The 61,445-nt window shown below is 43.7% G+C and overlaps 1 protein-coding gene across 1 annotated transcript; it reads left to right on the forward strand.

Annotated features, from left to right (window-relative positions):
- Nucleotides 1-30,346: 30,346 nt before the first annotated feature.
- CDH5 (cadherin 5) lies at nucleotides 30,347-58,501 on the forward strand. Its single transcript, XM_053953119.1, has 12 exons — nucleotides 30,347-30,454; nucleotides 44,720-44,921; nucleotides 47,174-47,462; nucleotides 47,549-47,665; nucleotides 48,363-48,527; nucleotides 48,914-49,101; nucleotides 50,803-51,056; nucleotides 51,633-51,775; nucleotides 52,758-52,882; nucleotides 54,391-54,499; nucleotides 54,814-55,059; nucleotides 55,842-58,501. Exons 2-12 carry the CDS (start codon nucleotides 44,733-44,735, stop codon nucleotides 56,333-56,335), a joined length of 2,319 nt encoding a protein of 772 aa, XP_053809094.1. The 5' UTR covers nucleotides 30,347-30,454; nucleotides 44,720-44,732; the 3' UTR covers nucleotides 56,336-58,501.
- The last annotated feature ends 2,944 nt before the right edge of the window (nucleotides 58,502-61,445 follow it).

The following is a 61,445-nucleotide window of genomic DNA, read 5'->3' on the forward strand; positions in this document are numbered from 1 at the left end:
GTGCAGACATATCTTTATCAAAGAGTGACACAGGTACAGTCAGCCTCAACACTCCCCCCTTTCAGAAGGAGCTAATAAACGCCTCTGGGGAAGGTGACTGTTGCCTGCTTTGCTTTTTATCACCTATCTATCCCTCCTGTAGAATGCCAGTTGTCAAATCCAGCCAACATTCCAAACCTGCTGTTAGAGCATTGAAAAGGTAGAGGTAAGAATTACTAATTCCCCCAGAGCTGAGACCATAAACCCATGCTTTTGTAAATGCTGGCAATCAATCGGTATCATGCAGTTAAAATCCTGTTTGCTGTTTCCAAAACAGACTCTAACCCATAGCCTCAGTACCTCTGGCCTGTTGCCAGACACTTTAAATACAGGGAAAAATATTGGAATTCATTACTTCTATACAGAATTCTTCATCAATTAACAGGGAGCTTATGACTATTTATTTAACCACAGTCTAGCTGTTCTAATCAATTTTGAACACCTTTAGTTAAGAAAGCTATTTCAACTATGTAGAGCAGCAATCAGGAGCAGCATTTTTTTAAATACACGTTTAAAGCAAGACCTTAAAGCGTCATGCCACAGCTTTACACAGAAGAGCATCCATGGACTGCAGAGCAGGACTACAGCATTAATTGACTATTGCACATTTAGTTATTTGTGAAATGGAGCTTCCTGTGTTTATTGTGCAATGTTGGAAGGTCTAAGAAGCTGTGGATAATTGGGAAGAACCAGGATCTCCTGACCTGTGAGACACTGAGAGGTGTCTTGTACACATGTTGAAGAAATTCATGAGCAGGTATGTAAATAACACTTTCAGGATATTTAATAATTAACATCCCCGTGGCATTTTCCTGTTCAGCTAAAAATTGTTACGAACTATGCTTCAGCAATTCTATGTTTTCCAACCCACTGTCTCTTAGATTCAAAGACTTCAGGAGTTCTGCAAGACTTCTGCATTCACCAGTTTAGAAGCTACTACACATTCAAGCTGCTAAGCAGAAAAAAGTCAATTGGAATTGTATACATTATGTATTGTCATTACATGCTGGCATGATTCCCTTGCAGAACAGATTAGGCTACATCTCCAACATGTTGATTTCCTAATAAAGCATATTAATTTGTCTGTGACAGTTATTGCCTTGAACCACCACAAATTAAGGATGAAATAAAGTATTTTATTTTTAACATTTTAATTTATATGCTCAGCTGTTGAAGTACAGGCATTATTTTCAACCAGGTTATGATGTGGGTGAATCAGATTCACTTGCTTGTAAAGTCTTAGTAGCTTGTAATTAAATTGCATATTTTATATGGAACACAGGGCAGAGATTTATGATGTGTGCACTGTCCTGGCATGCGTGCAGCTTCCCTTGCAGACCTGCACAGCACAGCCACTACAAACCTCTAGTTTTACACTTCATTTTCCAAGTCATGGCTGATTAGCAGTGGCCTCCAGAGAAGGAGCAGAGCCAGGCTCAGGGGACACCTGACACAGGTCCCTTCTGAGCAGCCCGACTCACACACACACACACACAGGAGGAGCCCAGCACTGCTGGGTTTGGCTTCTGGCCATGGAGAATCCACAGCTGCCCCCAGGGCTGGGCTGCCTAAGGCCCCAGAGCGGGTAACAGGCACAGGAACACCACAATAAAACATCCAGACCATCTATCACAGCTCCAACTGCAAACCTCCTCCGGGCAGGAGAGGCAGAGCACAGCCCTCCTGTCTGAGCAGCCAGCAGCCCGAATTTCCATCAGCTTTATTCCTGCACAGAGCAGAAGCACAGCCTCAGGCATGGGGACACATCCTCCAAGCTGCATTCTGCCCACAGCTCCTGCTCCCAGAAATTCAGGGTCAGAGCTCCTCATTTTCATATTCCTGTCTCATTTGTGCCCAGCTGGAGCAGGAGCATTTTTCCAACAGGTACGGGAGGGAGGTCACAGGAGCACAGTGCCAACCACAGCAGCTCCTGCCAGTGGAAAAGCAGCTGTGGCCACGGAGTGACACCAGAGCTCACCTTCCACAGGGACACTGAGTGTGCCTGGAACCAAAGCAGGGTGGCTTCATACAGAGGGATGTGCTGTCATCTGCAAAGCAGTAGGTAGTGCTCAAGGTAGAGTTCAAGTGAAATAAAAATCAATGGCACTTTAGAGGAAAATAGCACAGACAGCTGAAGCCAAAGTCATGGAGCATCGCTAGGGAAGTATTCTGGAGAAAGGTCATTCCTTTCTAAATCATGCTACAAACAGAAATGTCTGGAAGGTTCTGAAGGCAGAGGAGCCACCAGATCACAGCTATAGATCCCTGTGAGGTATCAGGAACACCTCCATCTTTCTCATATAACAGTCCAAAAATACCCCACTCTGGACGAGCCCTTGTCTCCGTTGACAGCAAATCAGGGACATTAAGTGCCTGTGGCCAACCTCTGGTCTCTGCTTCCTTCTGGTCCCTTCAGCTGATCTCAAGACAGCCAAGATTTAGCTCCTAAGCAATTGATATTTCCACTCTGACATGAAACACATCAGAAATTACACCATTAGTAATCTCTTGCACTCATCACCCATTGAAGTGTCAACCTTTTGACAGCTGAATTGTCAAGGTTGTATCAATAAATGACCGTAATAAGGTTTTCCATAATCCTTAGTGGATCCACTGGTTGCTAGGCAAACTTTTTATTACAGGATTGCATGAGATGAAGAGATGCAAAAAGACATATTAAAAAATGGCAAAGTCGTCCCCCTTCCCCAAAGCAGTTTAACAAAAAGCCATTTACAAAATCAAGATGAAATAGTGTAGAAATTACCAGGGACTTTGACGAGGGGGAAATGTTTTGAGTTATGCACCATTTGGCTGAGTTTTACACAGCAAAATACTTATCAGAAACTTTGAAACAGTAATTTCTTCCTGAATATTCAACAAAGCAAAACATGGATATCTGCCAGTTTCCATCCAAATTCCTTCAGATCCCTAAATATCAGCACAGCTGCATCAGCACCTCAGGGAATACTTGGGCAGTAAGGCACTATTCACAGGAATCTGTCCCCTGGTTCTGACTAATATTTACTCTGGGATACACTTAATTTATAAACATTCACTCTCAGACATGTCTTCGTTTTCTGGGTAGACCTAAACTCACCTGAATAGTTGCACTATTTGAATGGTGCCCTCATCCCAGAATTCCCATTTTTACAGGATGTGCAGCTATAGTTTTATGCCCTTACAGGGCCTCTGTCAAGCAGCAGAAGATAAAACAAAGACCTGTAATTAAGTGTCATTCACCTCAATCCCCCTGTGCTCCAGCACCCCTGAGAACAGCCTGGCTTTAGGACCTCCAGTCTTCTCCAACCTCCCCCTTGCTCCTGCACCACCTCTGGCTGCTGACAATCCTTCTAGACCCAGCAAAAGAAACTCATCTCCTTTTCTTCAAAAAGGAGATTAAAGGATCAAAAACCTCTGACCACCTCTCACCAGGAGGCTTGGCTACCATCCTGAAATATTCCCTTTCTTTTAAGTGCATGAAGGTTATTGATCCTTTCCCATTAAGCCTGTGCCACCCAGGAGCCCCACCCCAGCCTGCCGTGGCCAGAATGCCCCACTGCACAGATTTTTCTGCCTGCTCCATGCTCTGAAAAGCTCTTGCTCTTCATTCCAACCTATCTAAAATATTTAATGAGTACTTGAAACAGGCACCAGCACTTAGTTTGTCTCCTGAAAAACAAGGGGGAAAACATATGGGTAATATGCAGCCTGCTTTGCAAAACAATAACGAAGCATCTGGTAACTTCTCCAGGAAAAGAAATGGAAGCTGAGGGGGTATTTTGCAGAACTTGGAAGCGTGCATGGGATGGTGTGCTGTTATCCAGCATGTGTCTAAACACACACAGTCTCCTAGCACAGCTTGAGAGGAGATATTTGGTGTATTCATTGTAAATCTCTGGCAAGCAGAGCACACGGCCACTCTGTTGCTAGCAGCAGGCACGGGAGCCAACCCAGGCAGGAGATGTGCCCAAAAATGCAGAGACATGGCTTGTGACAGAACCATGGGCAGATCACACCTTCACTGTGGCGTAGCCAGCAGAGCAAACCCCTCACAGGCCAATAGGTTTTTGCCAGCTGGGGTGGTACATCTATCCTAAAATTACATTTTTCCCTTCATTTAAAGTTTAGCATCAAGTCTCATTCTATCCCCTGCTATGACAAATAAGCAAATTTGGTTTGTGTGTTTGAAATCTGAGGCATCAAAAATATGCCTTCCAGATATCCCTTTAATGGTATTACTACACTGCCATAACCATGCATGAAATGCCAAATGTAACAAGAGTACAAATAATACACTACATAATGCTCACACCCATGGGTTAGGGAGTGTGTGTTGAGCCACAGTATCAGCCAGTACAACAGGCCCAGGCTTTGCCTCAGCAGTTGAAGAAAAGAACTCTAATTAGAGAACTGTAAGAGAATTGAAACTCAAGTTGTTATGAAAGACTATAAAAAGGATCAATGCTGAGAGAGGGAAGGGCATGCAAGTAGAATCCACTCAGCAAGGACATGATCAAAGGCAGGACAAATAGACTGCAAACACTCTGTAATGTGCAAACACCTCCAAGGTGTGCTGAGGATCTGAGCAGCATCCTCCTCACAGCAGGAAGCTGCAGGCACATTTGGCATGGCCTAATTTGCCAACAGATCACAGCCAACTAATAAAGGCATTCCTCAAAGCCAGGCACACTCTGCTGGGCTGGCCTGGCAGTGAAGTGAGAGAGCTGCTCTCCATTGCAGCAGGCAGCAGCCACCCCTGGCTCTGCTGCACCTCCAGCACTGCAGGCAATGCACAGCTGGGACACGCTGGGGAGTGTAGGAGCCCGTGGTGGGGGACACTCAGCAGCCCCATGCTCCCCTTGGGGTGGAAGGGCCAGCAGCAGGTCCCAGTTCAGGTCCCAGTTCAGGTCCCAGCTCAAGCCAAGGGCAGGAGCAGTGCTGGGAGGGGGCTCAGCCCACACCCAGCTCACACTCCTGCCCTGGGACAGTCAGACTGCCAGGACAAGCCCTACATCCCACTGATCCCAGCGAGCTCCTCAGAGGCCCATGTAAACCCCCACCTCTGCTGAAGAAATATTTCCTTTTAGGTGCAGCTCATTTCCCAAAACTATCCTCAGAAACAGCGAGCCTTGGATGCTCTTCCTCAAAGCAACAACCCAGGCCCAGATTCCCTTTTTGTTCAGGAAATTCCAGGGGAGAATGGCACAAAGGAAGAGCCAAGCTACAGAGCTCCTGGGGGTTCATGTGACCTCCAGCCCCAGCTGTCAGGCAGCTTTACCTGTCCCCTGCATGTCCCCAGCAAGAGCAAAGCATCCCACACTGGCTCAGGAGGGTCCCACACCCATTCCCTGGCTGGACCTCTTGTCACTCTGTGTCCCTGAGCCTGACTGATCTCTCTGCACCCATCACTGGAGACAGACCCTTGGGATCTGAATACTTGTGTCCTTTGAAAATTAGAAAGAGGGGAAGGTGGCAGTTTTAAAAAATTGCAGCCTTAACCCAAACCAGTCTTCTGTACAGTGCCTAAGCATGCAGAATTCCAAGGAGGAATTAATTATTAATATCTTGATGTAAGGAGAGCTGTGGTTTTCATTCTCCTCACAGCTGTCAGGGAGGCACAGATGCAGCAGCACCTTGTGTAATTGGAACCTTTATTTTACAAACAGTGCACTAGACTGTGTTTTATCTCCTCTAATCCCTGTGTAATACAATCAAGGCTCACCAATCAAGGCTCCTTCCCCTTTGTTTGCCCTTGAGATGCTGCAGAGAGCCTCTTCTGTGCCCTGCACAGTAAGAGTGGTGTGACACAGCTGCAGCACAGAGAGCTTTTGTCCTGACTTTAAGGTATCCCCAAAGTGCCAGCTGGCAGCACATTCCAGCCCGGTCAGGTGCTGTTCTCCAGAAGATACCATTATGTACCAACAATTAACAAATCTATCAACAGATTTCCTTTGTGCTCCTCGGTACACAGAATTTAAATACACTGCAGGAGGATAGCAGTGCCTGGGTGGCAAACAGAAACACATCTAGCTGCCAGAGCTGAGACATGAACACAGCAAAACAGCTCTGCTGAGCCACAGAGGGATGGGAGCACACAGAGATCGTGATCCTGGGGACAAACCTTCCACCACAGCCAGGGCAGAGGCTGTCGATGGGGACACCTGGAACTGCATGGCATCAGCTGCTGTGGAAACCTTGTCAAATCTTAACCAGTTATGGCACTTCAAAAGGACATATCTGGTGTAAGCATTTCAAGCTCAACACTCCTGCTGTTTCTGGAGAGGTCCCTGAAGGAAGAATGAGCTTGTTTTACACAGGCTAACTACAAATTTTCACAAATATTTTACTTTAGGATCAGGATACTTTTTTACTTTTTCCAGGATACTTTTTTACTTGCATATAAGGCAAGTGCTGGGGAGCAAGGAGACAAAGATAAAAACAGCTTTAGTTTTCATGATAACCTAATTTTGAGATCACTTTATAAGTTCATGCCCTCTGAGTATAAATATGGATTGGATGAAGAGCCAGGAAAAGCAGTGTGGATGGTGTGAGGAGGGAAGACTGTTAATGATCAGAGCTGGAGATTGTATCAGGCTTTGCAGATGAGCTGAGTAACTGCAACAGGAAAACCAGGATTACCTGAGCAGGGCTTTGCCTTCAGCCAGGAGAGGAGCAAAGGCTGTGCTTGGATACAACCACCTAGAGAATGTGCTTGTTTGAAAGGGAAGGAAGAGCAAAAAGGATTTGGGTAAGTGAGCAGCAGAACGTGTGTCCAAATATCACATGCTGGGCACAGACACATCTTCCTTATTTTAGGAATAGGGGAAAAGGATGTATAAGCACAATTAGAAAACTAATTAAAGCAGATATCAAATTATGAAGTTAATTTACCTTGAGTAACACTGCAATCAAAGGACAGGGCAGTTTTGGAGGTCTCTTTTTCTCAGGGAGTCACAGCTGGATCTGGCCCAAGTGGGCATCTCTACTGCCCTTTCTTCTTCACCAGCCAGCAGTGGCAGAACAAGCGGGATTTGTATTTTCTTTGCCAGGGAATCCCTAAAGGTGGGTGAATTTACCTGCACTGGGCTGGCTGCCCTTCTTTTGGAGCCCACAGGGAAGTGTGAGACCCTCTCTGCAGTGCAGCCAGCCAGGCTCACTCACTGGCTCTGCCCTGGCTCTGTGCCTTCCTGAACACCTTCCCTCCATCCTTTCAAAGAGCTGGAGGGAAGTCCAGCAGCAAGGAGATAAGGAGGCTTTGGATTGGGATCTGCATTCCCTAGCAAGTCCCAAGAGCTCAGAAACTTTCAGCTGTATCCTATTCACATCTTTTCCTTGTCAGACATCCCTTGATGAAAAAAAGTTCTGACAGGAGGGAAGGAAGAAGGAAACTACATAAGCAAAACAAAAGTGTAATTAAATTCCTTCTGCAAATGAGCAGATCAGGTCTTGGTTGTTACTTTTCTTTTTTCTGGCACATTCTGGACAGTTCTTTCAGGAATTCTCTGCTAAATGGAGCTCAGAAGGCAAGTTAAGGGTTCCTTTTTCAAAGGAGTGGCAAAGGTCTGGTCTCGTTTCACTCCTACTGTCTCATGCCATTTGCACCAACGTGAACACTGACAGGGGAAGCACAATGTTTCTTTTCAGGGCTCTGAAATGAAAGCACCGAGGCCATGGCTGAATTAGATGAAAGCACCCTTCCACCCAGAGCCAGCCTCCCTGGGATGCAGTACTGGGCTGGCTCAGCAACTGCTCTCAGCATCACAAAATGCCAGGTGACTGATACTGTTAGTGTTCCTCAGGCCTCTCATCAATCACAGCTTAAGCCTCTCCCAGGGAGTTACTCAGGGAAACAAGGCCATTCCTCCTGCTCATCCTGCTCTGAGATTTGCAGAGGTTCCATCATTCTGAGTTAGACAGGTGCTTTGTTTCTCCCCTTACACAACTTCTAGGTACAAACTGCTTTTGATTTAGCACCCAGGTTACATCTTTACCCCATCCCGATTTTCTAACTGGAAAAAGGCCTGAGGCAAATTCAAGGAAAATTGTCCCTGATTCCTTCTCTCGAAGTAAAGCTGTGACATTTAAGAAGTACACAGAGGACGTTGAGAGTGAGGTGCTTTCAACACTGCCTGGAGAAGAAAGGCCATGAGGTCCTGATGAGAACACAAAGTGATGTCACACTGAGCTGCTCTGCTTTTGTTCAAGGTTCCTGGGCAGAACAAACTGAAGATATTTCTTACAGTGGTGACAGTAGATCAACTCCAGATATTTTACCTGCAGGCAGAACATCATCCTGATATTCCTGGAGTGCTTAAACAGATCAAGACAAACTCCAGAAGCTAAATACAGTTAAAACAAGTTAGAACTTCTAAGAAATAAAATGCAAATTACTGAACTAGAACAGGCCTCCACATCCCATGAACAAGAACAAATACTTTTGCTCAGTAACTTTTTGACAGCTTACTTGCAATATGTGTAACCTGACACAGAGCAAGCCTACTTTGAAAGGTGCTGAAATAGTCATTCAAAGTCAAAATCTGATTGCCCACATGAAAATGTTACCATCCCTTTCAGATATTTCAGCTATGAAATTCTGGCGAGCAAATTATCCAAAACTTCTTAAGGGTTCAAAATTAATAAGTGTTACCTCAATTTCTTCTAAAAACAAAATTGTCTGATTTTTCTCTCTGTATTTCTACCAGCTGAAAGCTATGCTTTATTTTGAGGGGCATAAAAAAGGAAGGAGCAAAGTTTTAAAGAAATTGTGAACTTCCTTGAAAGCTGGAGAGAAAAGGAAATAAGTGAATCTTTCAACTCCAAAATGCAAGGTAGACAGCAAATCCCCAGCATTTAAACCAGCAAGGACTACATAATTTTGCAATCAAGATTACTGCATTGACAACTTTATTTCTCAAGTTTTAACTTAATAACTTTTAGCAAAGTTTTCAGAAAGTATTCATTTACATGGAGGTTTATCTTACTTCTAAGGTACTTGATTATTTATTTGGGTTTTGGGGTGGGTTTTTTTAGCTAATAGAAGAATGACAGTGATGGTGTTTAAAAAAATCTTTAGTTACAGTGCAATAGAGACAAACTCTCTCTGGATACCATTTAATTTTCATGACAGGGTTATTTCTGAAATCCAGACTCCAAAAATGATCAATTTAATGCATTAGACGGATTTGCATGCACTTAAATTCATGACTTAGAATGGTAGCAAGCGTGCTCACACAAAGCTAGCACTCGCTCACTCACTCCAGTCACTCATGGCCATTTAACTGACCCTCACTAAGGGCTAGCGGTGTTTTCCCAGGCTGAGGAAGTGATTTATTTGAGTGATCCTGCAGAGGGGGAACTCCAGCTCCAAGTTCTGCCTTCCTTGCCCTACTTTAACACCTCACCAAAACTTCTGGGGGAGCAGTTCCTCATCTGAGAGGTGGAACAATCTGTGGGAACACGGGGCTGCTCACTTCCACATAGCAGCTCTGGGAAATCCAGCACAGAGGGATTTCTCAATGAACCAGCCACAGAGTTAACTGGGGTTGTTTAGGGAGGCCTTGAGGATGGAATGGGATGGCTCCACCAGTACTGCAGTGTCCTGAAGGATGCAGATTCCACAAGCCCTGTACCCTATGCTTTGGGAGGACACTGTCGATGCAGCCACATGGATGGATGATGGATGGATGGATGGATGGATGGATGGATGGATGGATGGATGGATGGATAGATGGGGGATGGATGGATGATGGATGATGGATGGATGATGGATGGATGGATGATGGATGGATGGATGGATGGATGGATGGATGGATGGATGGATGGATGGGTGGATGGGGGATGGATGGATGGATGGATGGATGGATGGATGGATGGATGGATGGGGGATGGATGGATGGATGATGGATGGATGGATGATGGATGGATGGATGGATGGATGGATGGATGGATGATGGATGGATGGATGGATGGATGGATGGATGGATGGATGGATGGGGGATGGATGGATGGATGATGATGGATGGATGGATGATGGATGGATGGATGGATGGATGGATGGATGATGGATGGATGGATGGATGGATGCATGGATGGATGGATGGATGGGGGATGGATGGATGGATGGATGGATGGATGGATGGGGGATGATGGATGGATGGATGATGGATGGATGGATGATGGATGGATGATGGATGGATGGATGGATGGATGATGGATGGATGGATGATGGATGGATGGATGGATGCATGGATGGATGGATGGATGATGGATGGATGGATGGATGGATGGATGGATGGATGGGGGATGGATGGATGGATGGATGATGGATGGATGGATGGATGGATGGATGGATGGATGGATGGATGGGGGATGGATGGATGGATGATGGATGGATGGATGGGGGATGGATGGATGGATGGATGGATGGATGGATGGATGGATGGATGGATGCACAGCCACCAACTTTATTAACTGTGGCAGTGACTGATGAGCCTATGGCCAGCCCATTTTACCTGCAGCTTCTGGGGTTTTAGCTGAAAACTGCACCTGCGGCTGCTTAATCCCTGCACTCAAAGGCTCACCCACCAACGTGGCACAGCCCAGGTCCCTGCACGCTGCCCAGTGCAATTCCAGGAACCTGGGCAGCTTCCAGACTGCAGACACACATCCTGGTGTGCTCAGCAGGAGCCTGTGCACCACATTTTTTGTGCCCACCCATCCCCAGGGACAGGGACAGTTTTCCGAAGCCCGTCTTCTGGTCTCAGCTGTAATACTAACAAGAATCATTCCAGGGAAATAAAAGTAAAAAAATGAAGGATTAAATCATTTATATCTTTTTAAGAAGGTCTGAGTAATGACATGAATTAAAATTGCTAAATGAGTTGAGGGTTATGGTTCTCTGCAGTGAAGCAGAGAAATGTCAGTCTGTGAAAACAGCAGGACCTGTAATGGTTGAAAATTCAAGTGGAGAAATTGTTGGGATGGAGTTGGCTTTGGAGAAAACAGCTTAAAAACCTCTTTATACCTCTTTCTCTAAAACTAAGATTATATTTAATCTCAAATGTAAAAAATCCTATTTTGTCCAAGAGTCAAACTAAGACCAGCATATTTCTTAAAAAAAAAAAAAAAAAATTGGATTTACAATCAAATTGTGGTTCACAATCCCTCCCTTCAAATCCTGACAATAATTTTTGTTGTCAGTTGCAGCAATAAATGATTGCCCATCTTAGCTGTGGAGGATATGCAGTTTATATGATCCAAGGAATTGCCAGTAACATGCACAAAAGTAAGGAAAAAGCATTATCCAGATTACTAGAGCAGCAACCTGCTGAAACAGGCTTATATAGTACAGCCTGTAAAAATATTCATTTATCTCTTTGCTTAATGCAATGCCTAGTACATGAAAATGATACTTTGCACCATTTTATTTACTACAGGCAAGAAGGTTAATGCAGGAGAACATATTAAAGGTCATTTCCATTCTTTGAAATAATTAAGCGTCGCACTTGCAGAATCTTTTTAGGGAGATTTGCAACACAAAATGCTTTTAAATAACTCCATGGGTAACCACATTAACATAAATCCTCAGACAGTGGAGGCTGGACAAAGAACTTGCAGTAAGACAGCAGTCCCCATTTGAGAAAGTCCCAAGATATCTTGAGTTTTCAGACCAGCAGTGCCCACTGCAAACCCTTTTGTTCCACGGCCCTGTAGGCCCAATAGGAACACTTTTACGTGCTCACAACTAGTTTAATTCAAGATTTCCATATTGGAACAAACCTTTACTGGACTGGAAATACAACACATACTTCACTGTCATTTAACCAGATCTCTGAATGGCTCCAAAAATACTGAGTTCATTAAAGGGAAGCTCACTAAACAGTGTTGCTGCCCGGTTGCGGCCACAGTATGGAGATCTCCCGGCTAGCACACTCCCTGTGGCCGGAGGGCACAACAGGAGGGGCTGCCCCCAGATCTCCCCTGAGACCTCCAGGGTGGCAGTGCTCACAGGGAGTTGCGCTCCCTGTGGCTGGCCGTAGCATGGGTAGCACAGCTCCGAAGCAAGAACAAAGGGCTGAGGCGAAGAAATAGGAAGGGGCCACTTATATGAATTCCAAGGTACTTTATTCCCCAGGAGGGCTCAGGGACAAGTAACCGCAGGAACGAGGGGGGCATCACATTTTAAAGAGGGGAGGGTACAAGGGGTGGAACGATTGACATCCAATGAGGGGACATTAGGGGAGGAGAACACAGCTGGGGTAATGCAATAGAGACAGCACAGGGGAGGGAGCAGGCTTGACAGTCCAATGGGCAACTGTGCAAGGGGTGACAGATAAGGAACTTTCCAGAACAACCAGGGTGTGTCTGACTTGACAGGCAGGGGTAGGGGGCAGTGAACTGGGGATTGACAGGGACACATAAGGAGACAAGGGAGGTACAAAGGAGGGACTGGGGAGACTGACACAGGGACTGACAGGCACTTGGCAGGAAAAGGTTGAGGTAAACAACTTAGGGCTACACCATTAGGGGAACAGAATGGGGTACATGGAACAAGCCATTATAAACTCATTAACAGAAAACAACTGTAAAACAACAAACCACCCCAAAACAGGAGCGGGAATCAAGCTGAAAACCACACGGTCCTGTGGTGCTGGACCCAGAAACTCTTCTTGTCATCTTGGTTCATTTGGAGCAGAAAGAACTGTCAGAACTCAGCAGCCAGCATGGGAGAAGCTGGGTCTGCAACCAGAGAGGAGGAGCCCAGGCAAGCCCAGCACTGCTGGCATGGCTGGAATCTCATTTCCTGCCTCTCTTCGGGGGCAGTATTTTTGTTAGATGGAGAACTTTTAAGAAATCATTTTTAATACTCTTTGTTCAGTGTTGTCTCCTCTTGAGGTAACATAGCTGAAATACCCAAAGCTGGTGATAATGAGAGAGGTGCACAGAGAAAGCAAAGAGGAGGTTTCTGGATTCTAATCAGCAGTTGTAGCACACATGGCAGAAATCATTGAGCTTCCACCTGCAGGAAGCACAGGAGAGGCAAGCATGTCTTCCCTGAATTAGGTCATAAGAGGAGCAATGGGATGTGTCAAAATTATGAAGTGGAGAGGCTCCAGCTGTGTAACATTTTGGTGGTCTCTGTTAGTGCTGGCAGCTACAGGGACATCGCCATGCTTGAATTACACCAGGTGACATTGCCAAAGCAGTGACAAGCTCACAAACACCACAAATCTGCTCCCCAGGTCCAGTGAAACCCTTCAGCAGCCTTGAGCTGCCCACAGGGACAGCGCGAGCCCCAGCAAAGCTCTGGGCATCAGCTCCCAGCAAAGAGTGAACTACATACAGCCCATAGAGAGCAGGCAGGGACCAGCGTCTGCTTGGGAAATCTAATTTTATTAATTTATCACTTTTCAGACTCACTAATCACTTGCTTCTGCATAAAAGCCATGAAACCCAAATGGAAAAGCCAAAGTGCTGGGAAGTGTCACCACGTTCTTTAAACACCCTCCGGCTGTTGGCAGTGGTGGGGTCAGCAGATCAATGAGTGCTGCCTGCTCACTGCTCCTCATAGCTGCACTTCCACCTGTGCAGAGCAGCAGGGTCTCTGCCCATGCCAACATCCCCTGGAAGGGCAGGGTAGCCCTCCAAAGAGGGGGCAAGATGCCAGTGAAAGGCTTCTCCTTCCAGCACAAGTCACTGTGGCACAAACATCAGGAAGATTTTTCTGCTGAACTCTGCTGTCAGCTACAGGCTGCCATTTGTACCCTCAGACGCATTACAAGCATAATGGAGAACACATCAATGAATGCACAATCATTACAGATATTTATATGCATCCTGCTGGTGAGAGATCATACCTATAATTCATAGGTGGTAAAACCACAAAATTATGAAGATCTTCCTAGCACAGCCATTCATAATCCAATGGGAATCCATTACATTTTTATTTCTTGTGCTACAAGATGCAATTTATGACTGTCTGTATTTCACATTATGTTTTAGAGGTGATGATAATGTAAAAGCAGCCTGACCTCAAAATGGAATAACTGATTGAGGCAAAGAGCCATTGCATGAAATGTATACTTGGTTTCTTAAAGAAATATGCAACTACAGGTTTTTTCATTTTTGTCATGTAATTCACTTCAGAAAAACATTTTCATCAAATTAATTTGTTTAATTTAATTTAATTTTCCTTTTAGGCACAGAGATCTGGATTTATTTGATTTCCTTAATTTCAACCCAACATACAAATGCAGGCTTTTTCGGAAACCTTAAAATACCTCATTCTCTGGTCTTTCATTCGGGTCCTTCCCAAGCCCCTTTGTGGTCAATACTGAGCTGTTCTCAGCCCAAATGGATATTTCAAGACTCACTATTTATCTACTTCCTTATTGTGTTGTGAGACATAAGCTCTTGGTGTATTTACATGTATTTAGGAGTTACTGTAGTGACATCGCTAAAAGAGGACAAGAATTAATGTCAGAGTTGTCACACCTAACTACATAAAATTTTATGGGTTTGAGTTGTACTTATTCCTTCTTAGAACTGAAATAACATTTGTGATAACAATTACCCTATGTCCTCTGCAAAAGCATTCCTTTACCTGTGCTGTTGTTGTGGGGTTTGTTATTATTTCTGGGGATAAATCTTCTATCACATCCATTTGATATCCTAACAGGAATATAATTCTGCTCATACCTTTGCAAGCCCAGCACATTTTCATTTTCAGATTCTCAAGTCCCCAGCATTATGGATAGCATTGCCATATTCTGGTAGCAGTTTTTCAAAAGCAGTAAATTGTGTTCTCTCTTGAAGGGCTCCCTTTTTGAGGGCATGAGTATTTCAGAGGAGATCCATAAAAACTGACAGCTAGCTAAACTTTATACATCTTGACCTCACTAAGAGTCCTGTTTCACCTGCAGCAGAGCCATTTATATTGGCATCATGTGTTACACAAGTCTGGCTGCAGTAAAATTACCCTTAATAAGCCAGACTATATTTTAAAAGAATAATGAAATAAGAAGTAATGACTGTAATATTTAATGTGTCATTTAACTGTCATATTAATAGTAAATCCATCAGTAAAGATGACAGAGCTACAGTGATTTAGCAGTCACCAATCCAGACCATCAGAGCTTTATGTTAACACCAGCAAAGAGCATTTTGGGGCTGAGCCATGTAATTTCTCAGATGGAAAATTACTTTCTTGAGGTCCCTGAACAGTCACAACTATATGGGACTTGGAGGGAAGCTGCTCAAAATTAGTCATGGTACCAGAATGTGGCTCTAGCAAGGGTAAAACATGATGCCATTTTCCAGATTTTACTGTGATACCTCCTGAGGGACTATTTTAATATTTTTAAATATCATTGTGACTACACAGCATTTCGTACTGTAACAGTGCCTTCTTCTTTTCACATTAAGCAAGCCTAGTGTTGGGCAAAGGTACAAATTTATTTCCCACAGTGTGAGGCCTGAATTGCAACTGAGCTTTTGAATGTTTCAGGGATGTCAGCCCCAAGCTCTCTTTGCTCACCATGGAAAACTCCAATTGCCCAAACAGCCTTCTTTCCATGGAAAGGCAGTAGCTCAAGTTCCACATGTCCTGTTGTCCCTTCCTTCATTGAAACAGCCACCAGTGCAGGTTGAGCAGATGCCACATGGCATGTGCTTGAAACCCCTTTTTTCTTGGGCACTGGGCATTGCTCTCCAGCCTCCCAGAACAAGAGAAAAGCTCCACAGTCTATTACAAACATCCCAGGCCATTTGATCATCCAGATGAAAAACCCTATAAAGATAAGCCATGAAAACACACGGGTTTACCAAGGTCTGCTTTAGACTGTGTGCTCCGTGGAAGCCTTCAGGCCTGAAGCTGCAGCCCTGGTTTCAATCTTTAGTGTTGACCTCCGCCAATAACTTTCATGGCCACTGTGCTCTGCTTAAAAATTCGGTAGCCTCTGGCCATAGATAACCATCCACCAAACAGCCTTAAATGTTATCCTCCCAAGGTTAAAAAAGTGTGTTTAAGATTACTTTGGCTTTCAGGTCACATTCTTGCATCCTTCCTGAACTCTTGCTTCCCAGGAGATTCTGCCTGGTGATAGATTCAATGTGTTTTTCCTCCTGTCCTTTAAAGCTGATTCATTCATCACACTAGGTGGGGTACATTTTTTAAGCACTGGAATGAGAGCTGGTCAGCACAAAACAGCATGTGTGAAAGGGAAAACTGTGCTGAAAGCAGGCCTGGGGCAGTACTGGGAAAGAGTCCAGAGAAATGCACAAAAACTTCCCTTATCAAACCCAAAACTTTGTTATCAAGCAGCTCACTGCACCTCCCTCTCAAAATCGCTGGAATCTCAACTGATGTTCCAGTTGTTATCCTGCATTAAGATTTACTCATATTAATCTGGAATATGGCCCAAACATTTCAAAATTTTCTTTCATCTTTGATGAGGAAAGGCATCAGGAAAGAAAACTGCTCCACAGCCAGCCTGGATTGATGTTGTCTACACAATGAACACAACACCACAGACAGAAACTATTCCAAGTAATTTTCACATCACTTTTAAAAGACAACGACGTTTCTCCACATATATTCTCTGTATGTACACTCATCCTCTTGGCTCCCCCAAATTACTGCCAAAGATCTTTTAGAAAACAAGACCAGCTTTCTTTGCAACTGGAATTGTGCATCTCATCATTTACTTTTCACATCACAACCAAAATAATTAGGATGTAAAAAATGCACATCAAATAACAAAGCTACTCCCAAGACTGACTAAATGTAAAAACTGAGGAAATCTCCTCTTAAAATCAGATTAAATTAATAACAGGCTCTGCCTTTGAATGGTACAGAAATACATTTTTACTAGAAAATACCCGATAGTTGAAGATTTGGCTCTTGTCAGTCCAGCTGTGAATTTGGGACTGGTCACAAAGGTCAGGGCATGGGGTTTTCATCTCTAGGGATAATCACTGTTGCACTGTGTGCACAAAAACAAACCCACTGTTTAGAACTCAGGTTGTTAATACCCAGCAAAATCACAGAACACATTTTGAATTCAGACCTAGAAGCATTGTTGAACTTCAGGCATAGAAAGGGATGAAATCTTTCTGCTGCCGTTGATTTTCATGTATCACTTACCTACATAATCTGTTATTTAATCTACCATCACTGATTTTAATGGGCCAATGCTAATAATTTTTTTTAAGCTTCCATTAAATACAGAAATTAAGACAGACAGATGTCACAGTCACAGAGGAGACACTAACCAGGAAGGAGGGGTGTGCCCACTCAAGTCCTATCAGCACACAGGATATTACCATATCTTGAGCTCTTCAGGAGGGGGCTTCAGATATGGGCAAGGGGAGACACAACACTTACCTGTTGGAGGAAGCTGATATACACAGCAAAGGGTATCTTGGATCTCCTCCAAGGTCTCCTATTTCTAAAATGCATTAGTATTAAAATTCTACACTAACACACAAAAACACTTTTCTCCCTTTCCTTGCATTCTGCTTTGTTTCCCCAATAGCCAGTTTCTGAGGCATGGGGAGAAAAAACCCCAACAATCCCAAAAGAGAAAAGCCCACTACAAAGGTACAAGTTTGCCATTCTACCACAGTCTCTATAGACCTTTTTTCAGCAAAGTGCAAACACAATGTGCTTCCTGTCCCAAGCTTTGCAACAACGGAAATCCTCTCAACAGAAGCTTGGATGGGTCAAAACCATCAGAACTACTGCATTCAGACAGAAAAAAGTTCCCTTTTCCACCTACTATTCTATTTAAAGTGTGCTTGAGAGCGTTAGTGGCACCCAGGTTGTGTGTGTCCCTTCACCACGATGGGTGGGTTTCACTGAATGTCTTCAGAGAGCTGAGAAATGAGTTGGTCATTTTCTCTTCAACAAAAATCTCCTCTTGTGACAAAGGAGAGGGGACAAGACATATAATAATTAATCCAATAAGTGAGCAGATGCAACAAATGCCATGGGAAATCCTAGCTGGGACACAGGATTTGGCCAGCACCACCAGTGCCAAACCAGTGTCACTGTGGGCTGGACAGTGACAGAGAGGCCAGCAGGGAGCAGAGCACCCCACTCCCAGCTGCATTTGGGCTGTTCCTGACTTTGCTCTCCCGAGTTTCAGAGATCCTTTGGCCCTGCACATCCCTACAAGCAGAGGATGGAGGCAGCAGCACCTGGAACAAGCACACACACGACAGCCCTGAGGGGCTGTGGAGGCCAGCACTGAACACACCTCCCCAGCGTGGCTTTCTCTTTGGCTGCTGATGAAGTTCTTTATGTGTTTGCATCATTTCTATAACAGAAAGCAGCTCATACTACATCATGCACACAGCAAAATGTTACCAATCCAATTAAAGCCAGAAGTCAGCTTCTGCTTTCCAGAAAATGAAAGCAGCAGTTGATTTGAAGTGGTAATAAAAGCCTTTAGAATCACCATTGTAGTTCTTACTACTTTCAAAAGATACACTTCCAAGTCATATCAACCTCCAAGAATAAAGCCAGAATTTGGATTACTTGAGTCATTCCAGCAATACTATTAAAGGAAATGGGATGATTCTTCCCACCATGGGGCACACATTAAGGTATTGTTATAAAATTCTGTATCACACATTAGGATCCAAAATGAAAAATCTAAACCATCCTTGAAAAAATATGATCCATAAAAAACAGGAAATCAGTAAGAAAATCAAAAGGAAATAGTATTTGAGCTATTCACAGACAGATTTGTTCCACAGAATTATAGAATTGTTTAGGTTGGAAAAGGCCTGAGACCATCAAGTCCAACCATTCTCCCATTACTGCCAAGGCCACCATGTCTCCACGAGCCACATCCACACGGCTGTTAATTCCTCCAGGGATGGGGACTCCAGCTCTGGCCTGAGCAGCCTGTTCAGAATCCCAGAATCCCAGAATCATTTAGGTTGGAAAAGCCCTCCCAGCCCATGGAGTCCCAGCTGTGCCCCATCCCCACCCTCTCCCCAGCCCAGAGCACTGAGTGCCACCTCCAGCCCTTCCTGGGACACCTCCAGGGATGGGCACTCCAAACCTCCCTGGGCAGCCCCTGCCAAGGCCTGAGCACCCTCTCCATGGAGAAATTCCTGCTGCTGTCCACCCTGAGCCTCCCCTGGCCCAGCCTGAGGCCGTTCCCTCTCCTCCTGTCCCTGTTCCCTGGGAGCAGAGCCCGACCCCCCTGGCTGTCCCCTCCTATCAGGAGCTGTGCAGAGCCACAAGGTCCCCCCTGAGCCTTCTTTTCTCCAGGCTAAAGCTCCAGTTCCTCAGTCCCAGTGTTTGACAACCCTTTCAGCAGTACTGAGTCACAGAATTTAACATAAAATCACTTTTAAAACTTAATTAAGCTACAGCAGGGTAAATTGATAAAAATGTTGCCCTATTACCTCCAATGTCTTGAGAAGGAGAAATGAGCACTTTGTAGGCAAGGCTGGCCTGAAGATTTCATTTGCACAATGTTCAGCACCACAGGGCCCTGTTCCATCCTGGACATCACAATAAAGTTCCTCAGCAAGTCTCACCATCATTTGAGGCACTGCACCTTTGTAGATGAGGTGAAGCTGAAAAGAGGTGTTTTAGCCCTGAAACACAGAGCACCAGGACCAGACTCTACATTACCCTTCAGCCAGGAGGCTTTTGGCATGCATATCCCATCAGGAAATATTTTTGGCACTGAGTAGGCCATATCTATTGTGGCTGGGGAAAGTCAGGAAAGCAGGAAAGCTGCATTCAATCACCCGAGATTCCCCCATGGCAGGGGCTGCTCCCTCCTGCTCTGCAGAGCTTTGAGGGCACAGTTCTGCACAACAGAGCAACCTGGAGATGCCATAGGGGGAAACTGGGCAAGAGTAAAACCTGAGGATCTGCAGGAAGAACAGGAGAAGGATGTTGAGTGCAGGAAAAAGGAGGAAATGCAGTGTAGTGGCTGAAAAATGAGGGGGTGAGAAGAAAATTCCGAAACAGCAACAAAACCCACAAATTCTCAGCTTTGTGACAGGAATATCTGCAATCATCCAACTTTCACCACCTGTTTAATCCCAGCAATTCCCTTCAAACCAGCATGTCACATCACTACCAGCCAAGGAACCTCTGCAGCACCCCAGGCTTTTGGCTACCCCTTACCCATAGAGCTGCATGTAGCCACACTGCTCCTGCTGACAGACACAACCTTTACAGAAGAAAGGCTGTCTCTCACCCTCCAGCAGTAGCAGAATGAAGCAAAAATTGTTGCACCTCTGAATTCTCTTTGTTTCACAAACAGTCAATTTATGATGCAAACTCTATTTGTGCATCTGTGTTAACAGGGCACAACACAGAGCAGGCTCAATTTGTCATGTGCTAGCTGGTCTCTTGCTCTGGAAAGCCAAAACAAAACCTGGAATTTCTCATTTGCCTGATTTATGATGCATTCAGCCCTTACTGAATAGTCCAGCTGTGGCTACTGTTGCTCTTCATTTTCCTCTACTTCCAGGCTGTCAAATCAAAATAATACTAATCCTAGTAGTAGTAATAATAATAATAATAGTATAATTTTCACATATCACTCAAGATACCTGCACTGGCCAATTACCACTAAATAAGTAAAATTATATGTGTGATTATTATTATTAATAATAATAATTGTAAAGTGCAAGATTTGCACAACTGTTGTTGACAGCTTTGGTGAAAGCTGTTTATATTTGCATGTGTGTAATAATCAGAGATCAAATCTGCTCCAGTAAAGTGATTTATCATAAGAACCCTGACTTTGTTACAAGCTTTCCTATAGTGTATGACATACCTGAGCCTACCCACAAATGCAGCCATTGGGCACCTGTCCTATTAGTCTCACTGGGACTATGAAAACAAATCTCCTTTTTGTAATGATAGCATTAACTTTTTTTTTTTTTTCTCCAGGTAAGACAGGACAGAAAATCTTTGCTTGTGTCTGAGTGCTTGTGAAACGAACACATGCAGACGTGCTCCTCTAATTTAGCACCAGAAAAGCTGTCCCTTGTTGGGCATCCTCCAGACAGTGAAATCCCAGGCAGCCAGGCTCGCTCCCACTCCACTGAAACTCCCTCTCTGGGCCCAACCTCTGGATTTTCTCCCCACACCCAGCTGGAAGAGCCACCAAAGAGCATCCCCCAGCCAGCAGCACTTTCCAGGCTGCTGACTCACAGCATCCTCTGCCATTTTTAAATGTGCTCGGGTTTAATGCTCATATTTCAGACCTTTTCTGCTCCCGTTTGCTCTGTGCAGCCCTGGCTGTGATACACCCCACAGGGATGGCTGGGAATGTCTCGTTTTTCATGCCAGCCTCCCCTAGCCCAGCCTCTGAAGACGTCAGGGAAGCACGCAGAAGGCATTTCTCATTGTGCTGCCGTGCACCTGCAGCTGCCGGCCAAGGTCACGAGAGGAAACAACAAAATCCTTCAAGAGAGCCCCTTCCTTTGTCATCTGAGCACTGGCAGGAAACACTGGAAGTGTCTTAAGAAAGTTTTTCTAATGAGCTCTCAGCCCTGCCTTGCAGAGGCCAAAGACAGAGGATCCTTGCAGGTCCCCTCCAGCTGAAAGAGCCTATTCTACCCTACCCTGCTTTGAGGACAAAGAGCACCAGGACCTGGCTATTTCAGACTAAAATCCACATCCTCATGTTCACAGGGATTCCTGAGCTTCAGAGCACAGGAACAGCCACAAAACCTGGGTTTGAGGGAAGGGCAGGGCCAAGGTCTGGGTCAGAGCTGCTCTGGCTGAGCTGCCCCACCCTCCTGAATTCAGGTTCCATCACTCTGGTTAAACCTCAGGAGCCTTTCAGAGAAGGCTCTGAGTTATTCTGCAGTATAAATAATATTAATTACCAGCACTTTTATTTCATAGGTACTCAAAGCCCATTTAAAAATATTGCACTCAGTGTGCAAATAATACATAAAAGTTGGGGGGGTTTTGAAAAGCAAGTGGTTTACAATTATGCTTTCTCTTCAAAACAGATTGTTAAAGTTAAATCAGCATAATTTTCTGCTGCATTAAACTGGGGACAAGTCAAAATGGCTGCAAGTCTGCTTGAAGTAATTCACAAACATTTATCTTTCCTCTTTTTTACTGTAAATATATCTTTATAGAATAAGTTAATTTTGCTACATACTTTTTCAGGAGCAGTCAGGAAGACAGATCCTAACAGAGCTGTTCATGCACAATCCTTGCAAACTAGCAAAATCAATCATTTTCCTTTTCTCTGAATTTCCAATATTAATGTAAATCCTGAGAAGTCACAGCAAGGATTTAACTGCATTAAACTTTCCACTGTGCTTTTAAATATACATATTCCCTCCTTTGAGATTCTGTTTGGATGTTAGGAACCAGCTCTTGTTCCTTTTAATCTCTGTGAAAGCACACAGGGATGGGCACAGCGTAAGCATTTGTACGGTCAAGATGAAATATCAGCAAAAGAAAACTGTCCAAGGCAGATGTATTTCAATATGAATCATTAATTCCTAAAGCTTGCATTTTTTCATTATTCATTACTCATTTTTCATCCTGTATTACTCCCTCAGTTTGCAGAGCTGCAGTGAGATCCTCACAGCTCAGAAGTGCTGGTGTGTGGCGGGGGGAGCAGCCCCACACCTCAAACTGAGCAATTCACAGGTAAACAGAAGATTAAAAAATATTCTTCCACTGCCCTGCAAAGATCAGTCATTGAAATCTGGCGTTTTATAGATGGAACCCTCCTAGGTCTGTGACAGGTTTCCCTGACTATTTGCAGGGTACGCCCTCATGCCAGAATTCCAAACGACAATACCAAACCCAAATACTCAGATTTCCATCTGATTTTCACTGCCCCTATGCTTGAAAGCTAGGAATCTATTGATACAATTATAAACATAGCATTAAGAATCAAATGCTATTTTATAATTCTAGGGAAAGCCTGAAACTTTTATGTTGCACATTCCACTCAAACACTAAATTCAGACCAGCACAAATCAGAGCAGCTTCACTGCAGGGGAGACATCAGAGCCTGCAGAGTTTAAATAAAGGCAAAACCTGCCTGCTGTAGCCTGCACACAGATGGCTGGGGAGAGAAATCCATCCTGACTGGTTTCCAAGCCATTAGGAGTTCTCACACATCCACTCAGTGGCTAAAGAGGCACAATGCCCACTGCAGCACAGGCACAATGCACAGGGGTGGCAGTGGGACTCTTAAACCATCTGCACTTGCACAGGGCTTGGCAGCAAGAGCAGGACTGGCAGCCTGGGCCTGGGGTGTGATAAAGGGAATGTAATAAATGAATAAAAGTCACTGAACCAATTTACAAGGCATTAGTGCCTTGGCTCTCACACTTCAGCCCCTCGGCAAGGATTCATCCAGAGCAGTTCTCTCCACTCTGCTTTTGGCAAGTGCTCAGCTCCTCCAACAGCTTTGGAGAAAGCACATCACCTCCAAAATCTTTGGAGAAGGCACATCACCTCCTTCCCTCGCCCCACGGGCCTTCGAGTAACACAAAACCCATCTGGAACCCCGTGCCCTTGGGAGAAGGGTGGCAGCAACCTGGGAGTGGGATCCATGTGGTCCATGTGGAGAGCCTATGGAGTCTCACACCGGATCTGTGTGCAGCTGGAGCCTACATCTGGCACTGCCCGGCCCAGCACAGCTCCCACATGGATCACAGGGTGTCCCAGCCACTCCCAGCTAGGGAAACATGGGGAACATATGGCAGAGAGAGTTGGGCACAGAGAGGTGACACCAGCTGGGCTGGCACAGCGGGCCAGGCAGGACCATGGCTGTAGCACAGGAGACACACTGGGTGTGTGTGAGTGTGAGTGTGAGTGTGTGACGTCTGAACATAAGCCAGCAGTGTGCCCTGGTGGCCAGGAAGGCCAATGGCTCCTAGCCTGGATCAGGAATAGTGTGGCCAGCAGGAGCAGGGAGGTCATTCTCCCCCTGTACTTGGCACTGGTGAGGCCACACCTCGAGTGTTGTGTCCAGTTCTGGCCCCTCAGTTTGGGAAGGACTTTGGGATGCTCAAATGCATCCAGAGAAGGGCAGCAAGGCCAATGAGGGATCTGGAACACAAGTCCTGTGAGGAATGGCTGAGGGAGCTGGGGTTGTTTATCCTGGAGAAAAGGAGACTCAGAGTGACCTTCTATCTCTACAACTCCCTGACAGGAGGGTGAACTCCCGACCAGGGGGGTCGGGCTCTTTTCCCAGGGAACAGTGACAGGACAAGAGGACACAGCCTTCAGCTGCGCCAGGGGAGGTTTAGTTTGGACATTAGGAAATATTCTTCACACAAAGGGTGATTGGGAATTGGAATGGGCTGCCCAGGGAGGTGGTGGAGTCACCGTCCCTGGCAGTGTTTAAGGAAAGACCGGATGTGGCACTTGATGCCATGGTCTGGGTGACAAGGTGGTGTTGGGTCCCAGGTTGGACTCAATAATCTTAGAGGTTGATTCTGTGATTCTGTGACTCCGTGTCTGTGTGTGTTTGTGTGCTTGTGTGCTCCACAGCACAGCCAGAGAGGTCCAACCCCACATGGCCACACCAGGGGAGGAGGGTGAGCTGTGGCCAGGGCACACCAACGTCAGTGCCATGACTTCACTTGGAATGCACACCTGGAGATTGAATCACCGGGGCTGGGGCAGCTCAGAGTGAGGAAAATGTAGAGACTTCAAGGGGCATCAAGGAAAGCATTTGAGATATGGGACATGTCACGTCCTGTAAACGCAGTTTCCCTTCAGGAACTGGTTTATTGGCACTCACTGGAACAAAGCCCCAGTGACCCACGTCCCTTCTCTGGCAGTTTACAAGTGGATACAGATCAGAGGGAGGGACAGTGGGGTGAGCAACAGCCCTGAAAGCAACCCCAACAAAGTGTGTGACCTGCCTGTTGTGGCACCCTACTCTTTTCACCCCACTACTGTAAAATCTTCCTCTCAAGAATAAACTCCTGCACTTGAGTAGCCACATGAATCCCAGCACATCAGAGCTATTTGTGTGCTGCAGCTTTTGGGATGACTGCTCACCTCTGCCTGGAATTGTTATTTAGTTGCATAGGTTGCAGTTCAAGCAATAATCTGACTTTTTATGTCCCCTGAAGCTCTCATAGAACAGTGAGAGGCATAAAAATTTGGGTTCAGACTTCTTTAAAAGAAAAATCAACATTATTTCAACCAGTTAAAAATATTTTTCTGTTTTAGAGTTGTCTAGCAGACATTTAACTGCAAGATAATCAAAGAGCCAGTACTGCTGAGTGCAGGGACCTCTGCCCCTGGTCACCCCAGCACTGAAGCCAGGAGCTTGCAGGCTGAGCCATTAATGAGCAGAATGCCATGGGAAAGCCAGGGGCAGGATGGGCAAACAGTTGTGTAAACAGTGCAGGAAGAAAAGGGAAGAGGCCATCAAATCCCTGGTTCTGTCTGATCCCTCACAGCCAGACATGAGCACAGGGTTTGGAGCAGCCTCAGGTAGGGCTCACAGAGGGAAACTTCAGCTTCTGCTGCCCCAGGAGCTCCACATCATCCCCTGCACACTCTGCTTCTGGGCTTATTTAAATTAATGCCACAGACATAAGAATGTTTGCACTGCAGACTTTACCAAAAATTAAGATGGATGGATGTTCTCCCTCTGCTTTCAGATCTTGCTTAGCAGAGAGAACCTCTTCTACACCAAAACGTGAGCCCCCATTTCCACCAGCAGTTGGAGCTGAAAGCTGGGCTGCTTCAACAACCAAACAGAGTTCATGAATGAAAGGTGACGATTTTCATTGTTTTTGTTTAGGAACAGATTGCCTTGGTTTGAGTTTATATTTTAAGGGGCATTCCAATTAAAACAGGTATGTTCTTCAGGTGAAAAAAAAATTTCACTGAGATTGAAGATAGCTTATCAAAAACATTTGTGGAAGACTTTTTATCAGTTTCACACCTCTACACTTGACCTGCTCTTCCAGCTGGAATCACATGTAAAGGTTAGTGTGCTAGAGTTAGCCCACAGGCTTGTTGTCCCAAACCCCTGTGGGCTGTGCCTTCAGTGAGCACATCAAAGGGATTCATGATTCCTTCCTTCAGTCCACTGGTGACACAGTTGCATTTTATGGCTTCTGCTCAGGCTGTTACAGAGTTTTAGTACAATACGGATGCATTTTGTACCATCCATTCTTTCCTGGCATTTCCAAACAAGGCAACAATCTCATTTGGGACCATTCCCTGATGACCATTTTAAGAAAAAACCTCTGAAGTCATTGGTCTTTATGAAGCCAGAGGTCTCATTAAGGAGGATGGGACTGACCCTTCCAGGAGAGATCTGCTGTAGTGAAATGAGTCTGGTACAACCAGAACAGCGCTCTGGAAAACTCAGCAGATGTTATCACACCTCCCCAGCAAACACCCAATTCCACCAGCTTTAACTGAAATTCTTCAGCAGTTTTGTTTTTGTTTTGTTTTTTTAATTCACCTTAAATTAAAAACAAATCAGAGCTACATTGCTTTGTTTAAGAAACCTGACAGGAGGAAGCTGAGTCAGAGTGGCTCCAGGATGTGCACCTCAGGCTGTGACAGAAAGGAAAACAGGGACCAAGTGGAAATGACTGAGAGAACTGCACTGCCCTGATTAAAGGCCCAGAAATAACAACACAAGGTACTGCAGAGATTATGCCTTCCACACAGAGCAGGAATTGTTATTCTTTAACCTTCAGGTAATGGTCCTTCCAGGGAGGCTGCAGACATCCGTCAGATACAATTGCACATTTCAGATGGGAGGGATTTTGCACTGATTAGCTGAGCTGCTGGAAATTAGCATTTGGGGTTTATTTTTGTAACTGAGAGCCTGTGCTCTCCCGCACCCTATTTTCTAACTGGTCAGAAAAATCCTGACACAGTATCACTGCTGTGACTGAACTCCCAACCTTGGCACACCTTCCCTCGCACAGCGCCTGTAACGTGCTGGGTTTAGCAAGACAGACTGCTAAATCTAACTTTTATAACTGTTACAAAAGTATTCTTGGGCTGTACTGGCGAGGGTAAAACCCTTCCCCAGTGAGAGTCAGATAGTAGGATGAGAATTAAAAATTATTTGCAGCTGTGTCAATATCTGTCTTTGGTTTTGATAACTGTGCTTATCAAGAAGGGTTTATTTATCATATGGAATTTCACCATAACTCAAATTACTTGAAGAAAAGGGAAGAAAAGGAAAACTCTCACTTAGTGAAAAGTACAGGGCCACTTTGTCCACTTTGCTGGGACTTGTGCTGGTTTGGAAAACAATAAACTTGTTCCTACAACTATGTTTTCCATGAATTCTTTGAGGAGAACTTCCCAGAGCACTGATCAGATGAGAGAGTGAACAAGCAACACAGTGCAAACCTGAAACCAGCTGTAACCACAAGTGAGCCTGCCCTGCTGGGAACACCACAAGTAGAGAAACTGGAGCTCCTGATCACTAGATCAATCTCTTCAGCAACAGATAAAATCTAATTCTGAAGAAAGGTGCTTTAATCTCACATTCATTCTGTGAATTTATCAACCCAGTAACTTACACGAACCCCCCAAGGGTGTCTGTGCACAGCTAGCACAGATTTAACAATTTAATGTGTGAGTGAGGGCTGTGTTTCTGCCCATTACAACACATTATTCCTCCCAGCAGTAGCAAGATACAGTTATTGCTTCAGATTCCCAGGAATGTCAAATCCAAACTATGCAAAGCACCTGTAAAGCAAAGTTGAGTTCTACCCCACCATTCAAGAGAGGGAGGACTATTTTAAACTTTACTAGTCTGGCAAATGGCTCAGACTGCATTTCAATAACACAGGCTGAACTCAAAGTTTCACAGAAAGAGATGCTGATCTAAAACAGACATCTCTGACCCAGGTGCCACAGAGCCCCAGAGCAGCAGCTAATGAACATCTGTGGGAAAAGCACTGGAAAGAAGCAAATGATCCAGTAAGGGCAGCTGGATATAGCATGGAAGGAAACTCATACAGCAGAGCTGAACTGAAAAGGGTTTGATGCCATTTGGAGACAGGAACAGCAGGAATACACCATGAAATGTGTATGTAAATGGTAAATAATTACCACTCCGTTTGTTCTGCCACCATCTCCATCCATCAGTCACACAGACAGTGTGTGCTAATTTATTTTTTACCTGTTCCCTTCAATTCCATCAGCTGGACTGTTAAATAATATTTCATACCCAAAATCACACAACTAAAAGGTAATTATGCCTGCCAATGTTGTCTGATCATGCAAAGGACTTTTCACATTAGCAGAACTTACTGTGGATTAATAATATTTGTGAAACATTACCCTCTGGCTTGCAAAAGGCATGATCCACCAAGGAATTTTTCCAAAGTCTTATGATTTGGCCACAACGATAAAGTCTGAAAGTCTAAGATCTACAAGAAATCCTGCTTGCCAGCATTTTGTGTCAGCAGCTTTAAAACTTGGTGCTTTCACTGCCTAGGAGGGACAGCAGGGCAAAAGTCTGGGATCAACCAGAGGGCACAAGGCACTCTGAACCACCAGGAGCTCTGCTGCTTGTGGGAGGGGGCTGCTACAATTGGTTCTGCTTTCCATAAAATCTCAATGGACCTTTCCTCATAGCCAGAAAGGAAACCTAAAGAAGCAGTTCAGCAGAGATGAAATCTATAAAGCATCGTGGGGAAGTTTTAAATGGTAAATCAGTTCTCTAAAATGTCAATGGAAGTATCTTCCTCTTAAACTTACAGAAGGTTTTCAGTTTTCTATCGAGCTCTGATGCAGAGCATGTGAAAAGGCCTTTAGAAACTTTCTCACTTCTTGCCTTGAACTTTTTGGGGGAGAAGAAGCAAATAAGATAATAGGAAGGTAATCAAGCAGGCATTGAAACAGACCTGGACAACCTGAGCTGTAGCCTCAGGGCACACAGCGAGAGCCCTGGGGTCTCCTCTTTTCCCTCTGAGCAGAGGAATGATTCCCTTCCCTCCTCCTTTCTTGAATGTCACCCTCAGTCCCAGCCCCATCTAGAGGTACAAGGGGCTGGAAATGCAGCTGGAGCCACTTGCAAGGGTAAATTCTATCTGAGCCCCCTGTCTGCTGTGGGCACCTGATTATCAGGGAGCTGCATCCTGACCAGAGACCTGCACTTCCCTGGAAAACCCCTATCAGCATCTCCCTGCTCCTCTCCCAGCAGTGACACAGCTTATTTAACAGCTCATTTTCCTGCAAGGAAACTGGACTCTCTGAGCTCCTTACACAAGACAGAAAAATGTCTCCTTTTTTTTTTAATAATTAATGTAACAAATTCCTTCAGAAGCCATTCATCTTCACTGCTGTACACTGTGAAAAAGTGAAACAATCTGACCAACCTCACCCTTCTGGCAAGGCAGGAAATCAATCCCACCACCTGTGCTGGACTGTAATGACAAATAGGGGCAAGAGAGTGTTTAACTGTGGAATAATATTAAAAATTTAATTCAATAATTAACATTATTAAGGTCATACTTAAGATACATTGAATATATGCCTACATTTATTATAAGTGGTTTCAAAGAGTGTGTTTTGAGTAAACCCCACACTTCTCAGTTTTCTTCTGCATTATTTAATTTAAAAAATCCTCTTTCATTTGTAGTGCACAATGCCAAGGGCTACACCCTTGTGTTCAGTTTAACACTGAAGCTTCCCCTTCTGAGTGCCCTGAGTGGTCTCCAGACATAGAACTCACCATAATCAAGATGCTATGAACATTTTCCCCTTCTGAAAGGCCTGCCTACACTGCCTTGCTCCTCGGGTCTTCACTTTACCCATGAAAAATACCGTGAAATTTCATCTTTACACCCAGCACTGGCAGAGCTTAGCAGGAACCCAGTCTCATTAACAGGAAGGCTCTATCTTTTTGGTTTCCAGTATAAAAATTCTTATAGGTAGGACACTTCCAAACTGCTTTGAAAGTCCTGTTTGTGCAAAGCAGGCATAGTCTGTGCTGATCAAGTATCAGACACCAAAAGTTCCTCTCAGAAATTTGCTAGCTCCTAAAACTCTCTCTAAAACAATACCAAATAACAAACCAACTCTGGTGTTTCTCTCAGAGCCAGTTTCCTTTTATTCAGTTCCCTCATTAGAGTCAGCAACAAATAAGTAGATGGAGCAATAATAAGGCTAAGTTTATCTTGTTTCCTCCACTCCCTTTTCTCACTGCATTACTAAGACTTGGAACAATAACAGGATGCCGGGATGCAGGATGGGAAAGGCTGACTCCCAGCTGGAAAACCTTGGAGACTGGAGAGCTGAACACTCCCAGTGTTGCTTAACGAAAAGAAAAGTGGATTTTTCTATTTGATCTTCATTTTTTTGTATTTTGCTTAACATTTTGGGATACTGTTTGGTTTAGTTTGCCTGATTTGTTACCACACCGAAGCTCCGCCGCCTCAGACTCGGGTAAGAGACAAATGTTATTTTCTGTTCTTCAGCCATGAAGTTCATTTCAAAGGGTTTTTTACCTCCACCCAAATTATTTTCTAATGTCTTAAATAAGTTAAGAAATACTAGCAAATGGGCTGTGAATTTTATACTATCCACCAAATCCTTTGGGCCTTACATTGATGGCACCCGCACCAAGTTAAGTACAAACGGCAGAGCTGTTTACAATGGACATTGGAAGAGGAAAATCTCTGGCTTTGTTGGGCTATACCATAACAATCCCAGATTATTAAAAAAAAAAAAAAAAAAAAAAAAAAAAAAAAAAAAGAAGCATTTCATGGTTTTTTTGAGTATTGCTTTGTAATATTTAGATTGTGTTGTTGACGTTCATCCACAATGGAAAAAAGGTGGAGATTATGCTGCCAATTGGACCTGTAAAGCCTTTAGGAAGGGATTTCCCTCCTGCTGTGGACAGGTGCAGCTCCAGGACTGTTTGCAGTGAGCAGAGGTGCACTGGGCTGGGATTTGATGCAAATGTTTTATTGAAGTGGGGTGGATTTGGGGTCTGTCTGTAAGGTGGGTGGCCTTCCTGTGCCCAGGGCCAAGAGGCGACAGCCACCGTGTGCACTGGCCAGCTCTGGCATATCTGTTTAAAACTGAGAGGGGAGTTTATACAAACTCAGGTCAGTGATTTGGTCTCCTAATTCCCAAGTTTAAAGAGTCCCAGGTACTTTAACACCATAACTCTGGAGTGCCAGGTTTCACAGACCCTGTTCTAAAAGACCAGTAATTCTTACTCCAGAGTTTTCTTGATCTCAGTGGTTCAAAAAGACCCATCTTTTTTCTGATGGGTTATTTTATGAGCAGTGGCTTGACACAAAAGTTGTTTGAAAAGGCTTTTATCTTGTCCTAGAGCAGGTGTAGCAGGTCCCTGAACTAACAAACTCGATGTGCAGCTTGCAGAGACAAAGCATTTATGCATAAGAGATGAGCTGATAGTGTTTTTTCTGTAAGAAATCTATTCTGCAATAGTGGGACTGTCAGTGTGCTCAGCACCTCACCGTGCTGGCTGTCACACTGTAATAAAGATAAAGGAAGGAAAGAAATGCAAGGAAAAAAGATATGGAAGAAGATTAATTTCTGTGAGATAATTTCTTCCATTCTTAGCTCCCAAAAACATCCAAGTTGGCTGTTTCTGCAGTTAACAAAGGTATAGTTAATCAACGTTTCCCTGCCTCCTGTGAATATAAATCATTAGATCAGCATTTGTAAAAGCACACAGTATTATAGATGTTCATGCAGGAAAATGTATTAGACAAAAGCAAGGATGCTCCAATGATTTACAAAAGCTTCTCATCTTAGGTTAATGTGTGCCTGGTAACAACAACGCACATACCAGAAACAAATCACAGAAATGCTGACTTGAAATTTATCTCTGGTATCTCCAGGAGTTACTTTTTATCCTTAAATAAAGGGTGACCCATGGGAGAAAAGGACACAGGATGCATTTAGCATAGGAAAGCCTTAGAATAGTACAGTATGCTAGAGAGAAGAATGTGAATTTACAAGTAATAAAACAAATTAATTTGAAAGCAAAGGATAAACTCAATCAAAAAAATCATTCCTGATTTGCCCACAAAGCCACAAACCTGGGTTATTTTTCAGACTGCTACACCTGCACTGCAATGCAACAGGAAACATTTCCCAAAGCTTTGCTCTTTAACAGAAGACCATAAAATAGTTCTTGGAACATTTTAAAAACAAATGTTAACACTGAAATTGAGTCCTGGAAGAAGAGGATGTCCCTGAGCAACATGCAGCTTGCAGTATGTGGGGCACAGAGGCAGGGCAGAGTTAACAGCTCTGCTGCCAGCTTTGCCTCACATCCTGCTCTGAAAACAGGATAGAGGTAAAAATCACAGGGCATGGTTCAGAAACCGCTCTGATTTACAGGAATTATGGAACAAAGGACGTCACTGTCCCTCCATAAATCAATTCCTTCAATTAATATTTCAAATTCAAAATAGAAAAACTTTCATAAAACTCCCTTTTCTTTTCTGGGTATGTGTCTACAGAACTACAGACTCAAATCAGGCCAGAAAATACTTTTTGTTTTCTAAAAGAGCAGAGGTTCACAGAATCAAGATAACTGATTATTTCTGGCAGCTGAGCTTTCGCTTTCTGTAAGGAATCCTCATTGTATTTTCATCATAATTCCAGGTTTTGCTCAGATTCTACAAGTTTAATTCAGACGTTCCGATGTTAGTGCCAAGAAGAAAATAAGAGTTTCCCTTTGTGAGAAATTTGTTGGGCATGAAATTACTTTGGTGTCTTTTTTTTTTTTTTTTTCTTTACAAATGGGTTTCCCTTGTTATCCTTGTGAGTTAACAAACTGAAAACCCCTCAGAGTCTAGCACTGGTGTGAGAGGTTGCCCTTCCTCCCCGGAGCACAGCAGACAGGGATTATTGGTGCAGACTGGAGATTTGCTGGGACAGAGAGGTGCCCAGCCCACAGCCACCAGAACAGTTCCCACACAGGCCTTGGAGAGCTGCAGGAGAGCAGAGCTTGGTGAGCCCAGAGCTGGACTCTTTTGAGCCATGATAGAAGGTTTTTTGTGGGCTTCCCTTCAGGGCTCTGCTCTGCTAGGGGCCATGCAGGTGTAGCAAACACAGAAAACAAACACTCTGGTGTCACTGTCATGGCCAGGAGTCACCAGCTGTGCTGCTGAGGAATTTCCAGGGATGCTGCACCAGAGCCTGGCCCCAGCCCAGGCACAGAGTCCCTGCAAACCCAGGGGTCCCACCAAGACATGCTGGGAAATAACCCTGTGCAAAATGAAGGCATGGTTTAGAAATGGAGGCACACCAGTTCAGGAAACTCTCCTGTCCAGCCATCCAGGAGGGACTTGGGCAGCCCCACTCCCACCCCAGACTGCCCCTGCTGGGGCTGGAGCCCCTTCCAGCTCCAGGACCCAACAGGTCCCACTTGGCTCCCTACACACACCCTCTGTCACACCAGGATTCCTTCCCAGTTCCAGCCCAGGTCTCCCATGGCAGAGTCTCAGACACCTCATTCCATAAAGCCATTTATTCCCAAAACATAGAACAGCCCGAGCTGGTGCCTCCCAGGAGGGATCCCAGCCAAGGAACCCCTGGGCTTTTATCCCCTCCCAGTTCAAGAGTGCCAAAGTCTGGCTCTCCCTGCTGAGCCCTGGGCTCCTGCCATATCTCTGGCTGTGCCACAGCTCCCTGTGTCCTGTGCTGTGCCCCTTTCCTAGGGCTCCAACCATCCCCAGGGCTCTGAGCTGCCCCAGAGACCTGCACAGAATGAATTCTTCATCACACCACTGCACCTCCTGAATTCTGCAGTGAGGCTGGCCTTGGAATGTGAAAAATTAATAAAAAATTGTGAAGAACCTGTTTGCAGTTCTGCAATGCAGGAATACAAATTAGCCCCTTTCATTTGATTTTCACTCACCTGCATCTGAATTTCAGATCTGTCAATAAGAATGGAACTGGCTGGTTTTTGAATGCAAGCTATCTGCTGTGAATCTGTGCTCTGGGAATCCTCAAGAAGCACAAAGCCTGCTATACAGCATTTGGCTGGAGGAGACCAAGAGCCTGGTGCTGCTGTCCTGCAGATAATAGGAAATCCTGCCATTGATGGGAATGGTGATGGGCTCAGCTCCATCAGCAGGATCTCCATTAGCACAGAGCTTTAGGTTGGCTTCTCCATTCTGTTGTGGGATAGTCCCTGCCTCTACCTTCAACCCTAGACCTGAATTCAGAAGGGATTTGCATTCTCTTTCTGGCTTTTGCTGTCATTATCTTTCAGATATAAATGGTCTGTCTGCAAGAGAATCAGTTGACCCATGACTTGATGATCTTAAAGACCTTTTCCAACTTTAACAATTCTGTCATTCTATGTTAGGATTAGGCCAAGCAATCAATATTAATCATAATGTATCAGAGTTTTCTATACCTCCTCTAGGAACCCAAAGCTACAATGAGTTTGTGTATATTGTTAATTTAGGGGTTTAGGCTCTCATTAAAACATAAACAATGATTGCACATTTTAGTATCACTCAGATGGTCAGGGCACTCCAGACACTTACCCAGCACACAAATTAAGAAGGGAGGGCAGAAAGCAGAGCAGGAGAGCTGGAATGCTTTTTGCAGTGGGTTCATTCTACAAAGACAGACATGTGTTCCACAGGGACAGAACTTTCACAGAGCTCCATCCTCTACAGCCCCACTTAACAAACTCTTTGCTTTGTACCCTGGACCTGCCAGCAGCAGCTTTGGTAAAAGTTTAGAATTAGAACAGATACTGAGTTGCTGAGTTACACTTGGACATGACTTCACTCACAAACAGGAAGAAAGGGACCCATTCTCTGTGGAATATATTTTCTCATTTTCCTGCTGTGAAGTGATGAGCTGCATCAGCAGCCAAATATGGACTGACCTGCAGCTTCTTCAGATTAAGAGAAAGGGTTTATTCACACCAGAAGGGGTTTTCAGTGCCTGTGATTAAAACGTGAGCTGTGGCAGAAATAAATGTTCCACTTACACAGCCTCTGAAGAGAAAAAAAAGCACAGCTTTTCCCACCACAGCTTAAGAAATATCTTTGTTAAATCACAACCACTCCCACATAGGAACAAATCCACACAGAAGAAAGTCACACAACTTACAACAGCTTTCCTCATTTTTTTAAGCTTCCCTATGTCTAGGGACTGTATTTTCAGGCTCTCCAGCTTTCCTTTATCAGCACATTAAGGAGGAAATTTGCTGCCCTAGTTCTATTTTGATTTAAAGATGGAATTTTCCTGAAGAGCTAAGCTGTAACTAAAACTAGTGAAAGACTCATGGTAAATTCACAAGAGCAGTAATAATGTAATTTGCATCATCTCACAGCACATAATACAATGGAAGTGTTCCAGGAAAGGACTGCAACTATAGGGATGGACATAAAAGGTCTTAAAGTTAATTAAGCCTGGTCTACAAGTCTGTTGGATAAGGGCAGGAAATAGAGAAGAATGAACTGACATTTGAATGAGACGTTCTAAAAAGGGAGAAAAATACAGAACACTAAACAAAATCTATCCAGACACACCCTGTTTTTTTAGTCTCTTGCCCAGAGAGAAAACAAGAGATTTATGTATATGTGCATGCTTTCTTTATCTGCCACAACATTAATTTTCAGAGGAAATACTAATGAATTCAGCTACCCCAGAGAACACTCTGGACAAAGGAATGAGCACACACAGGCAACTAAGCAGGGTTTCTCTGCTGCAGATTACTAGCAGGGCAGTAAATATCAGTTACTGTGACCTGGGCACGATGCTCATGTTCCACACAGGTACTTTTGCTCCTAAACTTTTGTTGTTAAAGAAAAACATGGAGAAAAAAAATCTTATCTGCTGTAAACACAGCTACATTGTACATTTTAAAAAAAATCATATTTATTGCAAGTGGTTCCTCAGAGGACAGGGACTTTTCCTTAATGAGGGGGGCTCAGCTGGACCTTTGTGCTAGGAGGCCTGTCTGATATTAAGGATTTATGTGGAAGCCAAGGGGAAGTGGAGAATGCTCTTCAACACATTATTCTTGTATTATCCTTGTATTCCTTCAGCTTGTCCAAACTCTGGAACACCCAGTGGCAGCTTCAGCCAAGCTCTGTAGAGCTGAGCTAACCAGGGGAAGCACCGAAACAGGCCCAGTCTGAAAGGTGCACACCATTTATTGCAGGCAGCAAAGCTCCTGGTCAGAGAGGCTGGAGAAATCCTTTCAGTGATCACAAACACCTCCAAGATGCCCAAACTATTCCACTTCTGCACTGGAATGAGCAAATATTTTTTGGAGGATTCTCTTGTCCTCCTGCTCCCCCAAAATCAAACAGCATCGGAGTGGGGGTGCTGGGGATGAGGGGATCAGGGAAACTCCTGCACCTCTCTCTGTCCCACTGAGCCACCTCAGTCTGGCATAAGCAAAAGGAAATTGGCTCAGACAAAGCAAGAAAAAAAGCTGGATCTACAGCCAGGTAAATATGTGACTGAAACTGAGAGAGAGCCCCTGCCCAGGGGGAGTACACCTGATCATCCCTGGGATTTGCTTCTGGATACAAGGAAGGGAATAAGTTCTTTGCCTGTCTACAACACTGGCACTTCATCACTATTTTCAACATCTGTCTTTATCAATAATTAATCCAGATGGCAGGTATCTTCCTCTTTATCTTGGACAAGGAATTTAGAGAGAGAAATGTCTGCAGTTCCAAACTATGCATGCAGGGTGATCCCACCCATCTTATCAGCTCACTTCAGAGCAGAAGGGCTGCACTTAACCCAGAGTTAACCCCCACAATGGCTCTGGCTGCAAAAGCATTTGACAACTGTCACCACAAGACATGTGGCCAAGAGCAAATTTTCTGTCATTTGATTGTTTGTTTCACCCCTGCAACATCTGCCAAGTAAATAAATCATACCAGTCATAGGTATTGTGGGATTTGTGACTGTAATAAATGGAATGCTGTAAACCAGAGAGCACAGAATCTGTGTGACAGTGATGATGAGGTGAGAATATTCTTTGCCAACCCCCAAACTCTGCCTGTGGGTTTGAGCACATTCCCTAAACACCAGAACACCCCTGCTCCTCACTCAGCCCTCATAAACCTGCTCCCAGGGACCAGAGGCTGTAAAAAGCTACAGCAGAGTAGGGACCTTAAACTCCATGGGATTAATGCTGTCAACAACTATGGGAAAGCCAAAATTTTCTGTTTATGGTGATATTTTTATTTGCTATGAAACAAAATCAAAAATTGGTTTAATAATTTAATCACAAATATTTCAGCAGCCGTGTTTATACTGGGCACTGTGCTTAAACACATTTTATCCCTCGTTATATTTTGGACTGACAAATTTGTACATGAAGTAAAAGTCTTTATGCATGGGAAGACTGGACAATACCACTTATTTAAAGGACTCTAATCCATTTTGGGAATACTTCAGGGAAACTAAAGCATTATGTGACTATAGGAGAAAGCGTCAGAACCCTCAAGCAGCACCAGAACATTTCAGTGCTTCGTGCTTTGTATGTGTCCCATTCCAAACTGGTTCTCACCAGCTCCCAAGTGTCTCTACAGCTTCTGTGGTGACAGCTAACATTATCATGAACCATGAGCAAAGCCAGGGATTCTGCACCTGGCAGGAGACAGATCTGCCTGCTGAGAGTGGGAAATGAGGAAGATTGTTAAAGACTTACTCAGACTGAGTGTGGCTCTGACAGACCTTCACCTGTTTCTCTTCTGGGCAGAAGGTCAGCAGATTTACCAAGATGGGATTTCTTGCTGGACATACCAGGATGGTCACAGAAAAACAGTCATCCCCTAAAACAACAATTAGCTGCATCACCAGTTTGATGAGAAGAAATTCTGTTCTGTCACTGCTCATTTTAATGACTCCAAAGCATTGTTTTACCTCCATCACATATGCCATCCACAGCAAACAGCCCTCAGTTCAAGAGTGTACTGTCATCTCAACAACAGAAGTATTCAAGAATTATTAATTTATCTAGTCCAAAAATAGTCCTTCCTTAAGGTCCATGAACAGTCCAGTAACTGAAACATTAACATATACTTAATTTGCTTCTCAATTACCAGATTGACAAGAAAGAAACTCAGATGAAAAACAGATTACTACAGGTTGACAGGAAAATTATTTTATTAAAAATGAGAATAGGAATCAAAGCTTGTGCACGTGACCTGCAGGAGCAGCCCCTCTGGGGTGGCTCATTTTCCTGGGTAAGATTTTTGACATGACACAGAAAAATGCATCCTAGATTTTCTTGACCCAGGTGGAAGTTGCACACTTTTGTACAGATGCTCCAGGTCTTCTTTTATTAGATCATGTAAGGGATTCATTTCCACAAACAGAAGAGTTTCAGATCTCCAGATATATTTAAATTAACACTATCCACAAAAGGCTACAGGTACCAAAACAACACAGGACAACCAGGCACAATCTATCATCCCATCTCTCCCAAATATTCCCAGGAACAGAAATTCTTTGATGTTTTCTTGAATTCTAACGGAAGCCAACTTCAGAGCTGATACTGAGCTGTGCAGGTGTTATGTAAAGGGAAATCACTATCTAAGCTAAGCAAATGTGTATTTGTGAACAGGAAATTGAATCTGAACCTACACCAGAAACACACATTCAAAAAATTGTATCCATTCTTTATCAGATACAAATCAGGCAGGAGCATAGACAGCACCCTCCAAACTGCAAATATGCTTTTGAAAGTTTTTAGAAAGTGCATATTAAGAGAAGGCTAACTAGAAATTGAGAGAAACCAGCAGAGGTCAAAAATCCTTCCACCTTTGAGATTTTGGGCCTTGGTGCTTCACTGTCTGACAGGACCCTCTCAACTCAGTCATATTTATCAGCAACGAACAGAGGGGATCTTCCTTCCTCACTCATTCTGTTTACAACCAAAATCTTCTTGGACCATACATTTCTGATTTTCAGCTCTCACTCTGCCTTCTCTCAGGATTCACTGCAGCACTTTAAACCAGCAGGGCACTCACTAAAAAACAAGCACAGCTGTCAGGATCTCTGGGGGGACCCTTGGGTAGATTCATTTTTGCTGCTCATCCATCTTTAGGGCAGAAGTTGTCACTCACTGACTTGGACAGTGGCTTTGCTTCTTTGAAAAGAAAAAGAAAAGAAAAAAAAAGGAGGATAAAAATAAGGGAAAAAATTGAAAAAAACCACCAAACCAGGTCTTGCCTCCCTCATTTTCTTCCCAGTTCTATGTCTGAGATAACAGAAAGACTTGGAGCACAATTTGGCTGCCTGCTTTCCACCAAGGCAATAAACATTTAATGTATACAAAGCAAGTATTTACAGGTCTTTTATAGTCAAATTTCTTCATTTCCAAATGAGAAATCTGTCCCAGCTGAGAACTCCATCCACCCATGAGGTCAAGCTGTATTTTGCATTATCCAAGAAAAACTTTCTGGTGAGTTGAACAGGCAGGAAAATAAGTCATTAATAAATTTTCCCCAGGCCTACCAGAAACTTGAAGCTCAAATCACAAAGCTATTTCAGATTAGAATTAATTCTCCTTTTCCCTGGAAAGAAAATATGAGGAGCCCAAATGGAAAGTGCTGAATTATGTCCTCACCTGTGTTTATACACTGCTGCAGCATCAACACCAAGAACTGAGCAGCACCAAATGCAGCACGAGTGCTCTCACCACACTGATATTTTTAAAGTAGCAGGTTTGCTTAAGATACTGCTCAAGCATCTGTTCATTCAAAGGTACAATCCCAAGTAGAAAATGTCATTTTCCAATCAGTTTTCAGGCAGACATTTGCACTCCAGATTGTTTAGTCTTCACAGTGGCTATTTGCTTCAAGGTACCATCACTGCATACAAAATGGCATTTTAGAACCAGTTCCAGGCAAGCATTTGCACTCCAGACTGTTTAGCTATCAGTGGAAATCACTTCTCACATGCATAAAATCGACACAAGGACAATCAAAAACCCAGCCCCAGGTAGTCAGGTACAAGGCCTGTTGAAATCAGCTCAACAACGTGGAAAGGAACAAGCAGCAGAGTGTTCTCAGGAAAGAACACTGTGCTTTGCTGGGACATGTGACAGACACAGAAACACTGAGTTCTGCCCTGACACAAATTACATCTGAAAATGCAAAAAAAAAAAAAAAAAAAATCCTCTGAGTCAAAATTGCATGATTTCCTTAGGCAGCTGATCTCAGTGTCACTGAGGTTTGAGGACCTCCCCAGTTCCTGTTGTCACCGGGTGCCCTCAGCTCCTGTCCCACAGGAGCCCCGGCAGCGGCAGGAGGACGGAGGGGAGCGGAAGCAGAGGTAACAACACACTGGGGACACAGTGGGGACACACCTGGGGACACCTCCTGCTGCTCCTCTGCGAGCTGGGCACCACTGTGGGGACCAGTGCTGAGGGAACAGCACAGCTGGGGCACACATGGGGATACACATGGGGACACAGCTGGGGATACACATGGGGACACCTCCTGCTGCTCCTCTGGGAGCTGGGCATAGACACAGGCAGCAGTTCTGAGCTGAGGGAACAGGGACACCAAAACCTGAGAGCATTGTCACTCCTGGCCCTGGTTCCTGCCAGGACACCACAGACACATCTCAGTCCTCTGTGCTCCAGTGCCCCTTCTGGAACAGATAAAGCTTCTTATCTGCCTGCAGGGCTGTCAGAGACATGAGGAGCTTTATCAGCCCAGGTTTGCACAGCCTCTGTGGCCCCTGAACGGCAGCATTAAGTATTGCTAAGGCTATTTCCTTTTAACAATGTTCTGCCTGCTCACCAAAACTACAGCATTGCAAAGGAAAAAGATAATTTATCCCCCTCCTGTGTTTGGTGTGTTAACTTTCTGTTCCTTAGGGATTGCTGCATTCACTCATTTACCTTTGGTCTTACCCATCCTATAGATGAGAAATTAATGTTAAAATGGATTCTGTATGGCCAGGCTGTTCAGAGTCATTCTGCTCCCTGAGACCAGGTCAGGTTCTGCTCTCTGTATCTGCCATGGTTTCATTGAGCACAGCAATTTTGGAGATGTTTAGATAGTGCATAAAAGTATATTTTTTCCATCTGAAAAATAATTTTTCAGTGCTGTCTGCTCCAAGAAAAACAAACTTTGTTCTATGGGGTTTTTCATTTTCATTTAGATGAATCATTTAGATTCTTACTGGAATCATTCAGATTCCAGTAAGAGAAAATAATCTTTCATTTCCAGCCTTTCTCACAATCAGTTATGCAAATTATCTCAACGACATGGACATGACCCTTTTAAAAGGTGTTGGTTTTCTCGTGTATGACAGCCACTTTTAGCAAATTTCTCTCTCAGGATGTTCATTATCACCACTCTACCATTGTCCATTTGGGTTTTCTTGGATGCTGAAAAATTCTCAAAGATAAGGTTTTAGTATGATTGACCAGGAAAATACATCATTTCAGAGGCACCTGTCCCTCATTTCCTAAAATCTCTGTAGAGAAGCCTGATTTGACTTTTGTTTAACATACAGGCATAGAACAAATTTCTTTGCCATCTAAACTAACCTTGCATAAGGATTAATACACACTTTTAGAGATAGAAGTAAACTAGGTAAGAGGCAAGTAGCAGAAAAAAAAAAGACAAAACCAAAAAACTCCACAAATGTTCATAAGATTATTTCCAATGTGGTTTCATTATGTGGAGACTGTATTTATATCAGCTGTTCATCACCTTTACAGTTGATTACTTGCCAAAACAACTTGTAAAATGCAAACTTTTAATTAGTACAGTATTGTCTGTATCTCCACCCCAAATTTTTTAATAATTACTCCCAGTCTGGAAGAAGAAACTGCATTATATGAGTCATGTGTCACACAAATCACTTTGAATACTGGAATTTCTCAGTTAACTGTCTATAGTACCCTGCAGACCAAGAGTTACTTGTTAAAATAATTCAACTCATCAAATGAATAATATGGGCAGGAGAACCCATCATTTGCTGGAAGAAAATTTAAGAGCAAAGCAAAAAACTCAACTGCTTGAATAAACCACTCCCTGCTAACTTTCTGGAACATTTATGGTCCCTGATTAGACTAAAAGAAGCTGGAGCTGTTGCACTAATCAGCCAGGCACAGAGGGATAAGGGGGCTGTGTGGGGCCAGAGCAGGGCAGGGACTCGTGGAGCACCCCAGAGATCCACCTGCATCCCCACCTGGGCTGGAAGCTGGGGGGTCCTTGCTTGAAGGGGTGCACCTGATTCCCATCCCTCAGTCCTGGCTGCCCAGCAGACACAGAAGAAAGGAAAAGCTGATCCCTACAGGGAAAAAAGGAAAAGTTGATCCTACCTGTTAGCAACCCCTGTTATCTCTCAGAAACGTTCTTGCTCCTGGTTCTGTGGGAATGCTCAGGCATGGCAGTGTCCCCTTCTGCTGCTGCCTCTGGCACTCTGGGTGAGAGCTGCTGGGAAGGAAAACTGTCATGGCCAGAAAAGAGCATTTGGTACAGCTTGTCAGGAGCTGGCAGCCAGGGAAAGTGGCCTTCCCACCGGGACCGAGCCCTCATGCCACCGCTGCTCACAGGGCCCTGCTCTGTGTGTGCTGCCAGGGAAGGGCATTCCTGAACATCCTGAGGAATCCAGTGACAGCAGCAAGGGCTGCCACGTGGAAAACAAGCACGGCGCCCTGGGGAAAGTGTCCTCAGGGTCAGCCTGTCCTACAGGGCAAGGCACTGCCATGTCCCTGCAGAAGAGTGAGCAAAGAGCTGCAGTGTGCACCATCATTTTCCCAAAATGAGCAGCTTGAAAGTTGCCAAAGGTGAAGCAGAAATCAGGTTTTGCAAGAGGCTCTCCCAGCTCAGTCTGTGTTTGAGCTGCACTGCCAGAGAGCAGCCAAGGACCTCCAAACCACTCCCAAAGGAACCCTTCACTTCCCATAGAGGTTGGACAAATATTAACAGGGAATCCATTAATCAGGAGTTAAATGAATTGAAGCCTCCTTAAAATCTACAAACACAAAGATGGACATGCTGAGTGAAAGGGGCAGCTAAATGTCAGCTGAAATGCACATGTATGTAAATAGATTTAGTCAGCACTTTCTGTCTTAAACCTTCCAGGCAGCAGCTCATCACTGCAGGAGAGCTCCACTGAGCACAGGAACCAGAGAAAAAGGCTCTTGAAACACTTCAGCCTGCTCCTTGGCAAAACCACAGCCTGTGCTGGTTGGCCTTGGCCAATGGCTTCCTTTGGTTATTGTGTTTTGTAGTTTTATGGATAAAAGTCAGACTTATGCAATCAGAACAGAATTGTATCGCTGCCTTCCAGGTTCCAGTTGTAAAATGTTCATCTACACAAAGAGTAGAAAAACAACTAAATTATACTCGTTTTTCTAAAAATATTCAAAGTCAAGTTAAGGGCATAGAATAGAAAAAACTAGCTAAATCAAAAAGCTTTGTTTGAATCCAGAAAACTGTATCAAACACAGCTTATCTATCAGAAAGCAAATTCAAAGGCACCTCATTCACTTCCTACCCAGCCACAAAGGAGGAACATTCCTTAAGTTATGTACAACAATGTGAGAGACAGAAAAGTACAGCAAAGCAACATTTCATGGTAAATAAAATCTTTTTCACTGACATTGATGCTGCACCATGGGATAACACTGATTGCCTGGTTACCAAAGAGTAATTTTGGAAACGTCTCAGCACCTTCCTGATGAAAATATTAATTTAATCTCGCATCCAGCAGCCTGTGTGATGTCAACTTCTCATCACAATTAGCGAGTTTATTTTTGATGTGCATGCTGACAGCTCCTAAAAGCTAATGGAAAGTCATTTATGTGCGATTTAAAGTCTGATTACTTGAGTGTTAAAGTTCCCTGACAGTCCCATATCGTGAATGGGAAATTTAGTAAGAAAATGAATCAGCTTTGATAACATTAAAATAACTCCTCTGATATGAAACTCAGGCCTAAAGTTTGCTAATATTAACACAGGATGCAAAAATATGGTTTCACCTGAAAATTATTTCACAAATTATCACTTTGCAGATGTTAAAGTCTGGGAACAGGGGATAAAGGAACTTTATGTGAGTCTCCAAAAGCTTCAGAAGACAAGGAATTGAATCAATGGATGAGCCCTTAAAGAAAGATAATTTGCTATATTGTACTTGGAATGGATTGAAAATTTCACACTAATAACTTTTTCCACCAAAAAAAAAAAAAAAAACCAAAAAAAAAAAAAAAAAAAACAGATTTTATTCTAAATCAATATTTTCCATAGCAAGACTTTGACTACAGCATCTTTTGTGTCAGGGCATGCCAAAACACTGCATTTGGGTTTGTCAGGCCTGAACATTCCATTTCAAGTGGAGTTAACTCGAGCTTAGCCGTGGTGCCAGGCTGCCCTGACCCTGTGCACAATGGGGAGCTCAGCTCTGAATCTGCTCCTCAGAGCAATGACAGTCACTCAGGGAGATGCTGGCTCTTACACCAGCATTCAAAGCTCACTTTTTAATTAATTGAAATACTTTGTCTTGGTTTTTACAGTTTTCATTCAGCTAAAACTACTTCATAGAAGGAAGAAGCCTCCAAATTTTGATGCTGAGGCAAATGAAAAGAAAGAAAGTGATCAAACTTCCCAATAGAAGGAATGTCCATTTGCACTTCCACATGTGCTCCCTCTGCTGAATCTGATTCTGTTGTTATTTATATTTTTGCATTTATATATTATTTTCTAGGCTGCAAAGGAAGATGAGCCACCATTTTCTGCTTTTCTTTTTGTTCTTGGCTCCAGCGTTTGCTGACGGAGGAAGTCAGAAATCAACCCAAAACCTTTGTTCAAATGATGTCAGCCACAAACGCCAGAAGAGAGACTGGATATGGAACCAAATGCACATCAAAGAAGAGATTGATACACCTTTGCCACACCATGTTGGCAAGGTAAGCAGCAAACTGTCAGCAATGACTGAAAATAGCAAATGAGGATCTTGAATCGTTAGCAGTCTAGGCAGGAGAAATGAAAAGGAAATAGAAAGGGGTCTTAATACCTAGACATTAACATGTTAAAATCTTCAAAATGTGGGCAAAGAGTAAATGAAGAACAGTGCCATAGGAATACAGTGCCAGGAACAGTGCCTTTGAAGAATACAGGTAAATTTAAGGGAATAGCAGGTCTGGAGATTCCAAATGCAGGAATAGCCACATTACCTGCAGGTGCATGGTATGGAAGGAAGTCTGGTGCCTGATGCATGTTAGGATTTTTCTGGCAGCATGAGATTCTTTCAGAAACCTCAGAGATCAGCAAATAAAAACAAATGTATTAAAAAACAAGAATTTACATCTCTCAGCTTGTACTCAAAGCACGAGTGCTGTGTTTCGAAATACTGTTACACAATCAAAAATATTGTTGCAAAAAGCGAAAGCAAAGAATTTTTAAAAATACTAACAAGCATTGATCTGCTTGCAAACTCAGTTTCCTCAGGGCAGTGCTCATAAAAGTCTATTATCAACTGTGTATGGCCCAGGGAAAGTTCTCCCAATCCAGTCTTTCAGAGGGATGTGACACTGCAGATAAATGCAGCTGAGCATTTCCCTGCCCTGCATAGCACTCACATCTGTCAGGGCTGTCTCAGCAGAGTCCAACAGGCCTTGCTGGCTGCTCTGGGCTGCCAAAAAAGCACCACAGAATAAGCACAGAGGCCACAGGGTCCTCTCAGCTCCCACGGGGTATCTCTGCCTCGTTTCAGACCAATTCAGTCCCAGACTGAGGAGCAGCTTCTGTTCTTGGAGATGTCCTAAATAAGAGTAAATTTCTTTGTCCAGCTCTGGGGTGTTTCAGCAGCACGATCTCCTGAAGGCTCCTGCAGTGGCTGCATCTGCAGCACTGAGCCCTTGACTAACCCTTTAAAGAAAGGCCCCAGGAGCAGCGAGGCAGAGCTGAGTGACAGCTGCAGGAGTGTGCTGACACATCTGGATTTTATCTTGCACTACCTCAGTGCTTTCCTTTTGTCCTCAGCACCAGAAAAGGCATTCTGAGAGGTTTATGCTTTTTACACTGAAAAGGTACACAAAAATTAAGAAGAAGGCTCAGACTATCCCATCTTTGACACAAGGGTGGGGTTATCTCTCATGTGGCATCTCCAGAGTTATGAACTGCTCTCCAGCAGTTCCAGCAGCCAGAAGCATGATTAAGGAATGAGGGGTGGAAATATTAATGACACATTTCAAAAGAGAAAACCGAAATTTAAACAATGCTCAACAGTAAATGACAACTAAAGGATAAATCAAATCCTGAACACCCAACAGGTGACATTTATAATAACATCAGTAACAAAAGGCTGGAAGTACTTGGTCAAATCCAGTAACCCTTGATAATTAGCTGGCTGAAATAAGAATGCTGATATAGTGCATGGAAAATTGTGGTTTAAACCTTCTAGCAGTGACCGTGTATGTGTGAGGGTATAGAAAGGGAAGCATCATTATATTATCTGCAAATCAACTAGTGTGCAAAAGCATTTAGAATTGGATTAAATTATATTTTAAAACTGATTAATGCTCATTCCTCTTCTCACATCCCTTTTTCACTGCATATAATAAATTTTAAAATCTATGGGGTGGAAATGTAACCTTCCTGTCATAGCATGAGCCTGAAGACTGCCTATTAAAGGATTGTATGTGACTGAGCACAAGAAAGCTGTCAGCTATGGCAGGAATTCTGCTAAATGCTAAGGAATAGAGCCTAATGCTGAATAATGTCAGGAGTTGTGAGTACAGATTTCCTCCTGTAATCCTGTGAAACTAAGCAAAAACCCCTGGTAGGTCCAGAAAGTTGCAAACAAGAGTAACTCAGACTGAAGACTGAAGGTGGCTTGTGTTATTTCAGACATAATGCAGTTAATTATTTGTAAGTGTTGGCTACATGAACAATTTATATCTTTAGGAAATATGAGGTGTGATTACAAAAAGTTTTGTTCTGTATAAGCAAGCAAGTTTCAGTGTGGGTGCAAGTGTCATCCTACAAGCCCAGCTGCTTATAGGATGGTGCTGCTCAGCGCTGCCCCAGCTGACAGCAAAAGTCCTGAGGGTTCCCACTGGGATGAGGAATTCCTGACTGTGTGAATCCTCCGGGAGAGACCGCTGCACCCAGCTGCCAGAGCCCACCTTTATGTTTCTGAATTACACTTCCCTCCCAGATCACATCCAGCGTAAGGAACAACAACGCCAAGTACATCATCGAGGGGGAATACGCCAACACCATCTTCAAGGTGGAGGAGACCAGCGGGGACGTCTATGCCTTCGAGAGGCTGGACAGGGAGAAGAAGGCAGAGTATGAGCTGACAGCCCTCATAATCGACAGAACAAACAACAGGTCCCTGGAGCGCCCCTCCAAATTCATCATCAAGGTGTACGATATCAACGACAACGCCCCCGTGTTTGTGCAGAAGGTGTTCAATGGCTCTGTCCCAGAAATGTCACCAGTAGGTATGTCCTCCAGCACTCACCTCCCTTCACGCTGGCCTTAAAAAGCACCACTTATAGTAATATGCACCTTAAAAATCCTTCTCTAGGAACCTCAGTCACCAAAGTGACAGCTGTGGATGCTGATGACCCCACAGTGTCAGGTCATGCCACAGTGACCTACGAAGTCACCACAGGAGGTGAATATTTCACCATTGATGACTCTGGTAAGTCAAGCAGACAAATGTCCTTACACTTTGTCCATACCCTACCTTTGAAGAAAACACAGTTTTAAGGCCTTTTCATTCTGGAAAAGAGGAATAATAATTCAAAAATATAATTTTAAACATGATTTAGAAAGGTTTTTCATTCACACTCTACAATGCCACTGTCTGCATCTGGAAATGAACTAATAAAACCAGGATATCACCTGCCATAAGCACAAAGAGAAGATAAAAGGTCATTTTTTTCCCACTATGGAAAGACTGACCAGGAGCTAAAATGAGTTCATGTTTTCAGTTTAGCATAGATACTGTTCCAGTGACCAAACAGGAAAAGGGACTACACAAATTCTGAAGCAGCATTCAGTATCAATAATCATTTGCTTTCCTAAACTTTCTAGCTTAAATTTTGCCCAGTTTTAAAACCAATGTCAGTATCTCTTATAACCACACTAGTTTGCTAGAGCAAAGACTGCAGGTAAAGAGGTTAAAGATCCATTAAAAAGGAATAGTCTGCATGAGCTCCCCTAAATATTCCATCATGCAGATAAATTTCTAACATTTCTTGAAAAATACCACTGTAAAATTGATACTTAAAGCTGAACGTGTGGAGATTAAAAAAAGATTAAAATTTGCCATCAAAATTGAAGAGCTGTTGGACGCACTGCAAAATCTTATTGTATCCAATATTATTTTTTCACAGGTGTGATTTACACCAAAGAGCCTAATTTAGACAGAGAGACCAAGTCAACGTATGAGATTGTTGTTCAAGCCAAAGATGCTCCGGGTTTCTCTGGGGATTCCAGCACAGCCACGGTGATCATCACTTTGTCCGACATCAACGACAACTTCCCAGTGTTCAAACACCGTGAGTGCCACACAGCCCCTGAACCACCCTGGAACCAAGGGCTGGCACAAGCACAACGAGTTCAGCTCACAGTCCAGCACAATTCAGCTTTCCTTAAAAACGGCCAAAAGAACTTTACATGTTCAGAAGCTCTTCTGTGCTTCAGCCAGAGCCACTTTTCCTGGCCGATGTACACCTAGAGCAGAACATGAAAATCAGTATTAATTTCATCCCTTTGCTAAAGATCTTGACAATTTCGGGTATTATTTATACTTTTACATGTCTTAAATATACACAATGCTAAATTCTCAATGAAGTATTTTCATGTGCATCTGTCAATTAAGAACAGTTTTAAGTCCTAACTTCCATGTACACACTCCTTATGTATTTTTCTTTTTTTTTAACAGCATCATTTCACTTTAAAGTTCCTGAAAACATTTCAGTAGGAGGAGAAGTTGGCAGAGTCAAGGTAGAAGATATTGATGAACCACAGCACAGAAATACAAGATACAGCTTTATCCAAGGAGAGTTCAGGGACACCTTTGACATTGTAGCAAATCCATACACAAATGAAGGAATCATCAGGCCAAAGAAGGTATTTTTCTCCATAACAAAGATGATTTTTGTGGTTTTCCATGTGTAACAAGTGATTTTTTGGTTTAGGACTAGCTGCAGAAAAAAACAGAAACACATGAAAGTCAGCATGAAATATATTGATCCTGAACACCAGCTCTCCGAGATCTGGGAGAAGAAGAGCTGGTGATGTCTGGTCCTTCTCAACCTCCAGACCTGAAAAACTCCAGAATTACTGCAGAGGGCAGTGGGGGCTGTGTCAGATATTCAGGTTAGGTGCTTTGGGTTCCTCTCAAACTTCAAGTGGTTGGATGCTTCAAAGAGGCAGTGATTTAAGAGTTGAACCAACTGGCCAAGTCAAAGAATCCTTCCCTTCTGAAGCCCACCTGAAACCAAAGCAGAAAATGTGAACATGTCCACCTGGCTTCCTTTCTAAAAGTCTCTTTGTAGTTTGGCATTTTCTCCAATCCAAGCCACTGCTCCCTTACTTTCCTCAGGGTGAGGAAATAGCCCCTTTTTTTAAGAGTTTCCCCACTAATTTCTTATGTCTTTAAGACTTTTCAAAGCCTTTATTAGGGTCTGTTCTTTGTTTTTTTTAAATTCTCAAACCCACATGATTTGTACCAGGGGACTGCTGCAGAGCATTGCTAAACTGAGACTTCACTGATTTCATTGATTTGCTGTTAAAAAAAAGAGGAGAGAGGACTATAAATCAGCTCCTGTAATCCTCAGATTGACAGGAATGTGTTTTTCATTTCCAAATGTCTTTCTGTAACTGCTGAAACTAGAAATGTCATTAAGAAGAGAAAACTTTCAGGAAAAACAGTACCAAGGATTTCAAGACTGACAGTAAAATCCTTGGCTGTGGTCACACTGGGTATGAGCAGCTCTCCTTCATCGGGTGCAGCTCTTCCCCAGCTTCCCAGGAGGAGCAGTCACAGACCCCACACACCCTCCCAGAGGGATTTGGAACCAGCTCTTCCTCTAGCATGCAGTGGGCAAAGTTCACCCTGTTTTCAGTGTGATTTTGGCTGTGCACATTTCATAATTTTAAATACACAGCTATGTGAGATAAAATGTCAGCTGCTGGATAAGTCCCATCACTTCCCCTTGCAATGTCTACTCAAAGAGGACAACAAGAGTCACCATAACTGCTGTGCATCTCAGCGTTTATAGAATCTCAGGTGGTAGAACAAAGGAAGCTTTGAAAGGAGCATTTCTTACTGCCTGAGCTCCTGGCCTTCCTCCCATTGTGTGATTCCTTTTGTAGTCTCAGGCAAAGGGAAAAACAGGGAAGAGGATGTCATTTATCACTGAATGCCCCAGCTGTCAGCCAGTGCAGTTCTGCAATCTGCCTTGAGTGCCTTCAGAACACAAAGCATAGCCAAGAGGAGAATCTCTTCCCCAGCCTTTGGGGGACAGGAGCTAACCAAGTTTTGGGAGTTACAGATTCATAAAAAGACAATAATTTAACTCAAAAGAAAATTATTTTGCTGAATTTAAACTACTGGATGAATCTGTTCCACATCAGAGGTACTTTGAGCCACACTATGATAGAGGTCAGCTGGGAAATGCTCTCCCATGGGTCCAGCCAAGGTGAAATTTGGTGACATTGCCAAACATGAAATAAAGCACAGATATTAAATCTGCACAGAGAGCCAATGGAAAGTTTGTTTAGACATCAGCAATGAAAGAATATCTGTAACTGTCTTATTGTTTTTAGCCCCTGGACTTCGAAACGGTGTCAGAATACAGGTTTAGCATCGAGGCCACAGACCCCACTGTGAACCTTCGGCATTTCAAACCCGGCAACCCCCGGAGCATCGCGACGGTCACCATCGAGGTCACCGACGTGGATGAGCCTCCTGTCTTCACCAAACCCTCTTACGAATTCAAAGTGAGGGAAAACCACGCAGAAGTAAAAACACTTGGTTCAGTTCATGCCGAGGACCCCGACGCAGCTAAACGGAAAATCAGGTAAGACAACACCAACTTTAGCAATTCTATTTGAAAGTGCAGAATCCATTAATAGCACCAAGAATTTGACAAAGAACCCAGACTTTGGCCCTATTTTTTTTTTTAAATCTGTATGCCAAACAACACCAAAAAAAAAAAATCCAATTTCATTTTTCCAGCACTGCAGCCATGGATATATATGCTCACCAAAAGCTGAACATAAATTTCATTTACCCATGTAATTACCACATGGACTTACTGATTTAATATTTGCACATTTAGGGAAAAAATATAAAGTTGGAAATTTTTACATGGTTATGATTTACTGGGGTTTTTTTTATTGTAAGAGTTCTCTCAATCATCTGCTTAGAGAAGAAAATAGACTTCTAAAAGAGCAAAGTACAATAATATGGAGTCTCTTCCAACAGATGTATTTCACTCTCCCATAGTTTTAGGGCAATATTCTCAGCCGTCCTGGTCAAGATATTAATGTAATTTGTCGCACAAGAACTCTCTGACCTTCCTCTGAGAAGAAATGAAACGAAACGCAGCATTACCAGCCATGCATTGACATATGTTGTTTTAAACAAAATCCAGATATATTCAGCGTAGAGCAAATCCCAATGGAGACTACGTCAGGGTATCCAATAATGGAGTTATTCAACTTCCCAAGCCTCTGGACAGAGAATTCAGCTCCTCATACAACATCACTGTGGCAGCTGTGGAGATCCTCGAAGATGGTAAGTGCCACCCATCTCACAGTTTGAAAGAAATCTGGGTACACCTTTCCAGCAGGGCTGTCAAAAAGGAAAGGCACAACCTGACAGCCTGTCCCTGCTGAGCTAGGAATGAAAGGAGTGCTTCAAGGTTCGCATCATCATCTTCCCAATCAAACAAGTCCCTACAAATAGGTCAGAGATAATTTTAAGATTTGACCCCTGGCTTTGCTCAGCTACAGGGAGGCAGGCCAGTCCCAGCTTGGTTTGATATTTCACAATATAGACATGGCCTGTTCTGTGCCTGTTGCTTTAGTGTCAGAGAATGATGCTCAATCCATCAGCATGCAGTGGGAAGAATCAGGAAGCCATAATCTACAGTCATTTTACTCCTGAAAGATCCTTGGTGATTTAAGCACTATGAGAGGTCTCAGGAAAATGTCTAAATCTCAGAGGAAAAGTTTAAGTTATGATGGAGCTAGAAATTCTTTATCATGTATAGTAAAGTAAGTATAGGAGTATAGTAAAAAAAGGCAACCCCAACGGGGAAGAAATGATGATGTCTGGTTAGATTAGAAGGTTGAAGGATAGTTTTATTTTACATTAATATATTATTTAAGTAGAGATTATTTTATTCTCTATATATACTTCTTATTTACTTATTAACTAACTGATAAACTCGTGACTGCTTGTTGAGAGTTTGAGATACAGCTGGATTTGACTGGTTATTGAACTTAAATAACTTTTACAAGAATTTAATTAAGTAATCACTTCAGGTAAACAATTTCTATACCAAATGCTACATGGGGAAAACAAAGGAGTACAGATAAAGATTGTTTTCTCCTCTTCTCTCTGTGTTTCTCCTGAGAGACAGAATTGTGTCTCTCTGTCCAGAGAATGTGAATGCCACATCTGGAGGGCACAGGAGGGGGCACAAGGTGTGGGAAGGGGAGTTTAGCCAGCACTGGGACTCCAGGCTGTGACCTGTACCCCGCTGTCATTCCAGGCCGACTTTCCGACAGAGAGTCACACGCCCACGTCCACGTCATCGTTGATGATGTCAATGATAATGCTCCAGAACTTGTTTCTCCTGAGGAACCCCGAGTGTGTGAAAATGCTGCACCTGGAAAGGTGAGACAGGGAGAGCTTTTCCCTGAAACCTGAATTACTGCTTGTCAGCTCAAGTGAAAAGTTGTCTTTTAATAAAAGTGAGTCTCAGTTTTCATGCCAAAACACCCAAACATTTCACTGATTTCCAGAACATCAGTGGTCAGGAATATCTCTTAAGGATATTGCACTGCTGGAATATTGACTTTTATCTGCTTGGACGCATGGGCTGCACTGCTTCTCTCCCCCCAGGCTCTCACATCTGTGTATTAACAGTTGAGCCATGAAGGACAGTCAAGCTTTGCACAGCAAGAATCAGCAACTCAGTTCTATCACACAGATGCTTGAATGTGATACTGAGGAGGAAACCATTTCAAACTAGTAAGAGAAACATTGCTGCATGGAATATTATTTTGTAGTCATAGAGTCCACGGATCTGCACACACAAATTGTTACTACTTGGCACAGTGTTGGTATTTTGGATTTACGTGTTTGGCCTCAGACACAAGTGGTCAGCCCATACTGTAATATTTGTTTGATTAAGGCACTTTGTGTCATGGTTTAGGGGAGGTACTCCCCAGTTTAGTGTTCCCACTGAACAGTGGGGAACCCCAAACCACACGCCACTCACTCACCCCCTTTTCCCCTGCAGCAGGATGGAGAGGAGAGCTGGAGGCACAAAAGGCAAAGATCATGGGCTGATATAAGAACAATTTACTGGAAACAGCAATGAGATAAGAAAATGAACAGTAATAGCAACAATATACATAACAGAAATATATATATAGAAAGAAACAGAGAGAGTGCAGAGCAGCTACACCACCCAATGTGCTCCCTCTGGCTCAGCACCAGCATTATCCCACCACTCCCTCCACCACACCTGCTCAAACAGAAAGAACTCCTTCTCCAGGAAGAGAGTTCCTTTCCTCTCCCAGAAATGACATGAGGTGTTCAAGAATAACCACTGCACCCCCTCCCAGCTACTGGAAAAAAATTAACTCTTTCCTGGCCAGAACCAGGACATTTTGTCACTGCCAGGACTATCTGATAGAACATGCAAGGTATTAATTTCACCTTTAATTTAATTTTTAAAATCCCTTTGGGATATAACCAGACACATTTTTTGTATTTTATACACCTAATGTACATCAGGTTAAAGATTTCAAAACCCAAGCATGTCCTTCAAGCATGGCAGTTTCAATGTCATTCCAAGAATGACGGTCACACTTCAGAGTAGGCTGAGGACTTAGAAAGACACCATCTTAGCCACTTCAATGAGCCATATGTTTTTAAAAATGAGGCTTTTTTGTGCTCTCATTATACAAAATTTGAAGAGGCAAAACTGGTCTTTTTGAAGACCCACAAAGAAATTTCTCACCCAGAAAAACGTGAAGAGGAGTATTCTGAGATGTCTGCATCCTGCCCTGAAACTGAAGGGTTACAGAGGACACACAGCCCAGCTCAAACGCTCCACATGCTTTATCAGTGGAGGCAATGTACACTGAAAACTGTGACCTCTTCCATCCTCACAGGTGATTGTCAGGATTTCAGCTGTTGACAAGGATGAAACATCACCCAGAGGTTTCTTCAGATACTCGCTGGCCACAGAAGACAGCAACTTCTCCCTGATTGAGAACTATGGTAGTGTATTCCTGCAATGCCCTTCCTCAGCTGCAGGGCCCCAGGGCTCAGGGAAGAAAAGTATAGCACTGACCTGTGGTTGGTCTAGCTCAGCTACGTAACTCTTTATTTTTAAAGGCTGAACATAGTGAAAAAAAAAATATGTTTAATGAAACTAAAGTTTCACTGCATGCCCAAAAGGCTGGCACTGTCTAAGGGGAAGAGGCAGCAGCTGACTGGTAATCTGTGAGGACAGTCTGGTAGAGATTATCACCTAATGGAGTGTCCTTACTTCTGGTAGAGATTATCACCTAATGGAGTGTCCTTTCTTCCAGACAACACGGCTAACATCACTGTCAGATACGGACAGTTCAATCGGGAACTTGCCAAATTCCACTACCTGCCTGTCCTCATCTCAGACAACGGCGACCCTGACCTCACCAGCACAAACACCCTGGTCATCAGTGTCTGCAAGTGCAATGAGAAAGGCAACTTCACCTTCTGTGAGGAGAGGGCAAAGCAGGTTGGCGTCAGCATACAAGCACTGGTGGCAATTTTTATCTGCATCTTCACAATCATTGGTGAGTATCTGACTTTTGGAATGTTCTCTGCACTACAGTGTGAGGATTGTTTTCTTTCTTTAGCTGAGATCTACAAAAGCTTTGTGGCTATGAAATGGTCACGAAGCTAGAAACACTGTACTTATTTGATTCATCTCACGTGCTCTTCCTATCTGGCCTGTTAGAACAGCTTCAGCTGCAAAGCTGCTCCTCTAGACAGGCTATTGCACACATGTATAATATACTTGATTTACTGGTACCAGCCTCATACACAGCTATGAAACAAGAAATTTGGGCTGGAGCAATAACAACAGGATTCCTGGTTCCTATGGCAGAACCGGTCTGGAAACCCTTGAAGCAGTACAGTGAACATAAATACATCTGTAACAAATCAGCAGACCAGTACCTGTTTGCTGCATTTGAAATCTATCAGAGAAGGCTGAGTATCTTTTCCTTGCCTGAGAACTGGCCTGTCTTACAAGTACCACATAAGTAGTATGTGATGCTTGGCATTAAGAGTTCAAGGCAGTAGCTGATTCAATGACCTTGTGACACCATGCATTTGTACTTGTGATTCCAGCTCAAGAGTCAGGGGGACGATTCCTGTCCAGACTGAACTCCTTCAACTAATCCTAGAGTTAAATAGAAATTTTAACTATTTTTAAAATAAATATATGTTAAAAAAACACTCCAGAAAAAAAAAAAAAACCAGACACTTCAGACTATGTTACATATCTTAAATGCAATTTGTTTTAGTGTGTTACTTCTCTATTCACACGCGCTCATCTAAGTTTCCTTTGCAGTAATTGTGTTGCTGATTCTGCTGAGAAAGAGGCACAAGAAGGACCTGAGCGGGCTTGGGAGGAGCGTGGCAGAGATCCATGAGCAGCTGGTCACCTACGACGAGGAGGGCGGGGGTGAGATGGACACCACCAGCTACGACGTGTCCGTGCTCAACTCCGTCCGCAAGAACGGCCTCAAGGCAGAGGCCGCTCCCTCTCCATATGCACAGGTCCAGAAACCTCCTGGGAACATCACCCCTGGAGCTGGGGGCATGGAGATGATGATTGAGGTGAAGAAGGATGAGGCGGACAACGACAGGGATTTGCTGCCCTACGACACCCTGCACATCTATGGCTACGAAGGCGCCGAGTCCATTGCTGAGTCCCTCAGCTCTCTGGGCTCGGGCTCCTCAGACTCAGACATTGACTATGACTTCCTCAGTGACTGGGGACCCAGGTTCAAGATGTTAGCTGAGCTGTATGGATCAGAACCAAGTGAAGATTTTGTGTATTAAGCTCAAACTAGCCATGAGTTTTCTCTCTCCTGCTACAGATAGACACCAAGAGACTGCCAGTGGCCAAAGAGGAACTCACAGCTCTTCCCTCAAGCCATAGTAGGATTTCAAACAGGCATGGAAAAAACCTGCAGTAGGGTTAAAAGACACAATGAGATCACCCATATTAATTTCCCCCAACACTACTGTCCTCGCTAACATTCATTTTTTGTCCCAAAATTCCTGCTCACTGATCTGCTCAAGTCTTCCAGAACACACCGCCTCTCCCCATCTTCCCCACTTCTCCTGGTTTTGTCCCCAGTTTCTCCCTCAATCCTCTCCTCCTGTGCTGTTTCCATCCACATGCATCCAAGGTCACCCTCCGCTGGGAGAGAGAGGTTCAGTGGCATGGGGAAGGGATGTTTTAACCCCCCTGCATCTCCAGCTGGCTGCTTTGCCTGCCCCTCTTGCAACATCTTTATTGATATTCCACACTTATGCTCATCCAGCAGAAGAGAGGAGGAACATATGGTCTATCACTTAGTATTAGAAATTATTCCATCAGTCTCAAAAAGAAGCATTATTTTTTCCTTCTTTCCCTTCTATTAATTATTTTTGCTTTATAGCCTTCTACTTCATGTATGAGTTACTCAAGATAAAATTAGACAGGATTTTTAGACACACAATCTGGTTTCATCTGTCATTTTTAACAGCCTGATGACAATTTCAGGAACATTTCTGGCATGCTAGAATTTGCTCTAGCTAGCAGCAAAATTGTTTTTTCTCTCTGTAAACAGGATCTCAGTGTTACTCAATGGAACATATCCTGCAGGGCAGGAAATGTGGAGATCAGGGGAATGTCAAGACTCCAACACTGTAAATCTCTCTAGATGGAAATATAGGTCTCTCTAGATTTCTAAAGAGGTTGAATAGGGGGTTTATTCAGCATTATTAAAGCAATAGCATTTTTTCAGGGACAAAAAATGAAGGGCCTCATTACTGTGAAACTGTTGTGCTTTTTTTCTAAGCAGGTACTGTAACAGGAGTATTTCCCACCTAGGAAAATACTGTAGACCCCCAAACCAGAATGCTACACTCGCACACACTGGGCTGCATAAAAGCACCACAAATCTAAGGATGGTTTGGAGCTGCAGCCACCACGTCCCTGCAAAGGGACTGAGTTCAGTTTCCCACCTGGTGAAGAGCCACAGAATGACCAGAATGAAACTTCCCACATTGGAAGGGACCCAGCCAAAAACATTTTGGGAAAAGCAGGTCCCTTGGGACCATGGCCTGTCTCTGGCTTCCAGCAGTGCAGAGAGTGCAGAGTCCTGTTGCCTCCAACAGGAACAGAGCCCTACTACACAGATCCTCCACCGTGCAGGATCTGTGCTGGATCTGTATGTATTAGTTTAGTTGATTTGATTATTTAAATCTGGTAGCTAACCAAATAATACTAAATCTTTTTTTTTTTTTTCTTAAACAAGTATAGTGGAACCTCTCAAATTTGCTTTTTACTTGTTCACGTCATCTCCAATTCACACTCCCTTCCCCCAAAATGTTTTCTTGGCAGGAAATAACAATGCACAATAATGGTCTCACACTGCTCCTCACTGCTGTAAAAAGTTGTCCAATGCAATATTTGGCTGGACACTAATATAACATCAACAATGTAATCACTCAAATTTTCAAATACGAACTAAAGGAAAACTGAGGAGAATTCTGTCCATTGGTCAAATCAGCCTTAGATCCTATCCTTTGTTTTTGAAAAGTACATTTTGGGGTGACAGCCTTGGTTTTATTTTGAGTGGGCTCAATCTGTTTTGCTTCATCCAGCCAGCAGTATGTGCTCTAGGGGTTCCACATATTTGTGTATTATAAGGAATGCTAACTAATAATACTTACAGTTTAAGGATTTTGTCAGTACCTGTGCTGTTGGCTATCAGCAGGTAAAGTCAGTTATAAAATTATTTAGTGCAGTAAGTCAAGTACTTTGGTAGGTGTCAGCCAGATTCTATTACCTGGAATTGCTGTTTTTAAGCCTGATTTTTTTTTTTTAAAGTTATTTTAAGGAACACTGTATCCATTTCCAATGTATATGATGTTTGCACTGGATGGTTTCTTTTTATATTCCTGTACTGTATTATGTTGTTTTTTTACTACATAAAAGCCAATCTCAAGTTTGGATTTTCTGTGCATTAACGAGTTTCACTCAGGAGAAAAGATCAGGCTTTATGCCACAGTGAACCCAGCCATGAAAACACTCCAAGTGCACGCAGCCTAGGCACCAGCTCAGCAAAGAACTTTCTGTAAAGGCAGTTTTTTCCCCGCTCCTTGCACAGCCGTCGGCAGAGAAAAGCCCCAGCAGTGGGTTGGAAGGTTGGACCCTGCGGGGCCGCTGCCAGCGGGGCAGGACCCGTCCCACGGCCCCGCAGAGCTTTGGGATGTCAGCACCCGGGCTCCAAGGGGGCTCGCAATCACCCCGGAGCCTCTGCCCTGCTTTGCTGCCTCTCAGACGGGGCAGCCATGCTCAGCACAGCCCCGGAGCCGGGGAGCCCCAGCGGAAGCGGGAATGGGATCCACGGGAGCCCAGGCGGAGCCCAGCCCGGCCCCCTCCCTGTCCTGCTCCCCTAGACTGCAGCAGGGGCAGAACCTGGACAGAACCTGGACCTGTACAGAACCTGAACAGAACCAGAACCTGAACAGAACCTGAACCTGGACAGAACCTGAACCTGGACAGAACCTGAACAGAACCTGAACCTGTACAGAACCTGAACCTGTACAGAACCTGAACAGAACCAGAACCTGGACAGAACCTGAACAGAACCTGAACAGAACCTGAACCAGAACAGAACCTGAACCTGTACAGAACCTGAACCTGTACAGAACCTGAACTGGACCTGAACAGAACCTGAACAGAACCTGAACCTGGACAGAACCTGAACAGAACCTGAACCTGTACAGAACCAGAACAGAACCTGAACAGAACCTGAACCTGTACAGAACCTGAACAGAACCCGAACCTGCACAGAACACCCCAGGGTACAAAGCCCTCCAGCTTCCTTCCTCAGGACTGGCACAGGACAGACACAACAAAACACATCAGTGCCAGAAAATAAAATCACCCCTAAATTTGCAGCTTTAGGCAGCACAGCTCCCCACATTCTTTTTTTGCTGCTGCTAAGGACTACCCCAATATATTCCCAAGATTAATCTAGCGCTTTACAAAAGATCACATCCATTTTTCCCAGATATGGCACTTATAATTTACAAAGCCCAGAATAAAGCAAAAAGTTCAATTCCTTCACTGCTAATTGCCATGAGCAAACACCAGATCAAACACACTTTAGCACAAGCTGTATAAAAAACACAATAGATGTGCTAATTATGTTATAATGAAATGCATTTTTCCATAGAAATAATTTGATTAAACAGCTACTTGCAACGTGTGGGAGAGAATCTCACAAAGGTTTTCATTATTCATTTAATTAATATGCATTTTAATCTCTTGCCCCTAAAAATATATAATAAATTATTATTTTATTACATTCAGATCCAGAAGTTCATGCCATTTAATAAAGGTTTTTTTTTACTCCCACCCCATTAGAACTTTTTATGAAGCAATGGCTTGTGATGAGAATCCTTGATATGTATCAAAGCAGCAATGAAAAGCTGTTTGAATGTGTGCCTGGCACACAGTGGCACCTCCCAGGTAGGGCAGGTGAGGTAAGGTGCCCTTATCAAGGCAAATTTACACCAGTCAGTGAAAGAAAGAACAAATCTATGATTTATTATCCTATTGCAGTCAATGCTACTAAAACAGCAAACCCAGTGAAACCAGAAGGATTGGTTACCAGAGGAAATATCAAATCATCATTTCTGAGCTCTTTTTCTTCAAGAAGTGCATTCTTGTTTCTTCCTTTCAGCCACAAGGGCTTGGAACATCCCCAGGAGGGCCCAGCCAGCCTGGCAGTGACACCTGCCCTATACAGGGATTGTCACCCTGCCAGGGCTGACTGCAGGGGACAGCCTGTAAGGTCTCACTGGTTTTTGGAGCTCAGAGTTCAGGGTACAGATCCACCTCTATACATTCAGTTTACATCTTTTCACTCCCTAGCATATGTCACATGCAGGAAAAATGCTCTGGTGGCAATAAATATGGTGATGTACTCTCTTATTTGGCTAAAAATAATAGTTACACTTACTATATTTCAGATGAGGTTATAATAAATAAATATAATAAATAATCACCATCCTTTCTGACCGATTCTCCCTTTTTTTCCCTTTTTTAATAGTTGTTTCAAGTTTGAGAGAGTAAGAAATAAAACTCTGCTGGCTTTACTTCACAAGCTTTCTGGAATGAAATACCAAGGTGATATCCTTCTCATTGAAATCTTCCTATTTCACAATCTTAGTGTACCACAAGTCATTAAGTCCTACCAGGAAATGAATAAGAGTCTGATCAGATCACAGTGGAAGATTTAGGCTGAATCCTCTCCATAGAAAAAACATAACAGAAAACAAAACAAAGACATTCTTTCAGGCTGCATCAGAAAACAAGGAAAATAAAACAACACCAGCAAAATGCTTTATGAGCAATAAACATCCACAGATCTTCACTGACCTCACTCACCTTCCTTTGTTCTTGCCTGACCTAAAGGAAAAACCAGCAGCTCCTTCCACTTATCCTCAGTGAGAAGCTGTCCCACCTGCTTCCCCTCAAGACTCTCTTAATTCATCCAGTTAACCCCTTCATCAATGCTACAATCAGTCAGAAATCTCTGGAACTCCTAAATTCCTCATTAAAAAAGGAAAGCCAGTGCTCTGGGTGAAGTCGCCAGAACAACCAGAACAAAGCAGGACAGAGTTCCCCAGGCAAACACATCCAGCAAACACAATCCCAGTGAAATTTGCTAAAAAGTCAGAAACAGCTGGGCTGCAAAGGGTCCCAGGAGCTCTCGTGGCAGCCTCAGGAGCCCAAAGCCTGGCCTGCAAACCAGAGCATTCCCACACGGGGAGGGTCAAAGGCAGCTCCGGGTGCCCCCTCTGCTCTGCCCCACGGCAGCTGGGGCTCAGGGACCACGGACTGCTCTGCACTGGGGCAGTGCAAAGAGCCTGAAACACAGTTCCC

This window comes from Vidua chalybeata, chromosome 11, assembly GCF_026979565.1.
Source record: "Vidua chalybeata isolate OUT-0048 chromosome 11, bVidCha1 merged haplotype, whole genome shotgun sequence".
Lineage (NCBI taxonomy): Eukaryota > Metazoa > Chordata > Aves > Passeriformes > Viduidae > Vidua > Vidua chalybeata.

Bases quoted from the DNA above. Each gene is read 5' to 3' on its own strand.
- CDH5 (XM_053953119.1), top strand. From the start codon at position 44,733: ATGAGCCACCATTTTCTGCTTTTCTTTTTGTTCTTGGCTCCAGCGTTT. The intron at 44,922-47,173 runs GTAAGCAGCAAA...CTTCCCTCCCAG, and splicing joins TGCCACACCATGTTGGCAAG to ATCACATCCAGCGTAAGGAA. The intron at 51,057-51,632 runs GTAAGACAACAC...AACAAAATCCAG, and splicing joins GCAGCTAAACGGAAAATCAG to ATATATTCAGCGTAGAGCAA.